Source organism: Nicotiana tomentosiformis, chromosome 7 (genome assembly GCF_000390325.3).
Source record: "Nicotiana tomentosiformis chromosome 7, ASM39032v3, whole genome shotgun sequence".
NCBI lineage: Eukaryota > Viridiplantae > Streptophyta > Magnoliopsida > Solanales > Solanaceae > Nicotiana > Nicotiana tomentosiformis.
This window is the reverse complement of record NC_090818.1, coordinates 43,168,221-43,233,227: the sequence shown is the minus strand read 5'-3', so window position 1 is coordinate 43,233,227 and position 65,007 is coordinate 43,168,221. Positions and strand designations below refer to the sequence as shown.

At 38.1% G+C, this 65,007-nt stretch overlaps 1 protein-coding gene across 1 annotated transcript; it reads left to right on the top strand.

The window, feature by feature from the left end:
- The first annotated feature begins 24,542 nt into the window (after window positions 1–24,542).
- Window positions 24,543–31,763, top strand: LOC104100971 (ultraviolet-B receptor UVR8). Its single transcript, XM_009608352.4, has 6 exons — window positions 24,543–25,272; window positions 26,044–26,253; window positions 27,256–27,366; window positions 29,993–30,361; window positions 30,950–31,057; window positions 31,307–31,763. Exons 1-6 carry the CDS (start codon window positions 24,934–24,936, stop codon window positions 31,613–31,615), a joined length of 1,446 nt encoding a protein of 481 aa, XP_009606647.1. The 5' UTR covers window positions 24,543–24,933; the 3' UTR covers window positions 31,616–31,763.
- The last annotated feature ends 33,244 nt before the right edge of the window (window positions 31,764–65,007 follow it).

Here is a 65,007-nt window from a genome sequence, read left to right as displayed (position 1 = left end):
AGATTCAAATTTGCATTTCAAAATCCTTGTGTGTGCTTCTGAGATTTTTTTTTAGATCCCCCTCAATTGCGTGTGAGTGTGTGTGTAGGGGTTAGTGAAGGAGTCAATGAGTGAATTGGGTGCTTATTTGTGTGTCTATTCCCTGATTGTGAATCCGAGTGGGTGTTTGTGTATAAATATCAACGTGAGGGTCTGTAGCCGTCCGATTGGATGAGATGAAGGGTGGGGATCAATTTGAAATTAAACGTGGTCGTTTGGCTTTTTTAGAAGTGTGCGGACTGAATCAGGTAAACAGGCTTGGGTTTGGACGGGGTTGAGAGGCAATTGGGCTTTTTCAAAAATTGGCCCAATGCCAAAACATGGCTATTAGCCTTTCCTTTTTTTCTTGTTGTGAATTCACAAATTGGCCACTTATTTAGACAGTCCAACTTTGAACCAATTTTGTAAAATTAACTTACTTTCCTATTTTATCTAACAATTGAACTTGTGAATTAACCAATTAACTAATTACTTGAACTAAAAATGTAAAATGATTAATGAATGTTGTGATTTTTATGTATTTTAATAATGCAATTAAAAGGTGGTTAAATCCTAAAAATACAACTAAAATGCTAGAATAAAATAGCATAAAAAGATATTTTTTTTTTTTATATTTTTGTGATTTAAAGTGCTTCTAAATCTGCATAAAAAATGCAAAACAAATTAACAAAACTAGAGAAAAAAATCTAAAATTTTATAAAAGAAATTAAAACTATTTTTGGACTATTTTAGGAGTAATTTAATATATGGACAAAAATTACGTGCTCCCATTACTAATACGAGCAGATATTTTACGTATCTTTTTTTGTTCTGCTCATTTTTTTCATTACTCATATAGCTAATTATTATTTAAAAAAATGTAGCTAATAAATATACTCACTTGATTACTATGTATTTTTTTATTTTTCTATTTTAAAAATGACAACATTATTTATTATTTATAGGCACGTCCGAAGTAACACCAGCTGAATTGCAGCTCTCGCGCCTCTCTTGTCATATACACCTATTTCTCTTCCAAAGCAATGCCCACTGACACACAATTTCAAAAAGTATTAAGAATACCTGCGCCCAGTAGGTCTGCATCTCAAATATAACACTTTTAATGAGTTGTAGTCTTCCAGCATAGGATAGAAACTTAGAAGTCCACCTTCTGATCCTGTCTACAATCTTCTCAACTAATAGTATGCACTGGTGAGTTGTGAGCTTCTTTGTGGACAGAGGTACTCCAGGGTACTTGAATGGAAGAGTACCTAGAGTTAAGTACAACTCAACTATCATTTTTTCTTTGAAGGCCACATGCACCTCTGCTATATATAAGGAACTCTTTTCCAGGTTTGCTTTAAGTCTAGAGACAGCAGAAAAGTGTTCAAATACTCCCATCATTAGCTTCATAGATATTTCATCTGTCCTACAGCACATCAGCAAAGCAAATGTGTAGAACTTGTAGACTTGCACACTTAGGGTGGAAGTTAAAGTCAGGATTTTGTATGAGTGTCTTTAGGGATTTGTTCAAGTATTACATTGCCAGCACAAACAAATATGGAGACATTGGGTCTCCCTGTCTTAGCCCTTTTTTTGCTTCAAATCTGTTAGTCAATCCACCGTTAAGTAATAATGTGTAGCTAACAATTGTTACACGTTCCATTATCAGGGTTACCAGTTTGTAGAGGATCCCAAATTCTAGTAATACCATTATCAAGAAGCTCCATTTTACTGTCATATGCTTTATTGATATCAACCTTGATCTTGCATATGGAGGAGACTATTTTTTGAGTATATCCCTTGATCAGCTCATGTGCCATTATAACATTGTCAAGTATGTTCCTACCTTCAATGAAGGCAGACCGTGAAAGCCCTACCAATATATCAACAACTAGTTTAAGCCTAGCTGTTAGTATCTTAGCAATGATTTTATATAGTGTGGAGCAGCATGTAATATGCCTAAATTCCTTGACATAAGTAGGGTTCTGAACTTTGGGTATCAAAGTGACTGTCGTGCAATTTATTTCTTTCAACAACTTACCAGTTTCAAAGAATTGTAGTATAGCTTCTTTGACCTCCTTACCAATAATTGGCCAGAATTCTCTAAAAAATTCAACAGGGTATCCATCTACACTGGTGCCTTGTCACTAGGGAGATTCTGCACAACATGAGCTATTTCCTCAGATATTACATGCTTTAAGAGTTAATGTTGCTGATCCATGGTTAGACAGCCATTTATAGCTATATTGATATCTATACCAGGCAATTTATTAGCTACTTCACCGAGTAGATGCTGAAAAAATTGAATGAACTCCTGTTGTATCTGTTTAGGTTCAGAAATTTTGATCTGTTGTTCATTGTAGATACATGTTACCTTGTTCCTTGCTTGTCTGGATCTCATGTAAGCATGGAAGTATTCGGAGTTGCAGTCACCTAATTTGATCCAGGTGGCCCTGGATTTCCGTCTCAATACTTGTTCATATACTGCTTCCTATTTATCTATAAGTCCCAATGTACTTCTTTCCTCCTCAATCAGTGAGTTATCAAAGTAGTCTTTATTAAGCTTGCCATGCACCTCCTTCAATGTTTTTCTCAGTTGAATTAGTTTCTTCTCAACTGAAGAGTGTTCCTGTTAGAGGCCTCTAGTCTACATCTCCACTAACTTTAACTTCCTCCATATTGAGTACATTGTGTAGCCTTGAATCTGTTGATTCCATGTGGATTACACCACTTATTTGTATTCTTGTAGCTGCATCACTGTAGACAAGTGTCTAAATAGCTTTTTCACTTTCATTCTGGTAACCTCTGTGGTTATCATAATTGGTGAATTATCTGAATACCCTGGCAACATGTAGACAACTTCAACACTATTGTATTGTTGAAACCAATCAGCATTTCCAAACGCCCAATCAATGTGGCTGTAGATTTTGATGTTTGCATCCCTCTTGTTACTCTATGAGAATTTGCAGCCTCTCTTAGTAATTTGCCCTACATCAATATCATCAATAGACTGTGGGAAATCAGTTATCTCTGCTTGATGAACTGGGGCTCCATTCAGTCTATCTTCTACATGTATGACATTATTGAAATCACCTATTATAAGCCAAGGTCTATTAGTATGTATGTTCCTCAGGCTTCCCCAAAGTGGAATTCTGTCATGAATAGTGTGCAATCCATATACAAATGTTATATAGCTGGAGAAAGATGAGTTATTATTAGTGACAAAGCAGTACATCATCTGACCAGAATAATCCAGCACTGTCACTTTAACATTTGCCACTCTCCATCCTATCCAAATTCTACCATTTGGTGCATAGGCATAGTTGTCCTTGAACTTTCAATCCACACCAAACTTCCTATGTATTGCTTTTGATCTATGTCGTTTAACACTAGTCTCTAGGCAAGCTACATATCTACTTTATTAAGCAATTGAAACTTTTTGAATTCCCGTTGTTTATGGGACTTATTCGGTCCTCTTATATTCCAAGAGACAATGATCATGGAGGATTCTGTGGTATAGGACTAGTACTCTCAGTTGCATTTTGAGCTTCACCTGTACTAGAAGATAGCCCATGTTGACTATTGTTTGATGGCCTTTCCAGAATTGTCAAGGGTGCAAATGGATTCCTTCTAGCTAATTCCTCATAGTTGATATCCTTGTGGCTCTTCTTGCCATATGATCCTTGAAATACAACAACATGTTTACCTCGATTGGTAACTTGTATCTCTACTGCTGGTTCCTGTTGTGTAGGTTCCTATTGAGGTAGAACAGTAGTTGTGCTATTTTCTGTATCATTTGGTTTGGGCTTCCATTCCCATTTTGCCTTCTTCTTTCTTTTTCTTTTATTCTGTTTAGGCTTTTCCTCCTTCTGTATGGCTTGTTGGCAATCACCTGTATTGTGCCCAAATTTGTTACAATCCATACAAAGTTTTGGTTTCCATTCAAATTCCACCTTTTGCTCCCAGCTGCTTCCATTTGTTTTCTCAATGATTAACTCATCTGCTTCCAACACTGGATAGGCAGCTCGGGAAGACTAACCCATATAGGAATGATCCTCATTGTTTCGTTTTGAATCTGAAATTCAAGATCCCATTCCTTCAAGACCATGGGTCTATTGTTGAAGGTATAATGTCCATTTTGTATAATTACAACTTTATCCTCCATTGATTCAAATCGAAATATGAAATAACTATCATCATAAGAAATACCTTCAGTGTAGTCACCAAGTTCCAAACCCCATAGACGAATTTGAACATTTCCTTAAACGGAGGGTTTTCCCTAGTACATACCCAATTAAAGATGTTTTCAATCGCTTACACTGTTCTTCTATCTCTTTTGGGTTCAGCTTGGCCACTTTCACTCTGTCTTTGATCACCGGAGGATAGAAATTTAGCTGCATGCCGTGTGTTTGTGTTCTGTTACCTTTAACTACCTTTGCCATGGTCTATTTTATACTTTGAGACCCAGTTGAGTAGGTTAATTTTCTTGCCGATGTCAGCAATCCTGGTTCAATTACTGGTGATTCCTCTTTCTCCGGTGGAGCTTGCATGACAGTAGGGGCATTCCCCATGCCTGCCATCCAAATGTAACAGTTGCATTGGGGCCCTGAGGAATGCCAATTTCAGGAGTAATCATTCGATTTCTATTATCTACTGGGAGTGGTGAGTTTGTAGAGAGGGGAAGGTTGTTGTTCCGGTGAGTCATTGCGAACGACGTAGGTTAGCTACCCTTGCTCAACTTTTGCGAGAGCCTCTCTCTCTACATTTCTCTCTTAGGTTAAAGTGACACATTGTTTAATTACTAACTGCAAAAGACTCATGTTAGTTTCAAATTTGCATTTCAAAATCCTTGTGTGTGCTTCTGAGATTTTTTTTAGATCCCCCTCAATTGCGTATGAGTGTGTGTGTAGGCGTTAGTGCAGGAGTCAATGAGTGAATTGGGTGCTTATTTGTGTGTCTATTCCCTGATTGTGAATCCGAGTGGGTGTATGTGTATGAAGATCAGCGTGAGGGTCTGTAGCCGTCCGATTGGATGAGATGAAGAGTGGGGATCAATTTGAAATTAAACGTGGCCGTTTGGCTTTTTTAGAAGTGTGCGGACTGAATCAGGTAAACATGCTTGGGTTTGGATGGGGTTGAGAGGCAATTGGGCTTGTTCAAAAATTGGCCCAATGCCAAAACATGGCTATCACCCTTTCCTTTTTTCCTTGTTGTGAATTCACAAATTGGCCACTTATTTAGACAGTCCAACTTTGAACCAATTTTGCAAAATTAACTTACTTTCCTATTTTATCTAACAATTGAACTTGTGAATTAACCAATTAACTAATTACTTGAACTAAAAATGTAAAATGATTAATGAATGTTGTGATTTTTATGTATTTTAATAATGCAATTAAAAGGTCGTTAAATCCTAAAAATACAACTAAAATGCTAGAATGCAATAGCATGAAAAGATAAATTTTTTGTTACATTTTTGCGATTTAAAGTGCTTCTAAATCTGCATAAAAAATGCAAAACAAATTAATAAAACTAGATAAAAATTTCTAAAATTCTATGAAAGCAATTAAAACTATTTTTGGACTATTTTAGGAGTAATTTTACATATGGACAAAAATTACGTGCTCACATTACTAATACGAGCAGATATTTTACTGTATTTGTTTTTGTTTTGCTCATTTTTTTCATTACTCATATAGCTAATTATTATTGGAAAAAATATAGCTAATAAATATACTCACTTGATTACTACGTATTTTTTTATTTTTTCATTTGGAAAATAACAACATTATTTATTATTTATAGGCAAGTCCGAAGTAACACCAGCTGAATTTCAGCTCTCGAGCCTCTCTTGTCATATACACCTATTTCTCTTCCAAAGCAATGCCCACTAACACAGAATTTCACAAAATATCCTACGTGGATGCTGTGGTTTGTGAGTCCAGAACCCATTTATGGTTTTTTAGACAAGTATGACGAAAATGTGTGTTTAAAAAAAAGAGTGACATTTTTATATAAAGCTCTCTTTTAAAGAGCGCTATACTTTAACGGAGTTTGGGCCATTAAAGTATAGCGTTCTTTAAAAGAGCGTTATATATATATATATATATATAAAATGCTCTTTTAAACCGCGCTATATACAGGGCTAATAAGACAGTTATGCATAGCGCGGTATATAATTGCACTATATGTGATGACCCAAAATGTCATCTTTAAATTTAATAATTAATTATGTATTCTAAGACCTCGAAAAGTACTATTTATCACTCCTCGACTTACGTGCTCAATCCGTAAAATTTCATAGAAAGTCTTTATGTGAAAAATGGATTTAAAATGTGGATTAGAGCTTTAAAACTTAATTGAGTTTACTTTGGTCAACATTTTGAGCAGACGGACTCGGATCAGTATTTTGACAGTTCCAGTAGGTCTGTATCGTGATTTGGGACTTGGACGTATGCCCGGAATCAAATTCCGAGGTCCCTAGCTAGAGATATGGAATTTTGAAAAAAAAAATTAAAATATTTAAGTTCGAATAGTGACTAGATGTCTAATTATCTGAAAACGACCCCGGAATAGAATTTTGATGATTCCAACAGCTCCATATGGTGATTTTGGACTTAGGAGCATGATCGGAATTTTTTTTGAAAGTCCGTAGTGAAATTAGGCTTGAAATGGCTAAAATAGGAATTTAAAGTTTGAAAGTTTGACTGGGGAGTTGACTTTTTGATATCGGGGTCGGAATCCAGTTCTAAAAATTTTCACAGCGTTGTTATGTCATTTATGACTTGAGTGCAAAATTTGAGGTCAATCCGACTTCATTTGATAGGTTTCGACATCGAATGTAGAAGTTGAAAATTTGAAGTCTCATTAAGCTTAAATTGGATCATGATTCGTGATGTTAGTGTTGTTTGATGTGATTTGAGGTTTCAAATAAGTTTGTATGACGTTTTAGGACTTGTTGGTGTTTTGGGTTGAGATTCCGAGGGCCTCGGGTGAGTTTCGGATGGTTAACGGATCAAAAGTGGGACTTAGCTGCTGCAAAAGCTGCTGTAATTTTTCTACTGGAAATGCTGTCAAAATCGGGCTGCCTGTCAAAATCGAACTCCCTGTCAAAATCGAGCTCCCTGACAAAATCGAGCTCCTTGATAAAATCGAGCTCCCTGTCAAAATCGAGCTCCCTGACAAAATCAAGCTCCCTATCAAAATCGAGCTCCCTGACAAAATCGAGGTCCCTGACAAAATCGAGGTCCCTGACAGATTAACGGATCAAAAGTGGGACTTAGCTGCTGTAATTTTTCTGCTGGAAATGCTGTCAAAATCGGGCTGCCTGTCAAAATCGAGCTCCCATTCAAAATCGATCTCCCTCACAAAATCGAGCTCCCTGTCAAAATCGAGCTCCCAGTCAAAATCGAGCTCCCTGTCAAAATCGAGCTCCCTCACAAAATCGAGCTCCCTGACAAAATCGGGCTCCCTGACAAAATCGAGCTCCCTGACAAAATCGAGGTCCCTGACAGATCTAGCTCCCAAGATCGAACTGGACAGATCTGTAAGTTATAAAAACAGTGGCATTCAACATTTGCCATTTTTGACAAATTTGAGCTTGAACAGAGGCGACTTTTGACAGATTTTCAAGGAAAGACATTTGGAGTAAGTGATTCCAACTCGAATTTGGTCTATATATAAGAGTATATCATTATTTTCACCATAAATTAATGTTTTGAGATTTAAATTTGGGAAATTTTTAGAAATCTCATAGAAACGAATTTTTGAGATTTCGGCATGGATTCAGAGTCGGATTTGAGTGAAACTGGTATCGTTGGACTCGTAATTGAATGAGTTATCGGATTTCATAACTTTCGCCGGATTTCGAGATATGGGCCCTGCGAGCGAATTTTTAATTAATTTCGGAATCTATTCTTAAAAATATAGTATTTTCTTATATAATTGATTCCTATAATATTTAGTGATTGTATCAAATTATTTTGGCTAGATTCGAGCCAGAGGAGTTGGATAATCGTGGAAAAGGCCATATAGTGGATTAAATTGGAGCAAGACGAGGTAAGTCTCTTGTCTAATTTTGTGAGGGAGAAATTACCTCATAGGTGATTAAAATTAAATAATTATTGCTAATTGTGGTGTGGGGGCTACGTACGCACGAGGTGACGAGAGTTCGTGCGTAGCTACTATTAATGCTAAAGTCCGGGTAGTTTAGGACTCAAAGCATGTCTTACTTGTGAATTGTTAGATAAAGATATTAAAGGATGGAAATCTCATATGCTTAATTTTTGTTTAAATCAATTAATTGTTAAAAGAAATTATTCTCCTCCCAAATTTATCTTATAATAAACATACTCTCCTTTCGGAGGCATATAAGAAAATGTCCTCCTTTCTTGTGGAGCGGGCCGAACGCCTCGGCAGGATAGATGCATCTATGGATCGCGCCGTACGTCCCTCGGCAGTGTACACGACACTCTGGATCGGGTCGTACGTCCTCGGCAGAAATCGTTCTTAATAATAATAATTACACAATACTTTAATAATTTATTTCAGCTTATGAAGCTAATTAATAAATTAAAAAATCTTTGAAATTTAATGAATTATTATTCTTGCTTGTTAAGGAATCAATTGTTACTCCTGTGAATGAGGTTTACTTGATAAATTAGAAATTATTTGAATTGAGAGAATTTAATTAATATATTGAGAATTGTTACATTTGAAGGAAATTTGATTATTTCTGCTGATTAAATAGATTATTATAAATTCTGTAAATTATGCTGATTTGAATATCCTAGTTTTATTTCAGTTATTATTATTGACCCTTAGTGAGTGTCAAAGTCGGTCATCTCGTCTCTACCACTTCGAGATTAGGCTTGATACTTACTGGATACACGTTGTTTACGTACTCATACTACACTTGCTGCACTTTTTTGTGCAGGACCTGAGATAGGTACTAGTGGAGGACCTATCATCACATACCCACGTCATTCCGAGGCATAGTGGTGAGCTGCCTTTCTGAGCCGTTCTGTAGCTACCTGTGTCTCTTCTTATATTTACATTCTATCTATTTCATTTCAGACAGTATTTGTAGTTTTGTATAATCTACCAGATGCTCATTCACTTGTGACACCAGGTCTTGACACACACATTGGTAGAGTTTGTGTTTATATTTTCTTGGTTTTAAATTTTATCAATGTATGTTTAATTTATTAGTTGGCTTGCCTAGCTGTAGTGTTGGGCGCCATCACGACCTACAGGTGAAATTGGATCGTGACAATATGGTATCAGAGCACTAGGTTCACGTAGGTCTCACAAGTTATGAGCAGACCTAATAGAGTCTTGCGGATCGGTACGGAGACGTCTGTACTTATCTTCGAGAGGCTATATGGTGTTAGGAAACTACCTTTCTTCATATTCCATCGTGCAATTGATGTAGTACTAAATATCCTTCTCTTATTCTCTCACAGATGGTGAGAACACGCTCTAATGAGATTCCAGACCAGGGAAGAGCTACTCCCCAGTTGCTAGAGGCCGAGGGAGGGCTCCAGCCCGTGGTAGAGGGCGAGTACGTCCCACGACTATTCCGGTTATGCCGCAATGGATCCAGCAGAGAATCCCATTATTGAGGAGCAGGGTGAGGTGCCTGTGGCATAGCCAGCTCCGGTGGACTTCACATCTGCACCGGGATTTCAGGATGTCATGGGTCGTATGCTGCGATTCATGGACAATATGACTCATGCCGGTTTATTTCCGGCAGACCCAGCCACATCTCAGGCGGGCGGGGGAGCACAGACCCCTACCGCGCAAGCTCATGGACAGGCAACTGCTATATATCAGACCCAGGGTGCACTACCCGTAGGTGGAGTCCAGCCAGTGGTAGCAGCTACACCTGAGCCCAGGCCAGCTGTAGCCGCCGATCCTCAGAAACTATTGGACAGATGGACTAGACTACATCCTCCTGTCTTCAGGGGTGAGCGACATGAGGATCCACGAGATTTCATTGATCGTTGCAAGGATAGATTGTACAACATGAAGATATTGGAATCCCATGGGGTTGATTTCGCTACTTTTCAGCTAGAGGGTAGAGCCCGTAGATGGTGGCAGTCTTATGCTCTTGGCAGACCAACAGATTCTCCTCCCATGACTTGGGACAGGTTCACCCGTATCTTCTTGGACAGGTATATTCCACCCTCCTAGAGGGAAGAGTTACGGTTTCAGTTTGAGCAGTTCCAGCAGGATCAGATGTCAGTGACTGATTATGAGGCGAGGTTTTCTGAATTATCTCGCCATGCACTAATGATACTCCCTACTGAGGCGGAGAGAGTGCGAAGGTTTGTAGCCGGTTTACATACTGGTATTCAGGCCACTATGGCTCGAGAGGTTGAGATAGGTACTTCTTATGAGCGAGTTATGGAGATAGCCCGGAGGATTGAGGGTGTACGTCAGCGGAGCCGAGAGCAGATTATGAGAGATAAGTGGTTCAGGTACTCTAGAGAGTTTAGTGGTGCTCCGTCCGGGGGTAGAGGTCAGTTCGTGAGGGGACAGTCCAGCAGACCCCTATATCCGGTACCACCACCTCCTCGAGGTGCTCCAGTACGACCTTATTTCAGTGCTATACCAGAGAGTTCTTATTGCCCACCAGCTATTCAGGGTTCTTTCCGTGAGTATTCAGGTCCCCAGGGCCAGACACTTAGTCAACAACCCATCGCACCGAAGAGTTGTTACGAGTGTGGGGATCTCAGTCACATGCGGAGGTTTTGCCCCAGGCTTTGAGGTAGACCAGTACAACAGGGTCAGCAGCCTATGCTTACCGGACCAGTTGCTCCACCAGTAGTCTGACCACCGAGAGGTGGAGGAAAGGTGGGTAGGGGCCGTCCTAGAGGTGGAGGTCAGCCAGGCAGAGGCCAGACAATTGGCGCTCCAGCTCGGTTCTATGCTTTTTCGGCTAGACCAGATGCAGAGGCCTCAGATGCCGTGATTACAGGTATTATTTCTATTTATGGCAAAGATGCCTCAGTATTATTTGATCCAGGATCTACGTATTCATATGTGTCATCTCTATTTGCTCTATTCTTGGGCGTTTCTCGTGAGTCCTTGAGTACTCCTATTTATGTGTCCACTCCTATGGGCGATTTTGTTGTTGTGAACCGGATCTACCGGTCCTGTATTATTACATTCTGTGGTTATGAAACTAGAGCAGATCTCCTATTGCTTGAGATGACCGATTTTGAAATTATTCTGGGCATGGACTGATTATCTCCATATCATGCTATTCTAGATTGTCATGCCATGACTGTTACCTTGGCTATTCCAGCATTGCCAAAGATGGAGTGGAAGGGTTTGCCTGTTAGTTCATTTAATTGAGTTATTTCTTTTATAAAGGCTCAACACATGGTTGAGAAGGGTTGTTTAGCTTATCTAGCCTATGTTCGGGATACTACTGCAGAGACTCCTGCTATTGATTTAGTGCCTGTAGTTCAGGAGTTCCCCGATGTATTTCCGTCAGATCTTCCAGGTATGCCACCTGATCGTGATATTGATTTCTGTATTGACTTGGCTTCAGATACCCAACCTATATCTATCCCACTGTATCGTATGGCTCCGAAAGAATTGAAAGAACAGCTTGAAGAGTTACTAGCCAAAGGGTTTGACAGACCGAGTATATCGCCTTGGGGTGCACTGGTATTATTTGTGAAAAAGAAGGATGGAACAATGCGGATGTGTATTGATTATCGCCAATTGAACAAAGTCACTATTAAGAACAAGTACCCGTTGCCGCGTATTGATGATCTATTTGACCAGTTGCAGGGTGCTAGGGTATTCTCTAAGATCGACTTGAGGTCGGGGTACCATCAGTTGAAGATTCGGGATTCAGATGTTCCGAAGACTGCTTTTCGTACTAGATATGGTCATTATGAGTTTCTGGTGATGTCCTTCGGTTTAACTAATGCCCCGGCAGCGTTTATGGATCTGATGAACAGAGTATCCATGCCATATATTGATTCATTTGTCATTGTCTTCATTGATGACATTTTGATCTACTCACGTAGTAAGGAGGAGCATGAGCAGCATATGAGAGTAGTGCTTCAGACATTGCGGGAACAAAAGCTATATGCTAAGTTCTTTAAATGTGAGTTTTGGCTAGAGTCTGTAGCATTTTTGGGACATATCGTATCGGGCGAAGGTATTAAATTTGATCCCAAAAAGATTGAGGCAGTTCAGAATTGGCATCGTCCCACTTCGGCGACAGAGATCAGGAGTTTTCTGGGTTTGGCAGGTTATTATCGTCAGTTCGTGGAAGGTTTTTCATCTATTGCAGCACCTTTGACCAAATTAACCCAGAAGGGTGCTCCATTCCGATGGTCTGATGATTGTGAGGTGAGCTTTCAGAAGCTCAAGACATCATTGACTACAGCACCAGTGTTAGTGTTGTCTTTCGGTTCGGGGATGTATACAGTGTATTGCGACGCTTCGCGCGTTGGCTTGGGTTGTGTATTGATGCAGGAAGGGCAAGTTATTGCATATGCTTCACGTCAGCTGAAGCCCCACGAAAAGAATTATCCGGTACATGATTTGGAGTTAGCTGCGATTGTTCACGCTCTTAAGATTTGGAGGCATTATCTTTATGGGGTGTCTTGTGAATGGGGTGTCTTGTGAAGTTTACACTGATCATCGCAGTTTGCAGCATTTGTTTAAGCAGAGGGACCTAAATTTGAGGCAGCGCAGATAGCTGGAGTTACTAAAAGATTATGATATTACTATCATGTATTATCCGGGCAAAGCAAATGTGGTTGCAGATGCCTTGAGTAAAGGCGGAGAGTATGGGTAGTTTGGCTTTCATTTCAGCAGAGGAAAGGCCATTAGCCTCAGATATTCAGTCCTTGGATAACAGAATTGTGAGGCTGGATATTTTAGAGCCCAGCCGAGTTCTTGCATGTGTTGTGGCCCAATCTTCATTATTTGAACAGATCAAGGCTCGCCAGTATGATGACCCACACCTGGTGGTTCTTCGTGAAACGGTACTACGAGGTGGTGCCAAGGAAGTCACTATTGGTGCAGATGGTGTTCTACGACTCCAGGATCATCTGTGCGTTCCTAATGTGGATGAACTGAGTAAAAAAATCCTGGAGAAGGCACACAGTTCTCAATATTCTATTCCTCCAGGTGCTACGAAGATGTATCGTGACTTGAGGCAGCATTATTGGTGGCGACGAATGAAAAAGGACATAGTTGAGTATGTAGCTCGGTGTCTAAATTATCAGCAAGTTAAATATGAGCACCAGAGGCCAGGTGGCCTACTTCAGCAGATGACCATACCTGAGTGGAAATGGTAAACGAATTACTATGGATTTTGTAGTTGGGTTGCCGCGGACCTTGAGGAAGTTTGATGCAGTTTGGGTGATTGTTGATAGGTTGACTAAGTCGGCACATTTTATTCCTGTTATGACTACGTATACTTCAGAGAGGTTGGCCCAGATTTATATTCAGGAGATAGTTCGGTTGCACGGTGTGCCAATTTCCATCATATCAGATAGAGGCCCTCAGTTTACTTCACATTTTTAGAGAGAAGTACAGAGTGACTTGGGGGCTCGTGTAGAGCTCAGCACAACCTTTCATCCGCAGACCGATGGACAATCAGAGAGGACAATTCAGATTTTGGAGGATATGCTCAGGGCATGTGTGATTGACTTTGGAGGTCAATGGGATCGTTTCCTGCCTTTGGCCGAGTTTGCTTATAATAACAGTTACCAATCCAGCATCGAGATGGCTCCATTCGAGGCTTTATATGGTCGGCGATGTCGTTCACCTATCGTATGGTTAGAGCCAGGTGAGGCTAAGTTATATGGTACTGATTTGGTAAGGGATGTCTTGGAAAAGGTAAGGTTGATTCAGGAGCGACTTCGTACAGCACAGTCCAGGCAGAAGAGTTACGCAGATCAGAAAGCGCGTGATTTATCATTTTTGGTAGGCGAAAGAGTTCTCTTGAAGGTTTCGCCGATGAAATGAATTATGAGATTCGGGAAGAAGGGCAAGCTGAGCCCAAGGTTTATAGGCCCATTTGAGGTGTTGAAACGAGTTGTGGAGGTTGCTTATGAGCTTGCATTGCCTCCCAGCCTATCGGGAGTTCATCCGGTCTTTCACGTATCTATGCTCCGGAAGTATCATGTCGACCTATCACATATGTTAGACTTCAGCACAGTTCAGCTAGATAATAGCTTGGGTTATGAAGAGGAGCCAATTGCCATTGTTGATAAACAGGTTCGCCAGTTGAGGTCCAAGAGGGTTTCTGCAGTAAAAGTCTATTGGAGGGGCCAACCAGTCGAGGAACCGACTTGGGAGGCCGAGGAAAATATGCGGAGCAGATATCCAGAATTATTCAGCACTTCAGGTATAATTCTAAATCCGTTCGAGGACGAACGTTTGTTTAAGAGGTGGAGAATGTGATGACCCAAAATGTCATCTTTAAATTTAATAATTAATTATGTGTTCTAAGACCTCAAAAAGTACTATTTATCATTCATCGACTTGCGTTCCCAATCCGTAAAATTTCATAGAAAGTCTTTATGTGAAAAATGGATTTAAAATGTGGATTAGAGCTTTAAAACTCAATTGAGTTGACTTTGGTCAATATTTTGAGTAGACGGACTCGGATCAGTGTTTTGACAGTTTCAGTAGGTCCGTATCGTGATTTGGGACTTGGGCGTATGCCCGGAATCAAATTCCGAGGTCCCTAGCCCGAGATATGGAATTTTGAAGAAACAAATTAAAATGTTTAAGTTCGAATAGTGACCGGATGTCTAATTATCTGAAAACGACCCCGGAATAGAATTTTGATGATTCCAACAGCTCCGTATGGTGATTTTGGACTTAGGAGCATGATCGAAATTTTATTTGGAAGTCCATAGTGAAATTAGGCTTGAAATGGCTAAAATAGGAATTTAAAGTTTGAAAGTTTGACTAGGGAGTTGACTTTTTGATATCGGAGTCAGAATCCAGTTTTGAAAATTTTCACAACTCCGTTATGTAATTTATGACTTGGGTGCAAAATTTGAGGTCAATCAGACTTAATTTGATAGGTTTCGACATCGAATGTAGAAGTTGGAAATTCTAAGTTTCATTAAACTTGAATTGGAGCATGATTCGTGATTTTAGCATTGTTTGATATGATTTGAGGTTTCAAATAAGTTTGTATGATGTTTTAGGACTTGTTGGTGTTTTGGGTTGAGGTCCTGAGGGCCTCGGGTGAGTTTCGGATGGTTAACGGATCAAAAGTGGGACTTAGCTGCTGCAAAAGCTGCTGCAATTTTTCTGCTGGAAATGCTGTCAAAATCGGGCTGCCTGTCAAAATCGAGCTCCCTGTCAAAATCGAGCTCCCTGACAAAATCGAGCTCCCTGTCAAAATCGAGCTCCCTGTCAAAATCGAGCTCCCTAACAAAATCGAGCTCCCTGTCAAAATCGAGCTCCCTGACAAAATCGAGCTCCCTGTCAAAATCGAGCTCCGTAACAAAATCGAGCTCCCTGACAAAATCGAGCTCCCAAGATCGAACTGGACAGATCTGTAAGTTATAAAAACAGTGGCATTCAACATTTGCCATTTTTGACGAACTTGAGCTTGAACAGAGGCGAGTTTTGATAGATTTTCAAGGAAAGACATTTGGGGTAAGTGATTCCAACTCGGATTTGGTCTATATATACAAGTATATCATTGTTTTCACCATAAATTAGTGTTTTGAGATTTAAATTTGGAATTTTTTTAGAAATCTCATAGAAACGAATTTTTGAGATTTCGGTATCGATTCGGAGTCGGATTTGAGTGAAACTAGTATCGTTGGACTCATAATTGAATGGGTTGTCGGATTTCATAACTTTCGCCGGATTCCGAGATGTGGGTCCCGTGAGCGAAGTTTTAATTAATTTCGGGATCTATTCTTAAAAATGTAGTATTTTCTTATAGAATTGATTCCTATAATATTTAGTGATTGTATCGAATTATTTTGGCTAGATTCGAGCCAGACGGAGTTGGATAATCGTGAAAAAGGCCTTATAGTGGATTAAATTGGAGCAAAACGAGGTAAGTCTCTTGTCTAATCTTGTGAGGGAAAAATTACCTCATAGGTGATTAAAATTAAATAATTGTTGCTAATTATGGGGGGCTACGTACACACGAGGTGACGAGAGTCCGTGCGTAGCTACTATTAATGCTAAAGTCCGGGTAGTTTAGGACTCAAAGCATACCTTACTTGTGTAAATTGTATTCTTTGATTTATTAATATTAATTGATATATATGAATATATTGTGAATTGTTAGATAAAGATATTAAAGGATGGAAATCTTATATGTTTAATTTTTGTTTAAATCAATTAATTGTTAAAAAAAACTATTCTCCTCCCAAATTTATCTTATAATAAACATACTCTCCTTCCGGAGGCATATAAGAAAATGTCCTCCTTTCTTGTGGAGCGGGCCGAACGCCTCGGCAGGATAGATGCATCTATGGATCGCGCCGCACGTCCCTCGGCAGTGTACACGACACTCTGGATCAGGCCGTACGTCCTCGACAGAAATCGTGCTTAATAATAATAATTACACGATACTTTAATAATTTATTTCAGCTTATGAAGCTAATTAATAAATTGGAAAATCTTTGAAATTTAATGAGTTATTATTCTTGCTTGTTAAGGAATCAATTGTTACTCCTGTGAATGAGGTTTACTTGATAAATTGGAAATTATTTGAATTGAGGGAATTTAATTAATATATTGAGAATTGTTACATTTGAAGGAAATTTGATTATTTCTGCTGATTAAATAGATTATTGTAAATTCTGTAAATCATGCTGATTTAAATATCCTAGTTTTATTTCAGTTATTATTATTGACCCTTAGTGAGTGTCAAAGTCGGTCATCTCGTCTCTACCACTTCGAGATTAGGCTTGATACTTACTGGATACACGTTGTTTACATACTCATACTACACTTGCTGCACTTTTTTGTGCAGGACCTGAGATAGGTACTAGTGGAGGACCTATCATCACATACCCATGTCATTCCGAAGCATAGTGGTGAGCTGCCTTTCTGAGCCGTTCTGCAGCTACCAGTGTCTCTTCTTATATTTACATTCTGTCTATTTCATTTCAGACAGTATTTGGAGTTTTGTATAATCTACTAGATGCTCATTCACTTGTGACACCAGGTCTTGGCACACACATTGGTAGAGTTTGTGTTTATATTTTTTTGGTTTTAAATTTTATCAATGTATATTTAATTTATTAGTTGGCTTGCCTAGCTGTAGTGTTGGGCGCCATCACGACCTACAGGTGAAATTGGGTCGTGACACTATATATGTATAGCGCAATTATATACCGCGCTATACATACATAAATAAACGGTCCCCTTCCTTCTTCTCCACATTCGAACCAGACGTCCCCCCCCCCCCCCCCCCCCAAAATTTCCTTCTAAAAAAATTATAGTGGACCCCACATGTCACATAAAAAGATAAGATTGTAGGTCCCACATCCTAGCCAAGCCTTCTATTGTTGTGGTTTTCTCGTTTTGGGCTCAAATTTTCAATTCATCGACTTTCCGAAAAACATAAATCGAGGTATTCCGATTTAGTTTATGTCGAAACTCGTATAATAATGCATATTAGTTGTTTTGAATGTATTTTCATGTTGTTTTGTGTTTTTTTTGCGATTAAACTAGTATTTTTTTTTATCCGGACTAAGATATTAGTGTTTTGTGTTTGTTTTATGATTAAAATGTATTTATTGTTTTTATCTAGTTTAGATTATTTATTTGCTTAAAGACTAGTGCCCTTTTAGCGTAGTAAAATGTAGAGTCTTTTAGCGTAGAATCTCTGTAGTTTAAGTATCTTTTATACTGATAGATACAAAACAAATATACAAAATTATGAAAATATTAAAATTGGCACACACAAGAACTCAGGATAGCTTGGTGCTACTGAGCCTCAAATATTGAGCCTGGAACCCATAGGTATATACTCTGTCTAATTAAATATGATAAAAATTAATTATTTAATTTACAAAACAAACATACAAAATTATGAAAATATTAAAATTGACACACACAAGAATTCAAGATAGCTTGGTGCTACTGGGCCTCAAATATCGAGCCTGGAACCCATAGGTATATACTCTGTCCAATTAAATATGATAAAAAATTAATTATTTAATTTACAAAACAAACATACAAAATTATGAAAATATTAAAATTGACACACACAAGAATTCAGGATAGCTTGGTGCTACTGGGCCTCAAATATCGAGCACGGAACCCATAGGTATATATACTCTGTCTAATTAAATATGATAAAAATTAATTATTTAATTTACAAAACAAACATACAAAATTATGAAAATATTAAAATTGACACACACAAGAATTCAAGATAGCTTGGTGCTACTGGGCCTCAAATATTGAGCCTGGAACCCATAGGTATATACTCTGTCCAATTAAATATTGTATAATTATAAAAATTAATTATTTAATTTATAAAACAAACATACAAAATTACAAAAATAATAAAATTGACACATACAAGAACTCAGGATAGCTTGGTCCTACTGGGCATCAAATATTGATCCTGGAACCCATAGATATATACTCTGTCCAATTAAATATTGTATAATTATAAAAAAATAATTATTTAATTTACAGATCAAACATACAATTAATGTTGTTTAATTTACAGTAGACGACATGGACGTGCCGCCTATGCATCCCGGACCTGTCTCCGATGAGCTATTAGTGTTACAGGGCGATCATAGGTCCGCCTGCGTATGGGAGGGAGAGTTACTGGCCCAGACTCTCCGCGCCAGGAGAGTGGACGACATGTGGGATCTTATGAAGGACAGAGATCTCCATCCCCGTGTAGTCCAGCGCCTGCGGGATATGGGCTTCTACAGGATTTTGGAGATCGGGCGGCTGCAGCTCGACTGGTCTTTGATCACGGCCCTGATAGAGCGGTGGCGACCGGAGACGCACACTTTCCACTTGCCCAATGTCGAGGCCACCATCATGCTGCAGGACGTGGAGGTTTTATATGGGATGCCTGTTGATGGACTGCCTATTGCACTGCCTTAGGCCATGAGAGAGATGACGCGTGGGCAGTATTTGGACATGCTGCAGCAGCTCATTGGTTTTAGGCCACAGGATGAGACTGCACACTCAGGGGGCCAGTCGCATGAGTTTGACAGTTATTCGACATTATTTGGAGATATTGCACCCCGACATCACCGGGAAGACAGATGATCTGCATATTCACCGGTATACGAGGTTGTTGCTGCTCCTTTTGTTTGGGGGGGGGGGTCTTATTCCCGAACACTTCGGGGAACCTAGTCAGCTTGCGATTTCTTCATCATCTTCAGCTGCTAGATGATTTACCCCAGTACAGCTGGGGTGTTGCTGTTCTCGCCTACTTGTACAGGCATCTGTGCCGGGTGAGCATGGGCACCGAGCATGACGTATGTAGATTTTTGCCACTTCTACAGGTGACAATATATTCGAATACTCTGTTCATTCCTTCCAATTCTGTCTAGTCAAATTATTTCTTAAACTTTACGTCAACTTTGTATGGTAGGTTTGGGCCTGGGAGCGGTTCCTGCAGTTGCAGCCACCTCTACCACCATTACCTCCGGATGTACCACCTCCGTTTCTCCCTCTAGCTAGGAGGTGGGTTCTCTGGCGTGGATATGTACAAGATTACGAGGCTCGGCATAATCTCCCCCTTTGCAGGGATGTGTTGGACATGCTGGAGGGCGCACAGGTAAATGTGTACCTAAACTTACTTAGTATAGCTTCACATGTGTTGCGTTTACTCACATATTCTGTTGTTATTTGATAGTTCATCTGGACGCCATACAACGACGACTTGATAGGTGGCCTGCCCGATTATTGCTCGGCCGACCGACTGATTTGGAGCACTTCCGTCCCGCTCATGTGCCTCGATATTGTGGAGTATCATGCCACAGAGCGGGAACTTCGCTAGTTTGGCCATCAGCAGTATATACCGAGGGGGCCTACATGGGAGGCCACACATTATCAGCGGGATGATCGTTCCAGGGCGGACGACGCATATGTAGCATGGCTAGAGGCGCATGTCCATACTTGGGACCGGCGAGCTGACCTGATCCCTCCCCCCCTCCTTCACAGATCCAGACGGAGACTATTCAACTCTATATGCCCTGGTACCACCGCGTTACCCGACTTTTTATCAGGAATTCCATTCATCAAGCTGGCGGTCGGTACGTTCCATACGCCGGGCGGTACGAGGCCCTGGTATGTTTTCTGGTATTATTACTTATATAATTGTAACATAGTGTTCTGTAGTTTATATTTTATACGTTGTGCAGGCTATTGGCCTACATATAGTCTATCAGATGGGACTGCAGATGCAACAGCATGCCGGCGAGGGAGTTGCCGCTTTGCACGATTATGGTCGGCAGGTTGCAGAGGTGGCTGCCCGGACACTGCAACGAGCTCGAGAGGATCAGCGCTTGGGACATGACCCTACTTATGTAGCGCTAGAGCAGTACCAACGAGGTAGGGGTGCCCCACGAGGCAGGGGTGCCCCACGAGGCAGGGCTGCCGCACGGGGTCATGATGGGCGGTGAGGAGGTGGTTCCCAGTAAGGGGCGTTGAGGCCCCTATTGATGATGTTGATGCTGATCTATCGGGTGACCTACATGAGCCGGACGAGTATCCCACTAGCATGCCGTCATACAGCCTTGGGATGCAGCTCACTCCAGGGACTTAGCACGTGACCCCGTCAGGTCTGTTATTGATTACGGGCACGGACCTTACCGGAGAGGATTGGGAAGCATACTTCCAAGGTCATCGACCGCTATTGAGGATCGGCCAACCCGAGATTTAGATAGTGGGCGCCGATTGAGTTATGGCTCATCATCACTGGCGTATGTATGTTTTTATTATTATTAAATTTAAATTTGTTTTTTCTTTTCTCATTTATTTGCCATAACTTTATTAATTTTCTTATTAAGGCTTCATCCCCGCCTGTCACGGAGGCCCATTTGTGCGATGCTGACATGGCTGCAATGGATGATTATATTCAGGAGCCCGACGAGACCATGGTAAGATAATTTAAATTATTGTGACTTAATATATACTTTCCTATACTGAGCTGACTTATTCTTCTGTAGGTTTCTGCTGGACCGACAGCCCATTCTACCGATCCTGCCAGCACCACTGATGATCATGCTGCAGCGCATCCTGCTATAAAGAGGCGTCGTGATGAGGATGATCCTGATAGCGTAGCCGGGCAGGATAGGATGCGCCTCAGGCCAGCGGCTGCATTGAAGCACACAGGCTGTGGGACACATTGATTTTTTTTTGTATTTTATGTAAATATTATTTTATGTAAATAATAACAACAAGTTTTTATGTTTACATAATATGCGCATTATGTTTTTATTTCCCCGTTCCTTCTTTATTTTAATACTACAACACAAACATAAAACATAACAACTTAACATAATTTAAATTCAGTACAACTAATGAAAATACATGACACGGGAAACATAAAGATAAAGCAGTACACTCAACACATACATGTCATTGTTTAGTCATTGCCGCCCATTATTCTCTGCTCCAACCACTTAAATTTCTCTTCCATCTTATTTTTTTCTAATTCTGCCTCTTTCAGTTTCTCCTTCAACTCCGTAATTTCTCGTTTATATTCTTTTTCATATTCACACTATTTTAAGGTCAAATCATGAAGATACTGCAAAGATCGTTTGTAGCATTCCTACTTACAGGTTCATCAATCCATACCTCAAAATTGCAAAAAGGTTCGTCGGGAACCCTATAAAACTTGTTCACACATATCCAGTAGCGGCGTCCAACTTCACCATCATCCCAACAGTCATTCATCAAACATTTTTTGCCGCACTGGTACTTTGGTACATAAAGGCGTTCAGACATTTATTAAAGCGTTAAAAAAACCTTGCTTTTATGGAAAGTTTTGCTATTGGTTATTGTTAAGCACAGAAAATAACTAGAATGCGCCCGTTATTTATAGGCAAGGCAACACACATAACGTAGTATTTAACCGCGCTATATATATTCACATAACATAGTATTTAACCGTGCTATTCTTTACGTGTTAAAGATGATTACGGATACAAAATAACTTTTTCTCAGACGGGCAGCTTTTCAGTTCGACAAGACAATACACATAACGTAATATTTAACCGCGATATATATATTTACATAACATAGTATTTAACCGCGCTATATATATTCATTAATTTACTCAACTGAAAAATATTAAATATCAATAAGATTTAACAACAATGGAAACATAATTTTATTTGATACATCTTGCAACATAAACAAAACAGCTACTTATTACAACATAAACTCATTGATAGTTGGGCACATTAGAAGAACACCCACCATGAGCTTGATTACCACCGCCACCCAAATCAGCCGAAGGATATTTTTGACGGTCGTGTCCTGTTTGCGAGCATATACCACATTTGCGTGCATAAACGGTATCGCTAGCATCCATTTGGTTCCGTATACGCGCTCTCTTCTGCACCTGTATTCGACGCAAATAGTCCTTGTTACACACCATTTTAAATGGTTCCGGCGGCCAATAATGCTCAACACCCACTGGCTGCAACTGTCCACTATAGGTGTTTAAGTAAGCAACAACACTATATTGTTTATCAACGTAGTTGGTTGGCCCTAAACCTGTATATTGAAAGCACCTGATGGCATGTGAGCACAACATGTGGTAGATGGACCATTTCCCACAAGAGCATAACCTTCTAGATTCATTTATGGTATGTACATTATTCCCCCGATTTTGATGGATAGCTGTATCACTTCACTTACAAGTTGTAACGTGTTGACATTCCTTGATGGACATTATCTTGTTGGTGATGACTCCCGGATGGACCACCATGAACCAACACACCAGAACTACGCATATTCTAACTGGGCGTGGGTTCATAACTTGTAAAAGTCATATCTGGCCGGTATCCCCTGTGAAATATATGAGTGTTAATACAAATTCAATACAACAAAAATATACATCGTAACACTAAGGAAAATTGAAGTTTACCACTCGTCTTGTAGATTATGTAAAGCAGGAGATAAATTATTTCCTCACTCCTTATTCACCCCGTGGTGATAAGTTTAAATCAGGGCAAACTCTTTCATCCGGAACCTGTCCGGCAAAAACTGCTCCAGAATAACCACCCGATGATTGAGGGTTATCCCTACTATGAGCAACCTCATTATTGCGAATGTCTTCGACCTTGACGTACATTTCTAACATTTTTATCACAAGAAATTTTCGCTATTCATCCGGAGTCCTCAAAAAATCCCTCAAAATTTCATCATCGTCGATGTTAAACTGAGCGTAACAAGCAATCCCTTGAGTGACAGAATACGGATATCTTCCGGTTACTTTAAGTTTCACCGAACGTTTCCTCACGTTCATTTTATTACATAAACAACGATACCAATCTATCGTACTCCATTGTAAATGACAACTTAACATGACACTGTGGAGATAAACTATAGCTCACAGAGTTATTCGCCACCACAACTTTACCCCCCAATATAATGAAACCCTTACTTTTCGCTCTTCGGACATTATGAAAAAATGCTTGAGAATTTAACAAGAAGAAAAATTTGAACGAGAGTTAGGAATATTTTTGAATGGATTTTTATAAAATCCTAACACCTTTAAATACGGCAATGCCTAGCTCGGTGGGCTGAAATTTTTTAGGTATAGCGCTCTTTTAAAGAGCGCTATACCCATTTGAATTATTGTTATATTAGTTAAACGTAAGAGACTTATTGGTGGGCCCACAAAACAGGTATATCGCGGTTATATACCGCGCTATGTATATAACGCAGTTTAAAAGAGCGTTATATATATATATATATATATATATATATATATATATATATAGAGCACTCTTTTATTTTAACGGTTAAAACTCTGTTAAAGTATAGTGTTCTTTAAAAGAACGCTATATATAAAATATATATATTATTTTAAATATATATTTTTGTCACACTTATCCAAAAGAGTCACAAATGGATTCTGGACTCGTGATTTGTCCACGTAAAAACAAATGTACCGTACTTGTATACGACGACAACATAACAATAACAAGATAACAAAGAGCACCAGCTCTCAATCAAATAGTTTCAGAGCATTTTTTTTGACCAAATCCAAACAAACAAAACATAAATAAATAAAAAAAGAAGAAAAGAATAAAATCAGAGTGGAAATGTGGCCATAAAGCAAGCAGAAGAAAAAGAGAAGCTTTCGCCTGTAACTTTGGTCTTTCCAAGTTGGACATTTTCTCTACCTTGCTTGTTAATCTTTAATTCTTTATTACTATTATTCAGTCAACATTTCGGCTTAAAGGCTAAGTTAATTGGCACCGAAAATAAAAAGCTTCACTAGTCGCTTTCCTCTTTCTCCACTTCTATTTAAAGATTCCACTATTAGACTCTTTCTTACCTACTTGCCTTAAATTTCTTGTTTATTAAGGCCCCCACAATTTTCTCTCTTTCAGTTTTATTATTAGATCCGTTATTTGCTCCAATTTTGGTTGAGAAAGTTTCGATTTTGGTGGGGTTTTAGTCGGTTTTCTAGTTATTTGCTAGATTTTTTTTTTTGATTTCGTTTTGTTCATTCAAGTTTGAGCTTTGGGGTTCTCACTTCTGATGATTTATTTCAACTTAAGTAATAAGATTTTAACATTTAATCCCTCATTTTCCTACTCAATTTCATCAATTTTTCTTAAATCTGATTTTTTCTTCATAAATTGTCTCAATTGTTTCCGTTTTCGTTTAAAAATTTGATCTTTAAGCTATTCGGGGTCATTTCTCTTTTTGTGGTGGGCTAAAATGGGGGATCGTTTGAGGTCAGCATCATTGGAGGATTTGCCAGTACATTTGATTCTTGAAATATTGATGTCAGGTCGATTAGGTGCTATTGATTTAATATGTTTGGAGCTAACTTCAAGGACTTTTAGGGGAACCCACAGTTTGGTTCCTCAAAAGTTTAAGTCTTTGGTAGATTATGCTGTGTTTCAGCTTTGTTGGATGCATCCTTTTTATGCCTCTCTGCATTGTGATGCTCAGAAAGAGCTGCTCGGACGCTGTAATGACAATTGGAAGCGCCTTTTGAGGTTCTTGCAAGGGTTGGAACAGTCCTCTGATACGGTTGTAACCTCTGCAGGCAATGTACTATTTCTTGGAAAACTATAATAATTCATTAGCTTAAGTGTCACTTCCTTGGAATTAATGCTGTTTTCCTATTCTGGACTAATAAATATATAGATGGAATATTAATTATCAAAGTACACACACACACATAGGCATACAGATACAGGCATATGGATGGATGAAATTTTTTTGTTGATAACCGTGATGTATGGGCAAGCTTGCGCGCACTTCGACTCCACGGAATACTTGTTACCTCCCGCCCGGTAACTTTGTCCACCAAGACTTGGACGGATGGGAAGAGGCCACCTATTGTTTTTTGCCTTCGTTGGGATTTGGACTTGAGACTTCATGGTTTTCAATTCCCATTATTGACCACTGGGCCACACTCTTGGGTGCATGGATCGATGTAATGTTTTAAGAAACTAGTTTTATGTTAGTCAGATATGCTTGTGGAAGGAGTACATGATTTCTCTGCTTCAGATATAGCTGTTAAAAGTAGGTGCATTTGTGTCTGAAGGGTGTCCTTTTAGTTTGGTTAGAGACTTGTATGCAAGGTTTAGATAAATTATTTAGTAGTGTAAATAAATTGGACTGAATAGAACGGAATGGATATAGATGAATCATAGAGCCGATCTCACTATTTTATGTTTGAGGATTAGTTGGATTGACTGATTGATTTCTATCTTTCTTAGTTTAATATCTTGAGATTTTAGTTAATCAGTTTTCTAGGATAATATTGGGCGGGGACTTCATCTATTGTGGTTACTTACTGTAACGTGTTGTTGGCAGATGCAAATTAGGAGTGGCAGGTATCACACATTGCTAATCAAAGGATCAAAAGTATACTCTTGTGGTTCCAGTTTATGTGGCGTCCTTGGTCATGGGCCTGAAACAACTCAGTGTGTGGAATTTACTCGAATTAGTTTTCCTCTTCCCGTGCAAGTCGCCCAAGTTTCAGCTTCTCATAATCATGCTGCTTTTGTCACAGGGTCTGGACAGGTTAGAAAACTGTCATATATCATCAACTTTTCCTATTTCTATTACGGCAATTTACCTTGTCTGTGCACTTTGTTTCTTGCATGCATGATAAGTAAAGATTACTCTGATTCTTTTTTCTTGCTGAGTATAAAACTAAATGTAGAGCTAGATATAATATCTTCATGGTTAATATGTTTGCTTAAGGGTGGTTTAATTATACCGAACCTGTTTGCCTCAAATAATGACTTTTGTGTGTGTTTCATGTTATGTTGTTTGTGGCAAGTTTATCTACTCTGTTAACCATAGTGTCTTTTTACCTAGTTTGCTCTCCATTTTGATGCCTCTCTCTGCCCAGAGAGAATGAAAAGAAAGAGATTTAATTTAGAGGGAAGAAACTATGAGAGTTGAGGATAAATCTCCTACATTATTCTAACGACCAAAGAATAAAAAGGAGAAAAAAGGAAAACAGAAATATAGAAAGAGAACCTTTTCCCGGATTGGTATCCCTCGCAATGAGAAAACTCTTAATTTTCCTATTTCTTAGAAATCCCTTTACCGCAGTAGGTTGCATAAGCTGCTTATCTTAGCTGATGTCCTATATGATCCTCAAGTAATTACGAGGCACATATGGAATGAAGTAACCTTCACCAGTATTAGACAAGTGTCTCCTTGTAACAATTAAACTACCCTTGAACAAACATATTAACCTTGAAGGCAGATATTCTCTTTAGCCATGAGTGATTGGTCTATGTTACTTGTCTATCAAAAAAAATAAAAAAAGAACATGCTGTGGCTCTTCCATTTAATTTGTATTGTTTCTTGAATGTTCATCGCCCGTACAATGTTTGTTACATACTCTTATGTTTTTGTTTTAAATCCTTAAAGAGCATTTTAGCTGGAGAATCTTTTTCTCTGTTGGAGATATGCTAAAAGCTGGCGTTTTATCTTTTGCTACAATAAATAAAATATATAGTATAGGAATGAATGTTCTATCATTCACGAGGTTTAAAATTCTTGGTGTAGGTGTTCACATGTGGCGACAACTCTGCATACTGTTGTGGGCATATAGACACCGGACGCCCAATCTTCAGGCCTAGGATGGTTGAAGCATTGAAAAACATTCGTTGCAAGCAGGTAAATTTCTTTTTATATGTCAACCAACTAATTGAAGAGATTACCTCGTTACAGGGATAGAGGTTCGAATTCTAGACATTGTTTACAACTAAATTGCCACAAGGATAACAAAGAAGATCAGGAGATCCCCAGTTCTAGAATAATTTGGGAAGAAACATTTAACGATTAAAATAAAAAGTCGATCATTTAATTCTGCTAGACCAATTTGGGAATAAATGATACTCTTTCATGATTTTTTTCCTGATAAGTTGAAGTATGATAGTGCTTCAAGATTTACTCTTTTTTTGGAGGAGATGGGAAAGAAAAATGATGTGACAATTTGAATGTCTTTTTCCTTTGCTGCAAATCTGATTTGAAATATTTGCAACTTAAAGTCATGAAACTAGGAGGATATCAGTAACTGTCAGGAATCTGTGGTCTTCTCTTATCAAGTCCAGCTACAAAAAATATGGAGAATGGAAGGATGAGTAATAGACAAATAAAGCAATGTTATTATAGGGAAAAATGTTTGTCCTTTTATCCATTTTTGAGGTTTATGAAATAGCCAGAACGATGTCACAGTTTACGTCCATTTATTTATCTAATTGGTCTGAATTGCTGGTTCAGACTTGGTCTCCTGTTTGACCAAATCACTCTAGGATTTGTGACTCATTTTTCGTTAACTCTTTCTATATTATCAAAAGTGTTTTTGGTCTAATTTCTAATCAAGTCTTACTAAATTGATTACAATCTTGTCATACTTGCTATATGCAGTCTTCAAAGATTTGAAATAAGCCTTTATATCCTTGTCTCATTGTCATCAGAACTTGGCTAGATAAGCTAAGCTGATAGGTTAAAGATCAACATGATTATCCACACTATTGGTTGAGTTAGCACGATGTTAAAGGTTATAGTATCCCACCAGGCTAGGCACTTCTTTTTGTTTTTGCTTTTTTGTCTATCTTAACTATTTGTTACTTTCCAACATTGAGCTACTCAAAAGTTAGTCATAAAGTGGCATTGGTTATATTTTTGGGCCCTCTCTTAAGATAAATTTACATAATTTGAACTGTTTTTTGTATTTTTTTGTAATTTGACCAAGATAAAATATTGGGACACAGGTAATAAATGTTAGTTTATATCAAAAGACAAACAATGGATCATTCACAATTAAGATACAAATTGGAAACATAATAGTTTTAGCCTTTGTTTAAGGAGCCATGGGGGTAAATCCCATTTTGGTTCCTGAGATACTTCGAGTCGCACTCCTAGCCTACATTATCTGAAATGGCCTTTTTTGCCCAAATTTGAAGAATTCTTTACAACTGAACAGATACCTTCAAAATCTTTGGGTTTTGAGGGAGGTTCAATAATTTAACGAGAAAAATAAGAAAATGTGATATGCCTTAACCAGAGAATAAAGGAGAAATTCAGGGAACAGCCCAAAACAGGGACTGACACACCTTTGTGCTTTTTTGCTTGTAACCATACTCATAACAAAATTGATTAAAAAAGTGGGATAATAAAAACTAGAAACTAAAGTAGGAAAAAAAGGAAAAAGAAAAAATTGAGCACTCTGCCACCCATACACTCCCTTAGTGTCTCCTAAACCCGTCGGTTGGCTTGACTGCTGCCGTCTGTCCTCCGGCCAGCCCTGCCATCGTCTAACCTAGTCATCCCAGCCCTGCCAATCCCAAACCTTGCCAATCCTCACCCCGCAACACACTCCCCCCCCCCAAAATCCTGCCCCACCATCCATCCCGACATGACAATGGGACATCCTTTCTCTTCTCTATCAGAAGCTTGCATACTTTCCCTTCACCATCCAAATTCCCACCTGACGTATTTACCTTTTTGCTCCTATGTTTAGTTGCAGTAAATTTTGTGCCATTTTCTTCAAATGCTTTTGACAAAAATGGTTCAACAAGCTACTCTTGAATAGATGAAGGCTAAAAGTGAAACCAAAGGTATTATAAGATCCAAAATCAGAAGGACCCTATATAACAAGGATAAATACTCTTTTTTCCCGTATGACTATGAAAAGGGAAAAACAGATTAAGTTGGAAATGGACAACACCTACAAAATGTCTAACTAATTTTAATTGCAAATTGGGAGAACCATTGTTTAGGAACTAATGCCGAGCCAGTCAGTTCTGAGCGATGTGAATGTGATGCTCTTCTGCATTTTGTCTTTGTCTGGAAATATTTCTGGTCTTTTGTCTTTAAAGTTGGGCTAATTTCTTTAGTATCTTAAAGAACTAATAAACATTAAAATGCCAAATTACGGATACAACGGGTTCCAGTCATCACCTAATGAATTGATCCAATGTCCAATTTGGTGTAATAAAAGTTTGAGCCATTTTGAATTGTCCTTAACCAATGGGCACTTCAATTTTGTGCTATGTAAAATTGCATAGAAAGAAAAGCAATAAGCACTCCACTGCAATTTCTCTATTAACATCGCCCAATAGAAGAAGCATGTATACTTGCAATTTTAAGTTTTAAATTTTACACGCTTGAATCTTTTCCAGTTGTGCCATTTGTTAACGAAGGTATAAACTGGTGCTTCTACACACCAAAGGTTCTCATACACTGTTAACTTCTATCTTGAATACTACAATTCTCACTACTGTTGGAACTGGTTCAGGTTGCTGTAGGTCTCAGTTTTACTATGTTTCTCACAAGGCAAGGTCATGTTTACACATGTGGAACAAATTCACTTGGTCAACTTGGTCATGGTGACACAATGGATAGGCCAACACCGACTTGTGTAGAACTACTGGCATCTATTGGTTCTGTAGTTCAGGTTGCTGCTGGTCCTAGTTATGCACTTGCAGTTTGTGATGATGGGACACTCCACTCTTTTGGTTCGGGTACTAATTTCTGCCTTGGTCACGGAGAACAGCACAATGAACTTCAGCCACGTGCAATCCAGTTGTTTAGCAGGCAGGGCATTTATGTGGCTCGTGTTTCTGCTGGCGATGAGCATGTTGTGGCACTAGATTCCACTGGATATGTAAGTCATTGTACCTTAAATCACAATAACAACAACAACAACAAACCCACTGCAATCCCACAAGTGGGGTCTGGGGAGGGTAGTGTGTACGTAGACCTGACCCCTACCTTATGAGGGTAGAGACGGTGTTTCCGATAGACCCTCGGCTCAGGAACAGAAAAGGGAGCAATAAACAAACAATAGCAACAACAATGTAATGTGACAACGAAAGCAAATTGCCATGTAATAACAAAGATCTAGGGATAGGAAAATATAAGAATAGTGCCAATACTACAAGTAAGAATAACACACCGTGTATCAACAAGGAACTAGGAATAGTAAAACTAAGACTAGTATTAATACTCCTGGTGAGACTAGGAAAAACTCACGACTACCTGTCAACCTACAATCCTAATACACGACCTCCACACCTTCCTATCGATGGTCATGCCCTCGGTAAGCTGAAGTCGTGTCATGTCCTACCTAATCACGTGTACCTAAAATCACATGATAGTTTAATTTCATTTGATCAAAGCTAAAATTTAATTGACTTATCACTAAAACCCAAAAAAGGAAGTTGCTAATTGACTTAATCTTCGGTGATTGCAGGTGTATACTTGGGGGAAAGGTTACTGTGGTGCATTGGGGCATGGAGATGAGATTGATAAGACGACTCCATCACTCTTGACCAGCCTTAAGAGCCAACTAGCTGTTCAGGTCTGGCATTCTCTTACATTTGCAAGTATATTACAAGATCAGCATGGCTATGGCACGGCTTAGCAATATGAAATATCTCTTACTAGTGTGAAACACGAGTAATAACTAAATGGCTATTAGGACAATAAGTAATTCAAGGATTGTCAAGTAAACAACAGTGCCTTGGCCTAGCTTTATTTTTCTTCCCAGTCTTCCCCTTTCCCCCCTTTTTAAATCATTGACCTCTATTGAATTTATTGATTGTGGTAGGTATGTGCAAGTAAGAGGAAAACTTTTGTCCTGGTGGAGGACGGTTCTGTTTATGGCTTTGGCTGGATGGGTTTTGGGAGCCTCGGGTTCCTTGATAGAGGAGCATCAGATAAAGTTTTGAGGCCCCGGATCGTCGAGAGTTTGAGATCTCACCACATATCTCAAATTAGCACTGGCTTATACCACACTGTTGTTGTCACAAACCGTGGACGAGTTTTCGGATTTGGAGACAATGAAAGAGCCCAACTCGGGCATGATGCACTTAGGGGATGCCTTAAACCTACTGAAATCTTTATGGAAAAATCGTGAATGAAGCTGAGGCATAAGAATAATTTCCAACTTGACATAAAAATATTTTGCTGATCTTTTACTCATTTCTTGTTCAGTTTTAGGTTAGTGCTTGATATTGTGTAAAGACATCCTTGACCTGGGAATAATAGTATTGTTAAGGCTTGAACCTTTTGTTTACCAGTTGAAAATTGGGCAGGAACGGGAAGTTTGGTAAGGTATACTAGTTTGGAACTCTTTTATTTGCACAAAAACAAAATTTTCTTCTACGAGGAGTTTTCAGGCGCTGTTGCATAAGTTAGCCAAAAGTAAAGATATGATTTCATAGACATGGAACACACACAACTCTCAATATGCAAGGTGAGTAGGACAAGTGGAGTAGAGTTTTCTTAGGGCCCGTTTGGCCGTAATAATTTTTTCACTTTCTATTGGAATCGGTGTTTAAGCATGAAAATTTAAATTTCACTTGAAGTTGAATTTTGAAAATTTAAATTTCACTTCAAATCACTCACAAAAATTCAATAACAGTTTCAAATTGTATTCATATTCAAACACGACTCCAATTGTCGAGCAGGAGTCTAAGGAGTTTGGGAAATGATAAATTTTCCGCAAGTACTTCTCACATTCATGCCTAGGAATCTAGAGATTAAAGAAGATATCCTTTAGGCCCTTATAGAGATGCAGAGGGAGAGCTGCTGTAGAATGCCAATAAATCAGGTGACTTTGATATATTGGCAAGGTAAGCTATAATGTGAATTTAAACTAACCCTTCAAAGAAAGAAAGATCCACTAATGATTAAAGAAAGTTAAGATTTCCCATGAACTGAACAAGTCCTTAGGTCAATAGCAATAATTTCTACACCCTGAAAAAGGAACTGATTCAAATCATATATACAAAGTCATGAAATATATGTCTTTTATTATTTTATCTTCTTTGATTTTATATTAATTAACATGAAATATATGCATGTGTAATTTTTTCTAGATGCACGTAGGTTAAAGGTGGATAAAGACTAGTATTTTGATATATATCCACAACAACCTTTCTTCATCCTAGATACAAGGAGTAGAACACTACGAATGTTTATTGACTCTAAATGTTCACAAAAAACTTTTGACTTGTTAGCAAATGTCACAATGAGGCAGGAGAATGATACTCAATGGATAAAAACTCGATGCTAATGATGTCAAGGGCGGCGTCACTGGAGAGTGTTGAAAGAGGTGAGAATCCAATTGAGCTGAGGAAATATATATATATATATATATATATATATATATATATATATATATATATATATATATATATATATATTCACCACTGATTGTGAAGGGTACAACATTTGATGAAGATTTCTGTGATAATTAGTTTATTTTTAGTGTTAGTAACTTTAAGGGCTTATAAGTCATTTTAATCAACAATTCTTTATCAACGACTGCTTATTTTAAGTTCCAGCACTTTCATCCAGAAACGTAGTTGATTATTTATAAAACTAGTTTCAGTTCTTAGAATTTTTTTTTTTTAGTACTTGGTGATTAAAAGCTGCTTTGGTAGGACGATGAGCTTTTTTCAACAAAAGTGACCTTTCAATATAAAGCGAATACTCCTCTTATTAAGTGAAAAAAGTATATAAATCTGACATTTCTGATATAGCTTATCAAATTTTATTGTTTCATATAAGAGTATGCACAATTATAAGTTAAAAGCAACTTGTATAGTAAAACCGAAGATTCGCACACTAAAGTTGTTATATTTCTGTTGAATTTGGAGCATATTCGTGATAACAGCTTCATTGTCTCAACAAATACTTCCATTGATTTATGAAAAAAGATCAATGTCTACAATTTGTAGTAAGGAAGTCGTATTATTAACACGTGTGCTAATTAGCAGCTAAATTGAAGAGAACAAATTTAGCCTCCTCAATGTTTTTGTGTCTTTAAGGCTTAATATGTGTACCTTAAATAAGAACGACACGAAATTGAAATGCAAAATATAGCAAGAAGTTGATAGAACACCAAATTGTATAGAGAACCGGGTTCTCTATCAATTCCCACAGAACACACACAAAGAGATAAGTAAATGACACAACAGTATTTTACGTGGAAAACTCTCAGCTCACAGGATTAAAAACCACGACCTACACTCGTAGGATTTCAACTTCACTAACCGAGTAACTTTTAGATTACAACATATTGTAACCTAGGAATTAAACTCTTAATCCCTCACTCACTTGTAATAACTCTATTACAAGCCTCTTTGTAATAACTCTATTACAAAGTTCACAACTCGACTAACTCTAACCAAGACACAAACACAAAGTTTATGGTTTTACAATTGGTTTCCTACACAATGCTTCTAGCTAAGCTAAGTAGAAATTACAAGTAAATCACACTAACAAAGGTACAACACAACTAGGGACATATAATAATACAATGGTGGAAACTGGTCCTTCGTTATGTTGCTCTTTGTTCTTGAAGCCTGGAAGTCACTTGCAAGACGACAACGCACTTGAGAGAAGATTTTTCTTGATTCTGGAATGTGCAAGTGCTATTCTCTTCATTGCTTCATGTTAATAATGTCCAAGTGATGTCACTTGGATGATGCAAGTAATATCCGGTACAAGGCATGTCCTAGAAGGTGGCTGCTGCACTGGTCACACTGTTGCGTGTGATCAGAGGAACAATTGCAACAACTTTACAGCTGTGAGCAGTTGACTGGTACAGTCAGCAAGGGAACTGATGTCCATATGTTTCTCATATCGTCTCTTTGACTCTGATTGTTGGAACTTGTGTCTGACTTGATACTTATTGTTCTTGAATACTTTGAGGATGTATAACAGGTTCCCCATCTGGTTCTCATCATTAAGTTTGTTAGATCATCAAAACATAATAGGGCAACTATCAATTTTCCCCTTTTTGATGATGACAAACTTGTAATAGAAGTTCCCCCTGAGAGCCAACGAACCAAAGTACCACAGTATGTCCTGTATTCCCCCTCAATTATAATGATTTTCCCCCCTTTTGGCATCATAAAAAGATTGTTCACAAGTAATAAGAAAAAAGAAGTCTAGCATGGTTAACTCATGCCACATGTTTGCACACAAACATGGCTAAAAACAGAGCATAAGAGTATAACATGCATAGTAAAAAGGACGAAATACTCATAAATTGTTCATAAAAGGGAGCAGAATTAGCAGTACCATTTGTTACACAACCATTCACAAAATAAACAACTTAAAAAGTACCAACCACTAAACACAGCAAAATAAAAGGACCAAAGCAAAGGACAGACAACTTGAACTGGACACTGGGAAGGGAACGATTTTAAGGAGCACTAGAAGGGGGAGGCAGAGATGAAGAGGCAAGGGTTCTAAAGAGGATATCCATTCGAGCATTTCCTGACACTTGCTCATTAAGCAACCTCTCCTTCAGGTCCTCAAACTGTTTTCTGAGATCAGCATTTTCCTTGGTCAGACGGGCAACCTCTGCGCCTTGTGTACTGCTGGAACCAGGTGCCTCCTGGACCTGACTAAGCTGTCCCTCAAGAATAACATCCGTGCCTTCAACTTCTTTATCTCTTCATTGGCAAGATGCTGAGCTTCAATCAGTTGAGAGATAGTGGAATTGCTGCCAACCCCTCCTTTCTTATCGATGCACTCACACTCTTCTAAGGTGGTCTTGGAGAAGGTATGCTTGCGAGTACCAACTGTAGGTTTTCCCAAAGGGACCTTGAAGAAGTTAAATGCCGTAGTGAGTAAGAACCCATATGGCAACCCATGATTACCATTCTTAAAATCTGTCACTTTCTTCATATGCTCAATCATGATACCCGGCAGATTGATAGTGGAGTAGGTATCCAGTGCTTCCATGAGGAACATCTCTACTCATGAAGTAATGGAACACCTTTCTACGCGTGGGAACAAAACCTTTTTCACCATCTCAAACAACAATTGGTACACTAGAAGGAGGGCCTTCTTGTGTACTCGTTCCCCCTGATGTACTGCATCATCTTTCAAAATGGCAATTCTGATGTTTGGAGAACAAGCCGCCAGTAGGCACTCCCAGAATTGTTCCCAACACAACCTCAACCATCACAAAATCAACACCATTCAACTTCAGGCATATGTTGTCATCTTCTACCGTGAACATGTCGGCATATAAACTGCACACCTATGCCTCATATACCTTAGGGATCTCATTGGTGAACAAATGTGTCCACTGTTAAAATTCATAGATATCAACTAGTTGGCGCATCCCTGTCAGCTCAAGAATATCAGGAGCAAATGTTCTACCCCACAACACCTTCTGGTTTCTCAGATTTTCTCTGCCTTCATCCTTGGCCACACCCACTTTGGTTTTCTTGGAGGAACTTGGTTCCTCATTGACACCGGCCTTCCTTTTCACAGACTTTCTCACACTTTTCCATTTCTCTATAGATTTCTCAAACAATTTCTCAGACACTTTTTTACCAGACTTTTCAGACACCTTCTCACTAGATTTTTCAGACACCTTCTCACCAGACTCTTCTACCTCAACATTGCTAACTTGCATCATTTTTACAAATGACTCTCTCCTAGGTCTTGGAACTGTAGGTTTCTTAGAAGACTTACGAATTAAGAAACCATGTTCCTCATTCACCTCTTCATCAACATCAACAACAAGTGATGGAGACACTACCTCTTCATTTACCAGCTTTCCCCCTTTCACTAACCTCCTCCTTTTCTTCGCTTCTTTGCTTTTCTTCAGGACAAACTCAAAGGCCTCCCTCTTTTGAAACCTAGTAGTGGGTATTTTAAGAGTAGGTGCATTGGGAACTCCTTTCCCACTTCGAGCAGCAATGAAGCTTGCTACATGCATATCATCATTGTCTTCCTCACTATTTTCCTCTTCAGATAGAGATCTCATCTCAGGAAGGACAAAGTTTAATGGCTCAACATCGAAGTGAGGAGAGGGAGCATGATCAGTACTGACCCGGGGATATTTTGTAGAGCAGGGAGTTTTGTCCCTAGTAGGATCAGAGGGAACTGGTCCCTCATTAGTTTCCCCAGTAGTACTATCATGTGCTAGACTTTCAAGAGGCACCAATTCCCTGCTCTCTTCCGGATGACCTTCACCTTCCCCCTGACACCCAACCGTCTCATTAACCTCCTCACAACCACCAACCAAAACTCCCTCAGCAACTATTAACAACATATTTTCTATGGCTTCTTGTTCATTTAACCCCAAAGTAGATTCAAGAGAAATATTACCTGTAGGGTTGGCAACATTCAAATCAAGACTTGGTGCTGATTCTTTACCATTATGAACCACACTCTATTGGGCCTCAGAGCTCTCTTCAACTTGCAGACTGAAGACTTCTTGATTTTCTTCTCCTTCTACTGTGTCGCCCTCAGCCATTGTTTCCGGCGAGACAGAAGGAGAGGTTACAACTACAAACCTTTTTGGGTTCGGAGTTTTGTAACTTCGATGAGAACCAGAGCTCGATTGGGCTGGAGAAGAAGTAGATGGTGGTTGGGAATCTTATGTATGGTTTGGACTGGGTGACATAAGGGACTTAGACTCTTTCGCCTGTGCTTCGCAAGATGAAGACACAGTGGGGACTACACTGGGAACCTTTGAGGCTTCTAGATTCTCAGACATCGTGGGGATTTGTAGTGAGAACTTAAGGAAAAATAAGTATTTGGTTGTTGAGATAAAAAGGGGAATTTTGCTTTTGATATGAACAGTGATAAGAGAGACAATGTTTGGGTTTATTTAAAGAAGGAGAGGGACCGGTTAGGAACGGGTATTGATTTTATGGGTAGACGGGTCGTTTAGTAACGGGTACGACTTTTGGATTCTAAAGAAAGGGAGAAAGAGAAACTGACATTTTAATAATATGGCACTTTCTTAGCCGTTAAAAAGTTATGTATGAGAGTACAAAAGAATTACTAATCTGTGTCAAGGGAACCAGGTTGCCTGACAAGTTTTGTAAATGCGAGCCTTATTCGTTTACCAAAATGCAATACCACTAGCACTTTGTTTGCTCTGTAATTTCCATGTGTGTCTACCTGTAACGGTATAGAAATGAGTTAGAACTTGCCAGAAAATACTTTTTAGCTATTTTACATGTTCATATCTTTCATAGCCAATCATTAAGGTACCAGGTGCTCAGCTTGACTTTATCAACCCAAGTGCAGTCGATTATTTTCAAAGTGCTCTCTGCTCAGTGCTTTGGTGAAGATATCTGCAATTTAGTCTTCTGTGCTGCAAAACTTCATGCAGATAAGCCCTTTTTCAACACTATCTCTGAGAAAATGATGCCGCACATCAATGTGCTTTGTTCTCTTATGCTGAACTGGATTCTTTGTCATATTGAGAGCACTGGTGTTATCACACAATAATGGCACACAATCATAAAATACACCAAAGTCCTCCAATTGCTGCTTGATCTACAACAATTGAGCACAACAAGAAGTAGCTGCCACATACTCAACTTCTCTAGTTGAAAGAGCGACTGAGTTTTGTTTCCTCGTACCCTATGAAATTAGACACGATCCCAGAAAATGTGCCATGCCAGAACTGCTTTTTCTATCCACCAAATAATCAACATCAACATACCCAATCAAGTTAAAATTATCTCCTGAAGGGTAGTAGAGAACCGGGTCCTGTGTTCCTTTGAGATATCTTAGAATTCTCTTGGCGGCCTTCAAATGAGTGGCAGTGGCAATAGGAGTATCAATGATCTTTAAACTTTCCATCTCAAATCTCTTTAGAAGCTCTTTGATGTACTTCTGCTGACTTATCATTGTGCCTTGTCAAGTTTGAAATCATGCTCAGGATGCTCATGACATTCGAAGCCAGGTGGTTGTTTGACGAAGTCTTCTTCTTTTAGATATCCATTCAGAAATGCACTTTTGTCATGCATTTGGAATAATTTTGTCACTACCCAAAATTTCCACCTTCGGACCATGATGGTGCCTAACATTTCACTTGCTAGGCAAGCCAACGTTAGAATAATATTATCCATTTTAAAATAATTTTTAAAATTATTAATAACAAAGGAACAAATGTGGAAGTAAGGTCTAAATATAGTAAATAATCCATAAGAACAACGGTGTCTAAATACCATCCCAGAATTGGTGTCACAAGTGCACGAGCTTCTAGAATAATACAAATAAAGGCATGAATAAAATAAAACTGTCTGAAAATAAACACACAGCTAAAGTAGAGTAGACGGGGACTTCAGAACTGCGGACGTCGTGCAGTTATACCTCAAGTCTCCTCTGAGTAGCTGAAATCCAAGCAAGTCTATGGTGCGCCACTGGGACCAACTCCGAAATCTGCACAAGAAGTGCAGAGTGTAGTATCAGTACAACCGACCACATGTACTGGTAAGTGCTGAGCCTAACCTCGACGAAGTAGTGACGAGGCTAAGGCGGGTCACTTACATTAACTTGTACACAATATTAGTAACAACAAATAATAGAAATAAATCGGGTAACTCATTCATAATAATTGAAGCCAATTCAGCAGTCATAACCAATTATCATTTCCATCAATTTTGTTGCAGCGTGCAACCCGCTTTTACAATATATTCACATTCAATTCTGTTGCAGCGCGCAACCCGCTCTCACAATATATTCACATTCAATTCTGTTGCAGCGTGCAACCCGCTCTCACAATATATTCACATTCAATTCTGTTGCAGCGTACAACCCGCTCTCACAATATATTCATTTTCAATCCTCTCATATAATTATTTTTAATCAAGTATATATATTGACTTTTAAATAAGTCTATTGCGGCGTGCAATCCGATCCCCCAAATATTGACTTTTAATAAGTCTGTTGCGGCGTGCAACCCGATCCACCAATATGGACTTTTTAATAAATCTGTTGCGGCGTGCAACCTAATCTTCTAATATATCCATTTCAATCAATTCTATTGCGGCGTGCAACCCGATACTCTAATATATCCATTTACCAATTCTTATAGAAGAAATTTCCCCAATAAATACAATAATTAATCTAAAATTATAAGACAATAAGCATAAAATAATTATGATTTAATTATGAAACAAACAATGACAAATAGCAAATTATTATGGAAATCAGGGAGAAAATAGGCAGTTTAATATTTAATATGCTAAATGCCAAATAACAATTAAGACACATAATTCAAATAGCATATAAAATTAATGCAGGAATTCAAGAATTAATATTTGACAAAGAATATGAGAGAAATAATTATTATAATAATTAATTCATAATTTAAAATGATTTACGATTTTTCAAGTAATTATGCAAACAATTAATTTGACGACGTATAGACACTCGTCACCTCGCCTATACATCGTTCACATGCATTTCACATAACAAATAGTTTAAGGATTCTATTCCTTCTAGTCAAGGTTAACCACGACACTTACCTCGCTTTGCAAATTTCAATCAATTACTCGACCACAACTTTTCCTTTTAAATTTGTCTCCAAAAGTTTTAAATCTATTCACAAACAATTCGATATACTCAATACGAATCATAGGAATTAATTCCATATGAATTTATTAATTTTTCGGATAAAAATTCGAAATTCATTTAAATATTCGACAGTGGGACCCAAATCTCAAATTTCGGAAAAACTCACGAAATACGAACACCCGTTCCGCTACGAGTTTAATCATACAAAAATTATCCAATTGTGATATCAAATGGACCTTCAAATCTTAAATTTTTGTTTTTGGAAGATTTTATAAAAATCTGATTTTTCTTCCATAAATTCACGGATTCATGATATAAATGAGTATGGAATCATGAAATATAATAAATATAGTATAAGGAACACTTACCCCAATGTTTTTCCATGAAAATCGCCCAAGAATCACCTTACCCGAGCTCAAAAATTGAAAATGGTTGAAAATGGGTCGAAACCCCATTTCAAGAACTTAAGTTCTGTTTCCTCGATTTTTACCCTTCTCGAACGCGGTTATTGCCTCGCATTCGCGAAGCACAAAATTTGTGCTGCCCAATTATACTCTTCGCGAACATGAGGGCTACTTTGCAAACGCAAAGCTTGCCTGGCTTGGCCTTCGCGAACGCGAGATGCCCTTCGCGAACGCGAAGGCAATTTCCTGGTTAGCCTCTTTTCCTTCGCGAACGCGAGGCTTCGATCGTGAAAGCGAAGCTTTGCACCTTAAGCCTTCGCGAACGCGTTCACTTTGTCGTGAACGCGAAGCACAAAATGTGCCAGCCCCAATTTGCTCTTCGCGTTCGCGAGAGTACCTTCGCGAACGCGAAGAAGAACACACCAGAAGCCTCAAGTCTGCAGAAAACCAGATTTCCTAAGTCCGAAATCATCACGTAGCCCATCCGAAACTCACCCGAGCCCTCAAGGCTCCAAACCAAACATGCACACAAGTCCTAAAATATCATACGAACTTGGTCGCACGATCAAATTGCAACACTAACACCTAAAACTACTAATCAGACACCAAATCAAAGGAAATTTTCAAGAAAACTTTAAAACTTATATTTTTACAACCGGACGTCCGAATCACGTCAAATCAACTCCGTTTCTCACCAAATTCGGCAGACAAGTCATAAATATTATAGTGGACCTATACCCGTATACCGGGCTCCGGAACCAAAATACGGACCGGTGTCTATAAATCCAACATCAGTAAATTCTTAAAAAATTATTAAGCTTTCAAGCTTTTAATTTTTCATCAAAATTCCATATCTCGGGTTAGAAAACTCGGAATTCGATTCCGGGCATACGTTCAAGTCCCAAAGCACGATACGGACCTACCGGAACTGTCAAAATACTAATCCGATTCCATTCTCAAAATGTTGACCAAAGTCAACTCAGTTGAGTTTTAAAGCTCTATTTCACATTTTAATCCATTTTTCACATAAAAACTTTCTGAAAAATTATACGGACTGCGCAGGCAAGTCGAGGAATGATAATTAGTGCTTTTTGAGGTATTGGAATACAGAATTACTTATTAAATTTAAAGATGACATTTTATATCATCACATTCTCCACCTCTAAAACAAACGTTCGTCCTCGAACGGAGTTAGAAAAAGTACATGTGCTGGAGAAAGTGTGTGGATATTTACTCAGCATGTACAACTCGGACTCCAAGGTAGATGCCTCTACCGGCTGACCTCTCCAGTGCACTCGAACTGAAGGATAACTCTTAGACCTCAACTGCCGGACCTGCCGGGCTAGAATAGCCACCAACACTTCCTCGTAAGTTAAATCTTTGGCCAATTGTACTGAGCTAAAATCTAACACATGGGAAGGATCACCATGATATTTCCGGAGCATAGACACATGAAATACCGGATAAACCGCTGATAAACTAGGTGGTAATGCAAGCTTGTAGGCTACTTCACCCTCCCTTTCAAGAATTTCAAAGGGTCCGATATACCTAGGGCTCAACTTGCCCTTCTTTCCGAACCTCATTACACCTTTCATAGGTGAAACTCGGAGCAATATTCTTTCTTCAACCATGAATGCAATAGCACGAACTTTACGGTTGGCATAACTCTTTTGCCTAGACTGAGCTGTGCGAAGTCGATCCTGAATAATTTTGACCTTATCCAAGGCATCTTGTACCAAATCGGTACCCAATAACCGAGCCTCTCCCGGTTCAAATAAGCCAACTGGCGAACGACATCGCCTTCCGTATAATGCCTCATATGGAGCCATCTGAATGCTCGACCGGTAGCTATTATTATAAGCAAACTCAGCAAGTGGCAAGAAATGATTCCAAGAACCTCCAAAGTCTATAACACAAGCGCGAAGCATATCTTCTAATATCTGAATAGTGCGCTCTGACTGTCCATCTATTTATGGATGAAATGCTGTACTCAATTCCACCCGCGTGCCTAAATTACGCTGTACAACCCTCCAGAAATATGAGGTAAACTGCGTAGCTCGATCTGAAATAATATACACGGGCACACCGTGAAGGCGGACAATATCACAAATTTAAATTTCAGCTAACCTTTCTGAAGAATGAGTAACTGCCACTGGAATGAAATGTGCTGATTTGGTTAACTTGTCCACAATGACCCAAACTGCGTCAAATTTTCTCTGAGTCTGTGGGAGTCCAACAACCAAATCCATAGTGATACGCTCCCATTTCCATTCAGGAATTTCTAACTTCTGAAGCAAACCACCAGGTCTCTGATGCTCGTACTTAACTTGCTGACAATTCAGACACCGAGCTACATATGCAACTATATCCTTTTTTATTCTCCTCCACCAATAATGTTGCCACAAATCTTGATAAATTTTGGCAGTATCTGGATGAAAAGAATACCTGGAACTGTGTGCCTCTTCAAGAATTAATTCACGAAGCCCATCCACATTAAGCACACAAATATGACCCTACATTCGCAGAACTCCATCTTCCCCCACAACAACCTGTTTGGCATCACCGTGTCCTTAAGGACAAGTAAATGAGGATCATCATATTGCCTCTCGCTAATGCGCTCATATAAAGAAGACTGAGCGACTATGCAAGCTAGAACCCGACTGGGTTTTGAAATATCTAACCTCACGAACTGATTAGCCAAAGTCTGAACATCTGCAGCTAATGGCCTCTCACCAACCGGAATATACGCAAGACTGCCCATACTCACAACCTTTCTACTCAAAGCATCAGCCACCAAATTGGCCTTTCCGGGGTGATACAAAATAGTGATATCATAGTTTTCCAACAACTCCAACCATTTTCTCTGCCTCGAATTAAGATCTTTTTGTTTGAACAGGTACTGAAGGCTATGATGATCAGTAAATACCTCACACGAGACACCGTAGAGGTAATGCCTCCAAATCTTCAGCGCATGAACAATGGCTGCCGGTTCTAACTCACGCACATGATAATTCTTCTCGTGAACCTTTAACTGCCACGACGCATATTCAATCACCCTGCCATCTTGCATTAATACTGCACCAAGCCCAATGTGAGATACATCACAATATACTATATACGAACCTGAACCTGTGGGTAATACCAACACTGGTGCCGTAGTCAAAGAAGTCTTGAGTTTTTGAAAATTCAACTCACACTCGTTTGACCATCTGAATGGGACACCTTTCTGGGTCAATCTGGTCAATGGTCTTGCTATAGATGAAAACCCTTCCACGAACCGACGATAATAACCTGCTAAACCCAGGAAACTCCGGATTTTCTATAACTGAAGTAGGTCTAGGCCAATTCTGAACAACCTCAATCTTCTTAGGATCCACCTTTATGCCTTCTGCCGATACAACATGCCCCAAAAAGGCAACTGAGTCTAACCAAAACTCACATTTTGAAAACTTGGCATATAACTAATTTTTCTTCAAAGTGTGAAGCACACTTCGAAGATGTTGCTTATCCTCCTCTCGACTGCTGGAGTAAATCAAGATATCATCAATGAATACAATCATAAAAGAATCCAAATAAGGCTTGAACACCGATTCATCAAATCCATAAATGTTGCTAGGGCATTTGTCAACCCAAATGACATCACTAGGAATTCGTAATGCCCATACTGAGTCCGGAAAGCTGTTTTAGGGACATCAGATACCCTAATCTTCAACTGATGGTAACCAGACCCCAAATCGTTCTTCGAAAATACCTTGGCACCCTGAAGCTGGTCAAATAAGTCATCAATTCTTGGCAGCGGATATTTGTTTTTGATAGTGGCCTTGTTCAACTGCTGATAATCTATCCACATCTGCATAGAGCCATCTTTCTTCTTTACAAATAATACTGGTGCACCCAAGGGCGAGACACTGGGTCTAATGAATCCCTGATCAAGCAAGTCTTGTAACTGCTCTTTCAATTCTTTCAACTCTGGCGGGGCCATACGGTATGGTGGAATAGAAATGGGCTGAGTACCCGGAGCCAAATCAATACAGAAGTCAATATCTCTGTCGAGTGGCATCCCCGACAAATCTATAGAAAATACTTCTGTAAATTCACGAACAACTGGTACTGAGTCCATAGAAGGAACATCCGTACTGGGATCTCGAATATAAGCCAATAGGCTGGACACCCTTTCTTTACCATACGCCGAGCTTTCATATAAGAAATAACCCTGCTGGTAGAATGACCAGGAGTTCCTTTCCACTCTAACCGAGGTAACCCCGGCATAGATAGGGTCACTGTCTTGGCATGACAATCCAATATAGCATGATAAGGGAACAACCAATCCATACCCAAGATGACATCAAAATCTACCATATCAAGAAGTAGAAGATCCACACTAGTCTCCAGATTACCAATAGTAACCACACATGAACGATAGACATGATCTACTACAACAGAATCTCCCACCAGTGTAGATACACATACAGAAGAACTCAGAGAATCACAAGGCACAACCAAATATGAAGCAAAATAGGAGGACACATAGGAATAAGTAGATCCTGGATCAAATAGAATTGAAGTATCTCTATGACAAACTAAAATAATACCTATGATCACAACATCAGATGACTCGGCCTCAGGCCTAACTGGAAAAGCATAAAATCAGGCTGGGCCCCACCACTCTGAACTGACTTCCCGGGACGGCCTCTAACTGGCTGGCCTCCCCCACCTCTAGCTGCCTGACCCCTACCTCTAGCTGGCTGAGTAGGCGGTGAAGCAACCGGTGCTGGTACGATGGCACGAGAATCTTGCCGAGATCTGTTACTCGCCAATCTAGGGCATACCTCCAGATGTGACCAATGTTCCCACACTCATAACACCCATCCTGATGCCGTGGCTGCTGAAGCTGAAGCTGACCCAAATGGGGCGGATAACCGCCGTAGTAACTCTGGAGTGGCGGTGCACTGATATGAGCTGAATGTGCACTAAATGCTGGCTGTCCATAGTAAGTCATAATAGGATCGTGACTCCCTGAAGCACTGGGAGATGCATGAAGTGCTGAATGAAACTGTCTGGGAGGATGACCCCTACCAAAATTACCTCTGCCTCCAGACGAGGCACCACCGAAACCAACAAACTGACGAGGCCTTTTATCAGACCTCTGTCCTCTCTCCTGTGCAAGAACCATCTCGATCCTCCTTGCGACATTAGCAGCTGCCTGAAAAGAAATCTCACTTCCGGTCTCCTTGGCCATTTGAAGTCTAATAGGGTGAGTGAGTCCCTCAATAAACCTCCTCACTCTCTCTCCCTCCGTAGGTAGTAAAAGGAGAGCATGCCGGGCTAAATCCACAAAACGGGACTCATACTAAGTAACAGTCATACTGCCCTACTGTAGATGCTCAAATTACTTGCGGAATTCCTCTCTCAGTATGATAGGGAGGAACTTCTCCAGAAATAGCTGAGAGAACTGCTCCTAGGTAAGTGTAGGCGATACTACTGGTCAGGTCAATGTATAATCTCTCTACCACCTCTTGGTGGAACCCGTCATTTGAAATACAGCAAAATCAACCCCATTAGTCTCAACTATACCCATGTTCCACAGCACCTCGTGGCATCGTTCAAGATAATCTTGTAGGTCCTCAGAAGGTGTACCATTGAAGTGAACTGGAAAGATATTAGTAAACTTATCTAGTCTCAATAAGACCTCAAAATACATGGCGGGCCTATCACCGGTCTGTGCCACAACAACTGGCTGAACTACCCCAACTGGCGGGGCTACTGGAGCTTGATTCTGGGGAGCCATCTGCTCCGGAGCGGGAGTCGTGGGAGTTTGTGCTCCTCCCCCAGCATGTGAGACGGCTGATGCCACTGGAAATGTACCAATCTGGGCCACACCCTCCATAAGACTTACCAAATAGACTAGAGCGTCCTGAAGTACTAGAGTGGCTATGAATCCTTCCGGGACCTGAACTGGTCTAACTGGTACATTCTGAACTAGAACTTCCTCCTGAAGATCCACCTGAGGTTCTATAATAGGTGCAGTTTCTCGAGCTCTGGACTGAGCTCTACCTCTGCCTCTGCCTCGGCCTCTAGCTTGACCTCGACCTCTACCCCTGGCCATAGTTGCCACCAGGGGCTCTGGTCCCTGTCCATCGGTAGAGGTATTACGTGTTCTCACCATCTGCGAGAGAATAAGAGTAGAATGATTCAATCATCGATGATAGAATAAATTCGCACGACAAAATAAGAAAGAAGTGATATTATTCCTAAACTTTATAGCCTCTGAGAGATAAGTACAGACGTCTCCGTACCGATCCTTCAGACTCTACTAATCTTGCTCGTGACTCGTGAGACCTATGTAACCTAGTGCTCTGATACCAACAGTCATGACCCGAAATTCCCACCTTCGGACCGTGATGGCACCTAACATTTCACTTGCTAGGCAAGCCAACGTTAGAATAATATTATCCATTTTAAAACAATTTTTAAATTTATTAATAACAAAGGAACAAATGCGGAAGTAAGGTCTGAAATATAGTGAATAATCCATAAGAACAACGGTGTCTAAATACGATCCAGAATTGGTGTCACAAGTGCACGAGCTTCTAGAATAATACAAATAAGGGCCTGAATAAAATAAATCTATATGGAAATAAACACACAACTAAAGTAGAGTAGACAGGGATTTCAAAACTGCGGACGTCGTGCAGTTATACCTCAAGTCTCCTCTGAGTAGCTGAAATCCGAGCAAGTCTATAGTGCGCCTGAGTAGCATAGTGTAGTATCAGTACAACCGACCACATGTACTGGTAAGTGCTGAGCCTAACCTCGACGAAGTAGTGACGAGGCTAAGGCGGGTCACTTACATTAACATGTACGCAATATTAGTAACAACAAATAATAGAAATAAATTGGGTAACTCATTTATAATAATTGAAGCCAACTCAGCAGTCATAACTAATTATCATTTTCATCAATTCTGTTGCAGCGTGCAACCCACTCTCATAATATATTCACATTCAATTATGTTGCAGCGTGCAACCCGCTCTCACAATATATTCACATTCAATTCTGTTACAGCGTGCAACCCGCTCTCACAATATATTCATTTTCAATCCTCTCATATAATTATTTTTAATCAAGTATATATATTGACTTTTAAATAAGACTATTGCGGCGTGCAATCCGATCCCCCAAATATTAATTTTTAATAAGTCTGTTGCGGCGTGCAACCCGATCCTCCAATATGGACTTTTTAATAAGTCTGTTGCGGCGTGCAACCCGATATTCCAATATATCCATTTACCAATTCTTATAGAAGAAATTTGTTCAATAAATGCAATAATTAATCTAAAATTATAAGACAACAAGCATACAAAAATTATGATTTAATTATGAAAAAAATAATGACAAATAGCAAATTATTATGGAAATCAGGGAGAAAATAGGCAGTTTAATATTTAATATGCTAAATGTCAAATAACAATTAAGACACATAATTCAAATATTATGTAACAATTAATGCAGGAATTCAAGAATTAATATTTGACAAAGAGTAGGAGAGAAACAGTTATTATGATAATTAATTCATAATTTAAAACGGTTTACAATTTTTTAAGTAATTATGCAAACAATTAATTTAACGACATATAGATACTCGTCGCCTCGCCTATACGTCGATCACATGCATTTCACATAACAAATAGTTTAAGGGTTATATTCTATCAAGTCAAGGTTAACCACGACACTTACCTCGCTTCGCAAATTCCAATCAATTACTCGACCACAATTTTTCCTTTTAAATTTGTCTCCAAAAGTTTCAAATCTATTCACAAATAATTCGATATACTCAATATGAATCATAGGAATTAATTCCATATGAATTTATAATTTTCCGGATAAAAATCTAAAATTCATTTAAATATTCGACAGTGGGACCCAAGTCTCAAATCCCAGAAAAACTTGCGAAATCCGAACACCCGTTTCGCTACGAGTTCAATCATATAAAAATTATTCAATTCCGATATCAAATGGACCTTCAAATCTTAAATTTTCATTTTTGAAAGATTTTATAAAAATCTGGGTTTTCTTCCATAAATTCACGGATTCATGATATAAATGAGTATGAAATTATAAAATATAATAAATATAGGATAAGAAACACTTACCCCAATATTTTCCCGTAAAAATTGCCCAAGAATCGCCTTACCTGAGCTCAAAAATTGGAAATGGTTGTAAATAGGTCGAAACCCCATTTCTAGAACTTAAGTTCTGTTTCTGGGATTTTTACCCTTCGCGAACGCGGTCAGTGCCTCGCGTTCGCGAAGCACAAAATTTGTGCTGCCCAATTTTACTCTTCGCGAACGCGAGGGATACTTCGCGAACGCGAAGCTTGCCTGGTTTGGCCTTCGCGAACGCGAAGGCAATTTTCTGGTTAGCCTCTTTTCCTTCGCGAACGCGAGGCTTCGATCGCGAACGTGAAGCTTTGCACCTTAAGCCTTCGCGAAGGCATTCACTCTGTCGCGAACGCGAAGCATAAAATGTGCCAGCCCCAATTTGCTCTTTGCGTTCGCGAGAGTACCTTCACGAACGCGAAGAAGAACACACCAGAAGCCTGAAGTCTGCAGAAAACCAGATTTGCTAAGTCCGAAATCATCCCGTAGCACATCCGAAACTAACCCGAGCCCTCGAGGCTCTAAAACAAATATGCACACAATCCTAAAACATCATTCAAACTTGCTCGCGCAATCAAATTGCCAAACTAATACCTAGAACTACGAATCAGACACCAAATCAAAAGAAATTTTCAAGAAAACTTTAAAACTTATATTTTTATAACCGGACGTCTGAATCATATCAAATCAACTCCGTTTCTCACCAAATTTGGCAGACAAGTCATAAATATTATAATAGACCTATACCAGGCTCCGGAACCAAAATACGAACCCGGTGTCTATAAATCCAACATTAGTAAATTCTTAAAAAATTATTAAGCTTTCAAGCTTTTTATTTTTCATCAAAATTTTATATCTCGGGCTAGGGACCTCGAAATTCGATTCCAGGCATACGCCCAAGTCTCAAATTACAATATGGACCTACCGAAACTGTCAAAACACTGATCCGAGTCCGTTTGCTCAAAATATTGACCAAAGTCAACTCAGTTGAGTTTTAAAGCTCTATTTCACATTTTAATCCATTTTTCACATAAAAACTTTCCGAAAAATTGTACGGACTACGCACGTAAGTCGAGGAATGATAATTAGTGCTTTTCGAGGTCTTAGAATATAGAATTTCTTATTAAATTTAAAGATGACATTTTGGGTCATCACAAATTTGAATTCCATATGAGATGCAAAGGCAATGGGGATTTTGATGGCTTCCATTCGAGCAACTGGAGCAAAAGTTTCATCATAGTCAATCCCTTCTTCTTGATTGTAGACTTGAACTACTAACATTGCTTGTTCCTTGTTATGTTTCCAAACTCATTAAGTTTGTTTCTAAATACCCACCTAGTTCCTATAATAGTTCTGTCAGTAGGTCGAGGAACCATGTGCCATACATTGTTCCTCTCAAATTGATGGTGTTCTTGTTGCATAGAAATAATCCAGTCAACATCTTTCAATGCTTCCTTGATATGTTTGGGCCCAATTTGAGAGAGAAAGGCTGAGAAGGTAAGTGAGTTTCTTGACTTTGATCTAGTTTAAATCCCTGAGTCAGGAGGAGTGATCACATTTTGAAGAGGGTGTGAACTTTTGTGCTTCCAGTTGGACACCTGAATCTTATTGTGAGAAGATCCAGGTTCTTTTGAATGTGATCCACTGTTGACATGAGTCCCGCTTCTCAGCTCAGCATCTGGGGTTCCTTGCACAACATCAAAAACTCTGTTCTCAACTTCAGTTGTTATGATTGAGGGACCATGTTTCTCTACATCAGTTGGAGATACAACTGCACCATCTTCATTTGATTCCTTGACGTGACTCATCATGTCAGCCTTTCCATTTGCCATATCAATGACTTCACCGGAAACCGTTGATTACTTTCTTTCTTGATCAATCTAATCATGTGAATCTTTCCCACATAGGTGGTGTGATTCATCAAAGATCACATGTATGCTTTCCTCAACACATTGAGTTCTTTTGTTGTAGACTTTGTAGGCTTTGATTTGTGATGAATAGCCAAGAAAGGTTCCTTCATCACTTTTGGCATCAATTTTTCCAAGTGCTTCCTTTCCATTGTTAAGGACAAAATATTTGCAGCCAAATGTCCTTAAATGTGTTAGCTTGGGTTTTCTCCCGTTCAGTAGTTCATACGGGGTTTTGTTCAGGAGGGACCTGATCATGCACCTGTTCACCAAGTAGCATGCAGTGTTAACTGCTTCTGCCCAGAAACCTTTTGCAACCCACTTTAAATCAGCATTGTCCTTGCCATGTCTTCAAGAGTCCTATTTTTTCTCTTCACAACACAATTTTATTAGAGTGTTATTGGAGCTGAAAAATTATGACTTAAGCCATTTTCAGCACAAAATTCGTCGAAGTTTGCATTATTGAACTATGTGCCGTGATCAGATCTTATACACATAATATTATGGCTCATCTTCACTTGGATCTTCTTCACGAAAGCAGCAAACACTGGAAAAGTTTCATCCTTGGTTCTGAGGAATAAGGTCCGGGTGAATCTAGAATAGTCGTCCATAATAACAAAAATGTACTTCTTTCCTCCTTTACTTGGCACCCTCATAGGTCCACACAGAACCATATGGAGGAGATCAAGTGGCCTTGAGGTGCTAACTTCCTTTTTGGGCTTGAAGGAGGATCTGACTTGCTTTTCTTTTACATAATGCATCACACACCTTGTGATCTTTGAAACTTGACTTAGGTAGGCCATGAGCCAGGTCATTCTTGACCAATTTGTTCAGCAACGTAAAACTTGCATGACCTAATCTTCTGTGCAATAGTTCATCATCATCATCAACAACACTCAGACATGTGACATCCCCATTTTGGAAGGACTCAAAATCAGCAACATAAATGTTCTTGTATCTTTTTTCCATCGGGACCACTTCACCAGTCACAAGATTTGTGACTGTGCAGATTTTTAACACAAATTCCACTTTGTTCCCTTTGTCGCAGATTTGGCAAACGCTCAATAACTGTATTTCAAGCCATTTACATAGTACACATTTTCAATTGAGTGGGTGAATGTCTTCCCAATTCTTTATACTCCCAAAATGTATCCCTTTTTGCCATTGCCAAAGGACACACTCCCTCCTTGCAGGGCTTTGAGTGAAAGGAAATCATTGATGCTTCCAGTCATGTGCTTGGAACATCCACTATCCATGTACTATTTTTGGCTGCTTCCCTTGACTACTTCCTGCACAAGAGAATCAAGGATTAGACCTAGGAACCCAAACAAATTTGGGTCCCTTGTAATGAGGAAAGGGATGAATTAAACTTCTTTTTGTTCAGGCAGGCAATACACATTTTTAATAGAGGGACCGTGTTCCTTAGCAGTAGTTACCTTTTCAACAAACACCTTGTTTTTTCGTTGGGACTGAAGTCTAGCCTTACAGTTTTCTTTAAAGTGTCCAGTGTTGCCAGAGTGAGTGCAAAGCCAATTATCAAGGACAATAACATTCTTGCTATGTGGATTGTAGGGAATCTTTTCCTTTTGGAATCCGACTCCCTACTTGTTCCCACCCTTGCTTGTAAACATGACAGTGATTGTATCAAAGGACCAGGTCTACTTTAGAGATTTTTCTAGGTCATTTTTGACTCTGCCTAGATCTCTTGAAGTTGTATGTTCCTTTCAAGTTCAACACACAGACTAGATATCACATATTCGAGTTCATTTTCAAGCTTAATGTGTGCCTCACTTGCAATTTCCTTTCCCTTTTGGATAATCCCAGAACTGTTTCCTCTTTTTAATTATCTATTGTTTCTTTTAGGTCCATGACTACTATCAACAAGTCATCTCTCTCATTTTCTACATCTTTAATTTTTTTAACCAGAACATTCTTTTCTTTTATTAGATCCTCAATGGTTTCTTTCAGGTCAGCCACTACAATTATCAGATCATCTCTCTCATTTTCTACATCTCCTAGTTCCATAGTTAGAGCATTTTTATCATTTATAAGGTTATGATAAGCATCAATTAAAATATTTGCCAAATATATAAGCTTTTTCTGAGAGTAAGACTTAAGATTTCTTTGAACGTCTAGAAAGTTTACCTCATCATCATCATTATCTTCATCATCATCAGATTTTGCCATCAGGGCAAAGATAGAATCATATTCAGCTGCTTCACTTTCAACTGCCATCATAGAGGTATCTCCTTGTGCATCATCTTCTCCAGACTTGCTGGAAGAATCTCCCCATACAGCAAGAGCTTGTTTCACAACATTGTCAGCAACTTCTTTTCTCTTGAATCTTTTGTGAGGAACCAGATTTCTCTTGGCTGCTTTGTCTGTGTTATGCTTGTACTGGTCTTGCTTGAGGGGAGGATAATCCTTGATAAAGTGTCATGGCTTTACACATTTATGACATGGGTCATACCCTCTTGGCTTGCTGGAGCTGCCCCTTTTTGGAATACCTCTATTCCAGTGAACCATTTTCTGAAATTGCTTTGTCAAGTAAGCCATATCAGCATCCTCACCACTCGAGTCATTGTTGTCTGTCTTGAGGACCAGGTTCTTCTCCTTCTTGGGCTCTCTTCTTTTATGATCCTTCTTCTTCTTTTTCTTTTTCTTCTTCTTCTTCTTCTTCTTCTTCTTCTTCTTCTTCTTCTTCTTCTTCTTCTTCTTCTTCTTCTTCTTCTTCTTCTTCTTCTTCTTCTTCTTCATTTCATAAGTTTTCAGATTACCAATGAGTTCATCAATGGTCAGTTTTTGTAGATCCTTTGCCTCTGTGATAGCATTCACTTTGCTTTCCTAGAAACCAGGTAATACACTGAGTATTTTCCTGACAAGTTTGTTCCTAGGAATGATCTTTCCTAGAGAGTGGATCTCATTGATAATCGAGGTGGATCGAGTATGCATGTCCTGAATGGACTCATCATCCTTCATTCCGAAGAGTTCATACTCAGTGGTGAGCATATTAATCTTCGACTGCTTGACTTGAGTTGTCTCTTCGTGTGCTGTTTGGAGGGCTTCCCAGAACTCCTTGGCAGATTGACAAGCAAAAATCCTGTTATATCCATCTGGTCCAATACCGCAGACGAGAATCATTTTTGCTCGAAAGTTCTTCTCTATAGACTTGCGGTCAGCATCATTGTATTCCTTCCTTGTCTTTGAAACTGTCACTGCTGATTTGCCAGTGATTTTCATAGGGTCGAAGGGTCCATCACAGATAACATCCCAGAGCTCTGAATCTTCAGCCATGATAAAATCATGTATCCTTGTCTTCCACCATCCGTAGTATTGGCCATTGAATCTTGTTGGTCTGTAGGTAGATTAACCTTCTTCAAAGTTTGGTAGAGCAGCCATGAGGATCCTTTCTAGGTGTTAGCCTGATAAAAAGAACCTGCTCTGATATCAATTGATAGAAACTTATGGTCCACCAAACTGTATAGAGAACCGGGTTCTCTATCAGTTCCTGCAGAACACACACAAAGAGATAAGTAAATGACATAATGGTATTTTACATGGAAAACTCCCAGCTCACGGGATTAAAAATCACGACCTACACTCGTAGGATTTCAACTTCACTAACTGAGCAACTTTTTGATTACAACCTATTGTAACCTAAGAATTAAACTCTTAATCCCTCCCTCACTTATAATAACTCTATTATAATACTCTTTGTAATAACTCTATTATAAAGTTCACAACTCGACTAACTCTAGTCAAAATACAAACACAAGGTTTTGTACAATTGGTTTCCTACACAATGCTTCTAACTAAGCTAAATAGGAATTACAAGTAAATCACACTAACAAAGGTACAACACAACTAGGGACATATAATAATACAATGCTGGAAACTGGTCCTTCGTTATATTGTTCTTTGTTCTTGAAGCTTGGAAGTCACTTGCAAGATGGCAACACACTTTAGAGAAGATTTTTCTTGATTCTGGAATGTGCAAGTGCAATTCTCTTCATTGCTTCATGTTAATAATGTCCAAGTGATGTCACTTGGATGATGCAAGCAATATCCGGTACAAGGCATGCCCTAGAAGGTGGCTACTGCACTGGTCACACTGTTGCGTGTGAGAAGAGGAACAGTTGCAGCAACTTTACAGCTGTGAGCAGTTGACTGGTACAGTCAGCAAGGGAACTGATGTCCATCTGTTCCTCCTGTCATCTCTTCGACTCTGATTGTTGGAAATTGTGTCTGACTTGGTACTTGTTATTCTTGAGCACTTTGAGTAGGGATGTTCAAAACTGAACCGAAACCGAAAACCTAACCAAAACCGAAGCTTAATGGCTTATTGATATCGGGTTAACGGTTTAACGGACGCGGAACGATTGAATTTTTTTTTATTAACGGCTTATCAGTTTGGGGGCTGATTATTCAATTTTCTTAACGGATAATCTGTTAATCTGTTAAGTATATATATATCTATATATAAAATTTATTTTTATCTATATTACTGCTCTGGATAATTGTAGGAAGTGCAAAGTGAATTGTAGTGATTGCTTGGAAGTATCTAATTGGCCATTGAGTCTCTTCCCCACCGAAGAGTGGAGACCAATAATCAGTATGAAACTATTAACATTTACACTTTAGAAACCCTAGCATCTAAACCCAGCAGCCACCAGCCAACCTCTCGCCTCTCCCTCTCCCACTCACCATCTCGCCTCTTCCTCTCGGCTCTCGCCGACTCGCCAACCCTCTCCCTCTCCCTCTCCCTCCCCCTCTCGCCATTGTGTTTTTGTTTTTTTAACAGTTATCATCTTTTTAAACAGTAAGAAATATGTTCAAATGATACTGTTGATGTATTCTGTTGTGCACTTCTCAATCCCTTACCATCTACTTGAATGTAGTATGAGAAGATAAAAGAAGTATCATCTGTTTATTTTCCAATAAGGTATTTCACCCAAAGTAATCTTTTATTATGGGTACATTGATGGATCTCTATAGATTACTTCTCTTTTGATATCCAGTATTTGATTCTAGTAATATGGCCTCATGGTATAATTTAGCAGATGTAGAAAGAAGGGGTAAAACTAGATATTTTTCTTTTTAACAACATGCTTAACTTGTATGGTCGTCTTGGTTAGTTTTCAAAAATAGAAGAACTATTAACTGTCATCGAAGCTGAACCTTATGTAGCCGATATCAGCACCTACAATATCCTGATCAATGCATATGGATGATCAGGATTTATCGAAAAAATGGAAGAGATTTTCCAATCACTTCATGCTAAGAACTTGAAGCCAAATGTGGTTACTTGGACTTCCAGACTTGGAGCATACTCTAAAAATAAACAGTACCAAAGATGATTAGAAATATTCAAGGAAATGATAGATGGAGGTTGCTATCCAGATGGTGGAACAACAAAAGTGCTCCTTTCGTCTTGTTCGAGTGAAGATTAGATTGAACAAGTTACAACTGTAATTAGATCAATGCACAAGAATGTGAAGACAACACAGTTGGTTTGAAATGGCTCATTTAATTTCCAGCAATATGTACTCCCCAACACTGTGTTGAAGTATGATAAGTTTCAATCAACTGAAACTAAACCGATAACTGCCCGATAATAGCTAAACCGATATCAATCCGCCCGATATCTTATCGGGTGGCTAGCGGATTAATACATTTAAAAATCGATAACCGATAAGCCAAACCGTTAAGAGTAAATAACCGCCCGATCCGCCCGTTAAGCAGCCATAACTTTGAGGATGTGTAACAAGTTCCCCATCTGGTTCTCGTCATTAAATTTGTTAAATCATCAAAACATAACAAGGCACATAACCTATCAGAAGTGTTAGTTCATCTCCTCTTTTTTGCTTCCTTAGTCCATCTCCTCTTCAGTAGCGATGCTATTTATTTATTAACTAGGTTAGAGTTCAAATTCAATTGAGGAAAAGGTACAGACACCACTCACAATACAGTTTCATAAGTGAAAGAAGCAATGTAACTTTCATAATAAAACGGATTTAGACTTACACAATCATGTAGTAAGTAGTAACCAATAAGCAGCTTTGTAAAATTATCAATGAGCTGATTTTATGGCTTTAAACTAGATGCCAAGTACTATATGCTCGAATAAAACTAGTTTTTAGGCAGATGCATAATCCTATGTTAAAAAAAAAATCACATAAAAAGCAATTAAATATTTGGATGTGAATTTCTAGATTATATGAAAAAGCAAGTAAAGCATACGAGCGAGTAATAAATATAAATAAACACATAAAAATGGGATAAATCATGATTGTTTTTACTTCTTAATATTTACACCAGTCAAGATGGGCTCACAGGTGTTGAGCCCATTTAATTTAGTCCAACATAAATTGGGGGAAAGTGAGTCTACCATTGAAGTCATACTCGCTTTGCACAAAAATTTGTAAAAATTTATCCAGTTCGAAACACAATTCAGAATTTCGCATCTGATCACTTCAAAATTCGCATATGACGTTATAAATTTAGGGTTTCGGGATTGAATCTAAAACTCTTCTATGCTTGAAGTGCAACTTTAGAATCAGATATGAAATTTTTTCTTTCTCTTCGGTGCAACTTTATAATCGGGGATCTTAAGTTCTTCCAATCAAGTGTTCTTAACTCATTATTTGTCATTTTGCATTAATACACCAACTGGTTATTATCTGTAAAAACTACTAAAAATCCAGAAGTCCTCAACAACCAAAATTAATCGATCAATTGCATCTCCATCCTAAATTAACTGGGGTTTACTATATGAATTTTCCATGTCCATTTCTCTCTAATCAGGTTCTTTTCATTCTAGCAGTAAATGATTTGCCTGTAGAAAATTAGGAGCTGTCTAAATCTCAGACTTATTCATACACAGATAATTAGTCTAATATCAACTATAGCCTATATGGTTCATTTGTTGACATTCTGCTTTGTTCTAGCTAGAGAATAAACAAGAGCATGTTTGGAAAGCCGCCTATAAATTTGATTTGTATGTAATTGGGTGTAATTACACAGTTTGATATGTTTGTTAAGTCAAGTAATTACTTTGTCAGCATGGAATATGTTGTAATTGAAGGGGTGTAACTATACTCTTCAATTCTCAAGGGGAAAGTAAGAATTGGTGGTAACATTATGTAATTATAAGTTAATAGTATCACTTTTCTAATTTTCTTTTTTCTCTCTTTGTTTTTCAAATATATTAAGTAAATATTCTTTTTACTATTTCTCTTAATCTTATCAACGTGTTGATTATGATGTGCTTTCATATAATTTCATAACTTCTTATATTTTACCTTTTTTCTCTCTCTTTATTTTCTTAGTTGTTAAATATAACTTCTATCTTTCTAGCTTTATTTTTTATTCATTAGTGTAAATAATTATTCAGAAGAAATACCTTCTAAACTCATATCTATACTTTTGTTATTTAAAAGTATAACAAATCATAAAATTCATCTTATATTCATATGAGTTCGTAAGGAATTAAATTAAACTTTAATTGATTATATTAAATTAAAATATTAGTTATTGGAAAGATAGTAAAGATACCGATTATTCTTTACGATAATAGTTATTAACTTATAATTTTATTTTAAAGAAAAATATGGTGTTTAAATACCTAGTTATAAATAATATCTAATACTTCTTATTTATATCTCTAATTGTCACACATTAAAATTTGTTTATTTTGTATTTTACTAGCTTTATTATTTAATAGATAGTATAAATATTTATTATAAAAAAAATACTTTCTACTCATATCTTACATTCAGATGAGCTGGTCAAAAATTAAATTTTTTATTGATTTTTTAAAATTAATTTAAGTAACAATATTATTTATTTGAAAGCTACCGTTATTTTTATCATATTATTTATTAATTCATAATTATTTAACATTTCTACATAAAAATATTTATTTTAAATATCTCATTATAAATTAATATTTGATATTTATTATTTACATATATGTTTGTGGCACAATAAAACTTATCTACTTATTAATGTAAGAAAAGTGTATTTGATCAATGTAATTACACTTGTCCAACCAAATATAATAGTGAAATTTATACTGTAATTACATTATGGTAAACAAACAGGTCACTGTTATAACACATATAATTACCAGAGTATATAATTACTGCTCGTTCCATAACTTCTGCATGCCTCATATGTGTGAAAACTGATCTTTTTTGGTTCCAGCCTCTCTCTCCAATACGCAGAATAGGTAGGGCTGGGTGAGAAATGGTTCCCTCTTTCTATCACTTGTGAAAGGATTCCTTCCCATCAAATCTTCAGTTTCCAACCAAGTTCTATGTGAAATGATTGAATGTAGTAATTCGATGATGGGCTTTAAATGATCTCCTTACTTTAGAGCTAACGTATAATCATTAATAGTTTCAGTCTGGATTTCTCTACAAGTTCTGTCAAAATCTTTTGCGAGGCTTGGTGAGCTCATATCATTTAAAATAGTTTAGAAAGCTAAACAGAAAGGTAAATTGGTTATATACTTTTATATTGCCAGGTAATTACACATAACTTTTCAAATACGACCCTAAATGTCAAATACTAACATACGTACTATGAAGATCACATACTATAAATATCATTTATTCGCCTTACTATTACCAATATCTCCATCTACCTTCCTTGATGTCCCCACTTCATCCAAAAACCTTATTATAATATGAGGTAGTTTGTTTTCAAGATGCAATTTATTCATTTGAGTTTTTTCTCTGTGCTCTGCTAATTCTGTTCGGATTATCTCCCTTAAGCTTAGGATCATGCTTGATTTTACTTGTTCCATCTTTTCAACAGCCACCATTTTCTCTGTATTTTTTGTGTTTTCTTTAATTTTCTTTTGTATGGGGATGATACAATATGGGAATAATTGTATCATCCATTAATCGCTTTTTTTGTTGTAAATAAATCTCATGCTAACAAACTAAAGAAGAATCATCAGTTAGTTTTACTCCATAATTTACAAACGTAAGACTTATAAAAATCAACTTGCAAAGAGTTTAAAAGATATGCCAAGAAACTTTGAAGATCAATTTACATTCACATTCTCCATAGTATTCAAATTTAGATGTCCTTTCTTGTGTATTTTCTTTTGGCTAAATGCATGCCCATCATACTCCTCGTTTGAGTTTTGAAGTCCTAATGTCTTCCTCCCTTATAGGATCCACTTCTGATATGCGCTTAACCAAATACCTAAACAACTCAACAACTTATGAGTGCGTCTAGACATACTTTTGAACTCTCTTGGATAGAGGCTCAACAAAGAACTTGAGGGATGATTCATGCATTATAGTCAGGCTTGCAAATAGTTACTGCAAAACTTAACCTAACACATAATGTAATAAAAATACTAGTTAGTACCTTTTCAAACTAATTGCGCTCATCTTTTAGTCAACTAGTCTTAGTATACACACTTTACTAGTAATGAAGGTAAGATTAACCCCAATGTCTATTGACACTCATTCTAACATAATTTTCCACTTTTCACCCATAGAATTTAACACAACGGAATATCACCACTTCAGTTTTAATGGGATGAAATTCAATTTGGAACCGAGGACTATTCGACAAAATTAGTGGCCTAAAATCAAATTTTAATAAAAATCTAATATTTATACACCAATACACACATGCAAAAATTTAATATTGTCTTTCCTTTTCCTTTCGTACTAGTGTATTATTTTTACAAGATACAAAACTTTTAACTCTACATAATAATATTATTATTTATTTCAACAAGGGTTAATTTAAGTTAATAAGATATTAGCCATGTATTTGTAATATATTATTTTGGATCTTGTTATAAAAAACTTTATTTACTAGTATAAAGATTTGAATAGTTTAACTCAAAATTCTTTTAAAAACAATTAATGTTAAAAAGTAAATATTCTTTGTTTTTTTATATATATAAATTTTGAATTTTTTTTTCTACAAACATCAATATTGTCTAAACGAAAATATTACTACGTATTCTATCATTAATATTTTTTGGAATCTCAAAATTTTGGGACCTAAAGTGTCACGACCCGAAATTTCTACATTCGGACCGTGATGGCGCCTAACATTTCACTTGCTAGGTAAGTCAATATTAAAATAATATTATTTATTTTTAAAATAATTTTAAATTTATTAATAACAAGAAAACATATGCGGAAGCAAAGTTTGAAATATAGTAAAATAATCCATCAAAATAACGGTGTCTAAGTACCATCCCAGAATTGGTGTCACAAGTGCACGAGCTTCTAGAATAAATACAAATAGAGGTCTGAATAAAATAAAGCTGTCTGAAAATAAACACACAGCTAAAGTAAAGTAGACGGGGACTTCAAAACTGCGAACGCCGTGCAGTTATACCTCAAGTCTCATCTGAATAGCTGAAATCCTAGCAAGTCTACGGTACGCCGCTGGGACCAACTCCAAAATCTGTACAAGAAGTGCAGAGTGTAGTATCAGTACAACCGACTCCATGTACTGGTAAGTGCTGAGCCTAACCTCGACGAATTAGTGACGAGGCTAAGGCGGGTGTTACACCCTGTGCGTTCCAAGGTGACGTAATGAGTATGAGACTTGTTAATCATGATTTAAATGATTTTAAAGTCATAATATGGCTATATATGATGTTTGGATAGAAAATATGAAGTTTGGGAAAAATCAGATTAAAGTTGCGGAAACACCGACTAAGGATTTGCCATGTAATAGAGCTTTTTGAGAAATATATTTCATGTGCTATATGAGATCTTTTTAGGACATATTATATACCAAATTGAAGATCTTGGAATTTAGTTTCCAACGCAGTTAACCGTTCGTTCATAGGACACCCGGATAAAAAGTTATAAGCATTGGAAAAAAGGCCAATCATAGGGTGCCAAGTAGCACCTTTTTGACTTTTAAAAAAATGGGATATTTACATCCCATCTCGTCTCTTTCTCCATTTTTTTCAGAGAGCTCACCCAAATAACACCCCTAACTTTACTCTTAAGCTCTCTACAAGAGCTTCAAATAATATTATCATCCCGGGGACGGAATCAAGAAGCGATAACATTAAAACGATCCCTACGACGTAAGTATCGCTATATCGCCTCTCTTTTTCTTTGTAGTTTGAGTTTTGAAAGGTACTTCATAGTTAATAAAATGTGTACTTCTGTATTTAAGTGTTTAAATATCAAGGAATGTTGATAAATTCGTTTCCTAATAGTTAGAACTTACGGGATGGTGATCGGAAGCCGTGAGTTCGAGTTATTTGACTTGTAATGGACTGTTTTGTGGACTGTTTTGTGTTGACTTTGGGCTGTATATTTTTCTACTGTTTAATGGAGTTTTTGAGGAAAAATGGTATACATAAACACCACATAATGACGGAATGGTTGGCTGGTCGTTCGTCGTTATATTTTTTTAAGTTGGTTGACACTACTTTGGTTGTCATTTTATGTATGAAGTGATTAGGGTGTGTGGGCTGTTTTGTGTTATATTGAGATGGAGATAAGGTTGGAAAATGATGCTTACATTTTGTTATTGTTGTGTTCTTGTTGTTGTTGTTGGTATATGGTATTGGAGGAGGGCCTAGTTACAGGGGAGATGGTGCCCAAATTTACGTAAACGAGCTACTAGTTTAAGTTGAGGACTTAGCCTTTACTCAGCACTGATTTTGAATCTCCTTATGGTGCGATAGATTGAATTGAGTTGTTTGAAGAACTTCTTAGAAGGTATTAAGGACTCAACGGAGTTAACGTATGTTAAGGCTATCCCTTTTTTCTTTTTGGCATGATCCAAATGATACAAAAGAAACGAGCAAAATAAGCAACTTTCATAAATGACTCTATTCATAGAAATACTAAGGGTGTCTATATTCTTGATTTCCCGTATGAATTATTATTATATCCTCTATTCATGGGTCTCAGAAAAATACGTATATGATAAAGTTTGTCCGAAAGGTATATTGATTTTATGATATTCGAGAAATCTTATTAACGTATTTCTTATGCATTTCATGCATTTATACATGTACATTGATCCATGACTAGAATGCGTTATATACACGTATATTATATGTATATGGGATATGGGAAAAGGTTATGGCGTTATATACGCACCACCACCTGATCAACTGGTATACGTTGATGATTTTGCCCACAGTGGCTGAGATGATATGATGGGATGCCCTTAGAGGCTTGATGATGTTATGTACGCATATACCTATGCATGGTATGACATTTATACGCACATGCATGATATTATAAATTTTCATGATTCACAGAGCTATTCAGAATTATAGTTTGAGTTCTTTACTCCATGTTTCTTTCATGTCTTTTATATACTACTATCATGCCTTACATACTCAGTACTTTATTTGTACTGACGTCCCTTTTGCCTGGGGATGTTTCGTTTCATGCCCGCAGGTCCCGATAGACAGGTTGAGAGTTATGCAAGAAGGCTATCAGCTCAGCGGAAGATGTTGGTGCGCTTCATTTGCTCCGGAGTTGTTTATTTGGTCAGTATGATTCAGACGTGTATTGTTTAGTATGGCGGGACCCTATCCAGACCTTTATGGTATTTATCTACTCTTAGAGGCTTGTAGACATATTCCATGTACGTAAAAGATTTTATGGCCTTATCGGCCTATGTTTAGTGTACGAGTGATTATTTTGGTCTTATAGGCCCAAGTTGATATTTCATGTTTTATTCTACTTATCTCACGACAGCCTCTCCGGCTCATTTACCTATGATAGTATGCTACGAAATATACGTTACGTTGGTATTCGGTTGAGTAAGGTACCGGATGCCCGTCGTGGCCCATCAGTTTGGATCGTGACAGCGGGTCACTTACATTACCTGTACGAAATATTAGACACAACAATAATAATAGAAATAAATCAAGTAACTCATTTATAATAATTGAAGCCAACTCAGCAGTCATAACCAATTATCATTTCTATCAATTCAGTTGCAGCGTGCAACCCGCTCTCACAATATATTCACATTGCAGCGTGCAACCCTCTCTCATAATATATTTATTTTTAATCAAGTCTGTTGCAGCGTGCAACCCGATCCTCCATTATGGACTCTTAATAAGTCTGTTGGGGCGTGCAACCCGATCCTCCAATATAGACTTTTAATAAGTCTGTTGCGGCATGCAACCCGATCCTCCAATATAGACTTTTAATAAGTCTGTTGCGGCGTGCAATCCGATCCTCCAATATAGACTTTTAATAAGTTTGTTGCGGCGTGCAACCCGATCCTCTATTGTAGACTTTTATTAGGTTTGTTGCGGCGTGCAACCCGATCCTCCAATATATTCATTATAATCAATTCTGTTGCGGCGTACAACCCGCTCCTCCAACATATTCATTTACCAATTCTTATAGGAGAAATTTTTCCAATAATTATAATAATTAATATAAAATTATAAGACAACAAGCATACAATAACTATGATTTAATTATGAAACAAACAATGACAAATAGCAAATTATTATGAAAATCAGGGAGAAAATAGGCAGTTTAATATTTAATATGCTAAATGTCAAATAACAATTAAAACACATAATTCAAATAGCATGTAACAATTAATGCAGGAATTCAAGAATTAATATTTGACAAAGAATAGGAGAAAAATAATTATTATAATAATTAATTTATGATTTAAAATAATTTATGATTTTTCAAGTAAGCAGACAAACTATTAGTTTGACAACTCGTCACCTCGCCTATACGTCGTTCATATACAATTTACATAACAAATAATTTAAGGGTTCTATTCCCTCAAGTCAAGGTTAACTACGACACTTACCTCGCTTTGAAAATTTCAATCAATTATTCAATTACAGTTTTTCCTTTTAAATTTGCCTCTGAAAGCTTCAAATTTATTCACAAACAATTCGAAATACTCAATACGAATCATATGAATTAATTCCATATGAATTTATAAATTTTCCGGATAAAAATCCGAAATTCATTAAAATATTCGGCAGTGGGACCCACGTCTCAAATCTCGAAAAAACTCGCGAAATCCGAACACTCGTACCGATACGAGTTCAACCATATAAAATTTGTCCAATTCCGATATCAAATGGACCTTCAAATCTTAATTTTTCGTTTTTGAAAGATTTTATAAAAATCTGATTTTTCTTCCATAAATTTACGGATTCATGATATAAATGAGTATGAAATCATGAAATATAATCAATACAGGATAAGGAACACTTACCCCAATGTTTTTTCGTGAAAATCGCCCAAAAATTACCTTACCCGAGCTCAAAAATGGAAAAGGGTTGAAAATGGGACGAATCTCATTTTCTAGAACTTAAGTTCTGTTTCTGGAACTTTTACCCTTCGCGAACGCGATCAGTGCCTCGCGTTCGTGAAGCACAAATTCCTGCTGACCAATTTTACTCTTCGCAAACGCTAAGCTTGCCTGGCTTGGCCTTCGCGGACGCGAAGGCTAATTTTCCTGGCCAGCCTCTTTTTC

Excerpts from the sequence above, each read along its gene's own strand:
- LOC104100971 (XM_009608352.4), top strand. The coding sequence starts at position 24,934 with ATGGGGGATCGTTTGAGGTCAGCATCATTGGAGGATTTGCCAGTACAT. Across the intron at positions 25,273-26,043 it reads TTGTAACCTCTGCAGGCAAT|ATGCAAATTAGGAGTGGCAG; the intron begins GTACTATTTCTT and ends TGTTGTTGGCAG. Across the intron at positions 26,254-27,255 it reads TTGTCACAGGGTCTGGACAG|GTGTTCACATGTGGCGACAA; the intron begins GTTAGAAAACTG and ends TTCTTGGTGTAG.